Source organism: Anolis carolinensis, chromosome 1, assembly GCF_035594765.1.
Source record: "Anolis carolinensis isolate JA03-04 chromosome 1, rAnoCar3.1.pri, whole genome shotgun sequence".
NCBI classification, from domain to species: domain Eukaryota; kingdom Metazoa; phylum Chordata; class Lepidosauria; order Squamata; family Dactyloidae; genus Anolis; species Anolis carolinensis.
In genome coordinates, this window is record NC_085841.1 from 291,053,980 (window position 1) to 291,105,679 (window position 51,700).

A 51,700-nucleotide genomic window follows, 5' to 3' on the forward strand; every position below is an offset into this window, starting at 1 on the left:
AAGCAGAATGGAATTAATGCATTGCAAATGGCAGCACAACAGAAGTGGGTAAGGATGTAATTCATTCAGGTTTTGTGTTGGTGAAAAGAAACACTTACCAAACTATCTTCCACCAGGAGATCAACACAATAGGGGCAATATCATTCAGTAAAACTCAGCCAAAGAGGTGGTAATCCTGCTCCCATTAGTTTCCTGCCTCTTTTGATAATGTCCCAAGACACATACCAATGGATTCAAACTGCAAGTCAAGAGATCCTATATAAACATTAGAAAGAACTTCCTAATGGTAAGATCTGTTTGACAGTGAAATGAATTGCCTCAGAGAAGGGGATGGTTGAAAAATGATGATTTTGGACTGCTTCAAAAATATAATAGTATTTTAAAAAGTGACTATTTCTTTAGATGGGTCAATACTCTTTTGCTGGTTTTTTTGCTTCTCTATCCTTGTCAAGATACTAATTTTAACCAGCCATTTCTGTTGTAAATTGGTTGGGGGCAAGGAACACTGTACAGAATCTGTCAAATTTTGCACTGTACTTTATTACCAGTCAGGCACAGCCTTGTTATGAAACAGTGTGAAGCAACTGCTCCAGGCAGTAGGTTTGCAGTGGGAGGGTCAAATTCTCTGCCCATAATATTTATCTATGTGTGACATTAAAATAGAGTTCCAATGCAAAGAAGAAGGGCAAAATTGCGACTTCACTTCAGGCATGAAAACATCTAATGTGAACACAGCTATCGCTCTATCCGCAGTTGAGAACATTTTCCCAGTCACATAAATAATAGCAAATAGTATAAATAATTCAAAGTAAAAGTTTCTAGTGGATGTCGGCATACTGTGTAGCAAAGGAATGTTCAGCAGCATATTTGACCCCTTTATTTATTCCTCAGGGCACCCGGCATATGTCCCTTTAAAATTCACTTCTGAAAATGTACAGCCCAATGGAGTCATTGCTCCACATGTCAGTACTAAAATGAGTGAAAGTTGAATGGCAAAAAGTCATAGGATAATAATTTTTTTGTCACTTCAATCATTTGAAAATATTTTAAAATGCAAAGAATAGAAATGTGAAAAATAGATACTTTGCTCCTATGAATTAGTATTCAGAAGTAAATCTTGAATAGATACTGTTTTAAGTGTCCACATTTGCAGCATTGGTTTGTGCTAAAAAAAAATTGACAAATTGCTCCCCAGTTGTCTACAATAGGTTACACAGGATCTCTGGTCCAACATCCCTCACTTTGCAGTTGTAACCATGTAGTGACTTTGCAATATCACCACCAACAACAATATATTTACTGCTATCAACAGTAAATGAATTCTGCTATCAACAGAATTCTGATCAATTTGTCAGTAACCTGAAAATGAAACAAAGCTTGGGTCTTTAATGCATTTCCAATATTGATTGGTTTGTTGGTTGGTTTGTTTAATACCCTTATTTTATCTCAATAATGGCCCAAAACGTTTGCATGGGATACAAGATAGCCTTTTTGAAGACTCACAACCTGGAATATTTATCTAAATTTCAGAGCACATAGTTTGTTAGTGAGAAATTACATAGTCACTGAATACCTGGATTAAATGAGATGGAAGCTCTCTGTACTAAAAGGAATTCCTCACTATTATCTGAATGTGTAGGAAGTATTTTTGAGTTTCTTGTTAAAGTAAAAGTCCTTATTAAAACAACATGAACAACACATGTAAGCCACCACTATGCAGCAACTGGACTGACTATAGATTATACATCAGGGCTGCTCACCACAAAAACCACTTCTTCAAGCACACATTATATATGCCTTATTTATATATCTAAATATACATACCACAATTTTAAACAGCTTGTTTCTGAGCTTCTTTAGCACTGAACTAATGATGATAAAAAATAGCATTGTTCATTGATCTATTGCTTGTTAGTCTGCTTGTGTTTGGCTGCATTACTCAAACCCAGGACAATTTTGTTTCCTACATAATTTGTTTCAAGATGGCTTTTCGTTAAGAATTCATTTTACTTTACCCAATAAATTTTCGTAAACAAATTAAAACAGACACTTATGGTGGCTTATATCTATTTAATAGATCAACCAGTTGCTATGCAATTAATGAAAGTCAAATTAGCATTACATGGCTAATTGTGTGCTCCTTAAGAAACCCCCAATAATTATGATAAAATATTCAAAAAACATAACTTATTTAGCAACAATTTTTTCCCTTAACTAGGGCAGTACCAGAAAGGGCATTCAGTCTGAAGGTCTGTATACAGTTATCTAGAAGTAAATCTGTCAATAGTCACTGAGACATGTTTCTGAGTAGACATGTATTGATTTTCAATGTAAAAAAGCAGAACCTGTTAAGTAGATTAACAAGATACTTATGAAAATGTCCATTACAAAAGCCTTACTCAGAGGGCTTGGAGTGTGGGTATGTATTCCTGCTAAAAAGGTAGAGAAATTAAACAATTATGTCAAAGGGACCATAAGCCAGAAAATAGTAGACTTTTGCATATATAGCTTTGCCTCTGTATATTGTATTAGCTTTTATATAGACAATATAATGAGCCAAAATAACAAAGGACCTGTGCCCCTCCCTTTCTCTTTGAGTTGGTGCCTTTCTCCAGTAAGATCCATGGACAGAAGCTAGTTCAGAGTAAACAAGTGAGATCACAGGCACCACCTGTGCCAAAGAGGTGTGGAGGTGAAGAAGAGCCTCAATAATTGGTCAAGTTTAGATAAGCCAAGATATATATTCTTTGTTTACTGCGCCACACTTCGCAGCAGCCATTTGCAAGTACAAACCTTTTGGTATGTGTACAGCTGTTTTGCCTTTCTCATAGCTATGGTGAAAATAAACTTTGCTTTTGTACTCTCATGAGACTAGATTTTCTGTCTGGTTGCCTCCTGTGCCAGAACTCCTTTTTGAGATAAATTGCCTTACAATGTAACATGCTGACAACCAATGTGGCGTCAGTAGTAGAATATTGGACTGAATCTAGGGAGGGACCTGCCTAATCTGTTTAAATCTATGCTTCATTGGATGACACTAGAAAACTGCCCAGACCAAACCCCACCCTCCACCCTGAGCAATCATTGGGTCAAGACATGGGCAAGTGATTATTTGAGAAGTCTCACCATGGTTTTTTGTGACATTGAACAGTAGGAAAATTGGTCAAATGGAGTCAACGCATGCCTCAACTTGCTGAGGAGGTAACAGTAGAGGAATTTCCTGTTATCATGCCTACACAGTTTTCTACCTGTCCTGTTCTACGCAGGAAGCATGAGTTCACCCAGTGTCATGAGAGGGCCACCCCGGTGCATATTATATTTGTTTTATATTTGTATAATGCATGTATTTTTATTTATATTTCTAAATATAAGAGAGAGAAAGTGCACATACCATAATGATCAGGGGTCCCCAAACTAAGGCCCCTGGGCCAGATGCAGCCCTCCAAGGTCCTTTACCTGGCCCCTGTCCTAAACTTTAGACTTAGGGTTGACCTAAGCCTGAAACGACTTGAAAGCACACAACAACAATCCTAATTTTGGACTATTTAATCATAGTCTGACCCTCCAACAGTTTGAGGGACCATGAACCGGCCCTCTACTTAAAATGTTTGAGGACCCCTGATCATGATCATACCTTTGACTCTACCTACTTAGATCTGGCGTTACCAGATTTAATTTTGATACTGATCCCTATTTGTCACTTGGATACTGATCACTACTTGACACCACTTTAACTGCCATGGATCAATGCTATGAAAACTTGGGAGTTGTAATTTGGTAGGGCACCAACACTCTTTGCCAGAGAAGGCTAAAGACCTTGGAAGTTTTAAACTCCCCATGAGTCCATTGCATTGAACCATGATGTAGATGCACCCAAAGGGAGGGGGAAATCAGCTCCATGGTGATTGAATGGCCGACTGATTTGGGTTAAACTGGTTCTCCCTTTTGTTACAGATCATGAAGTATCATATCTTCACTCCAATAGATTCTTACATATACGTAGTTGCTGCTAATTCAAAGTTATCAATGTCACTGGAATGCAAAATGGTGGCATCCAGAATTGACATCTTCTCAATCCACATGACCTTTTATTATGTCTTCAGCAAAAGCAGTGAAGGCAACTATGCAATAAGAAATTATGCAGGAAAACACCATATGATATCTCTTAAAATAAATCTCAAAAATATTCAAAAACATTTGCGGTGGACAATGGAGGGACCAGATTCTTCATATTCATCTTTGCTAATCCACATTTGCTGGAAGGTTGATAGAGACGCCAGTATGGAGCCCCCAATCCAAACTGAATATTTACGTTCAGGTGGTGCAATAATCTACAAAAGAAAATAAAGAACAAAGAGGAGAATGTATAAAGCAGATAGCATGATTTCTCACTACAGTCAAATTAGAGACCTCTATAAAGAACTGGCAAAACCACGTCTGAATATTCCTTGCCTAAGAAAACCCTATGTAATTCATTGGGTCGTCATAAGGCAACAGGCAACTTGAAGGCACACACACACACACAAACCAGGTATTCTCACACAAAACCATAAAGATGTTGAAATAAGAAGCACAAAATTAGGCTCTAATCCTTTCTTGTATATATGGATCCTGCATCAATTAATTTCACTATCCATGGTTTGAAAATATTATCCTTCCCCAAAAAAAATTCAAAAAGGAAACCTTGATTCTGCCATTTTATATAAGGGATACCTTTTCATTCTGCCATTGTATAGGATGGGACATAATCATCCATAGATTTTGGGTTCCATATGAGGTCCTGGAACCACACCCCAGTGGATACAATTGGAGTACAGTACATCCCTTGACTTCAGTGGGAGCTCTTCTGAGCATGCACATATAGGATTGCACTGTAAGTATCCTGAGTAACAGACTGGTTGCAAGTTAACAAACTGAAATGCCATAAGATAAACCAGATCAGATGAAGGGAAGATCAGGGGATATGGATTCAATCTGCATTAAATGAAATATAAAGGCTCAGCACACAGGTCAGGTGCACTCTCAGGTTTAATCCTGAACCTAGATGCCCAGATTTTGGTGACAGTCACAAGTGTATTTGCAATGTTAACATTAGTAGCAGCTGCAACCTGTCAGACCTGGCCATGGTGACACATGCTTTAGGTAAATTCCATTTGAGTTATTGTAATATACTCCAAAAGAAGCTGTCTTGGAAAAATGTTCAGAACCTCCAGCAAATCTAGAATGTGGAAGACAAAAATTTCACCAGCATATTATTCACTTGTTACAATCACTTTGCTACTTTTTCTGGTAAAATTGACAATGCTAGTTGTGAAATATGTAAAATCTGGACCTGGCTATCTGAAAGATTATATTCTCCCAGTTCTTAAGATTTTTCGGGAAAAAACTTATTATTTGATCCCCTCCTCCTGGGTATTATCTAAGAACCTCATCACATGGAGGTTGAGAAGCTAGGGGACAGCAGGGGAAATTGTGGACAGCGTAATGCTTCATGGACCCCTTCCCACGATGTTTGCTGACTGTCACCGGTTTTCTCTTGCATCCTCCCCGGCTTCTTCTATGAGGAGTCAGGTGTACACCTGATTCCTCTGGGCTCCACTTCTCAGCATTGCCAGCATGCTGCCAGCACAGAGTTCAATGGCACCCTGATGGAAATAGTCCTGCAGCATTTGTTGAACTCCAGGGCCCTCTGTGTGGACAGTGCCAAGAAGCAGAGAAATTTATCCATCTGATGAGGTCATCAGTGGCTGCTTACAGATTCTGGGAATCTTTGTCCAGGAAAGGTAGGCAAATCTCCTCTATCTTGTCCTTTTGCTGGTGACCTTTTTATTCAAATTAAGTTTTAGAGATTCAAACGGGTGCTGCTGAAGGATTTTTAATTGGCTGGATGTTATTATTTCTTTTGGGTATTTGTTCCTTTAAATTGTGTTTCCATTTGCTTTTGTGTTTAAATTTGCTGTTAGTTTTATTTCTATTAGCACCTTAAATACTATTATTGTTGACATTTTTTTATATTTAGACCTAAATCAATCCAAAGTCTCTACTAGAGTAGATCCGCTGAATCATAAATGTTTATTTACCATTCAGTGTGATTGGTTCAGTGTGCTGCTACTAGGTGAGACTAGCAAATGGATTTAAACTTATTAAATAAATGTTAAGAATTAGTTACAGTATTTACCTTAATCTTCATAGTACTTGGAGCCAAAGCTGTAATCTCCTTCTGCATACGGTCAGCAATGCCAGGGTACATGGTTGTTCCTCCAGAGAGCACATTATTAGCATAGAGATCCTTGCGGATATCAATATCACATTTCATGATGCTGTTATACGTAGCTTCATGGACACCAGTAGACTCCATTCCTAAGAACAAAGGGGGCAACAGGAATTAAATATTGATGTTTAACAAGTCTCTTCCACCATGGTTTTGTGGGGATTTCTTAAAAAAAAATAGAGTCTGAAGGTGAATCTGCATCTACACTGTAGAATTAATGACAGAAAGTAGGGAAAATATTTTAAAAGCAGATTAAAAAGTGAGATGGCATAGGAGTGTTCAGAGCTGTCCCAAATTAAGATAATTGGGTGGTATGTTACTTCAACTCCTTAAAGATTTGAAGATTTGCTCACAAATAATTCATAATGCATTATCTCCTGGCCATTATGGAATTAGAAGAACAGGGTCCAAGTCTGCCATGTACACATAGTTAGGGAGACCCAAAGAAAACAGCATATTTTCCACACCTAACTTCCCCTGTTAGTGATTCAGACACCTAGATTTGGAAATAATTGAGATATTAGTTTCCATATTTTTCTTTGGCTATGTCTTGCATTCAAAATTAAATTGAATAGCAAGAAGAATTGTTCCTCCTGCTTAGGCATTTATTAGAAACCCACTGCATATTTCTCAAGTTACAAAGTTTTGAAACATACATTCTATACTTTATTTGATTTTTCCAAGTAGACAGTGTCTCTCCCCTCACCCTACAAAGCATGACTTCTTCCAGGTTCTGCAAGAAGCATAAAACTATCATAATTGAATTGGGGAGAAGGGAGGTCTTTCTGGAAGTACTCTTTCATAGACCACTGCTATTGTTATGAAAAGTCTCTAGTTGCCCCTGAAAAAGGAGTAGGCAACTTTAATAAGTAATGGTGACAATTTTAGCTCATATCTGGATTCTGCCATGGCTACAGACTCACATTAACTTTTAAGATTTAGTGGCATGGACTAATTTGACATGGACTCTTATTCACTAAATTTCATTGTTGTGCTTAATAAAGCAAACCCAGCAAGGATTCCAAGAGTCACAAAAATATATTGGGATCAGGATGGGGACACAGTCATGGACTCTACATTGTCCTTTGTTTTCTCTGTTTGTCTCTCTGTCTTATGTGTGCAAGTGTGTGTGCATGTGTTCCATATTCTGCAAAATTGACTCTTTTATACCATTTGTGTGTCCAGTCTACAAGAAAAAGGCATGCAGATCCAGTAGACTGTTCACTGGCCATAGACTAGCTTGGTATAACATGTCTACAAGATCCTTAGTAATTTAGAGAGATGATCCATGGCGACGTTTTCAACAAGACAGGATGATGTAGCATCACTGGATGATTTGATGCAATGAAGCATGACAGGTTGATGTGATGTGACAGGCAGATGTGACAAACAAAGGAACCTTCTCCATATTTCATAGTCTTTGGTAGAAGTTAGCGCTGCTATTCTCTTTCCACCTCATCATATTGGAGCAAATTGCCCCTTTGTAGCACTTTGGGGATGGAGCCTTCCGAGCGCCATCACATGACACTCGGCAGACCCCAGCCCACTGACCTTCCAAGTGCAGAGGAAGTGCCACAAGATGCTTCCTTGACAACTATGGAGAGGTGTTTTGCAGAGCTACCCATATCTGTGGGCCCTTTTCCCCATCTTTTATACCATTCGTGTGTCCAGTCTACAAGAAAAAGGCATGCAGATCCAGTAGACTGTTCACTGGCCATCGACTAGCTTGGTATAACATGTCTACAAGATCCTTAGTAATTTAGAGAGATGATCCATGGTGATGTTTCCAACAAGACAAGAAACACCAATACGCCTTGTCCTGTTCCCTCCTTGTGATGGGGGAAGGGGTGAAGGTGACGCCCCACACGCCTGCTGCGAAATGAAGCACTTGAGGGTAAATGTGAAGAAGTCTCTACTAATCTTCAAATCAGGAATAGGGTGTTTGTGCCAAAAAAAAAAAACCAACCTGTTGGACCGAGATGAGTTTGGAAGACATGGATTATAAGGGAATCATTTTTAAAACTTTTTATTATTATCAATGTTTTTTAGTTGTACTTTGTTTTGGGGCCCTATCTCATTACGTTATTATTCCACTCAAGAGCTCTGGAGTGAATAATTGTAAATGTCCATATCTCAACTGCAAATCCCAAGATTCCATGTGAAGTAGAATAATGGTGCTATGATAGTGAGAGGGCCCCATAATGAGAACTGCCTTGGGTCGCATACTGGGAGAAAGCTGAGATATAAATAAAAGAAAATTACCTTGAAGACAATGACTGCCTTCCTTAAAAGAGCATTGATTATTTTTTAACAAAAGGAGGGTGCCATGTAAATCTCTGTGTGTATCCCCTGTAAGCCATCAATTATCATTTATGCTTCACAGTTCATTGTCTACTCTACAGGTAAAGTCTGTGATACAACTTCACTTAGAGCATTCCCCAGGCAAAGATGGCTCTCTTGAGGAATGAGAAAATACATCTGTTCATGTATCTGCTATATTAACCTAATATGAAGTGTCTTTTCACTTAGAATCATAGAATCAGAGTTGGGGCCATTTTGTACAATCTCCTACCCTTCAATGTCCATTTTAAGAGAAATGTTAACCTGATCCTTTCTTGTTAAGTGTACATGTTTTACAAGAAAAAATAGTGAGAAAATGCCACATACACAATTCAAACCCAATGCAAAGTGCATTTATTTTGTATTCAGGTATTATACTAGAATCATAAAGTTGAAAGAGACCATAAGGGACATCCATTCCAGCCCCCTGTCATGCAGGAACACACAATAGCATACACAATACTAGATGTATTTTTCCATAAAGCAAAATCTTGTGACATTGCCCCATATTTCATAATACCTCTTTCCAAGTACAGAAATCCTAATTGTCTTTCCATCCAACTTCTTGATCTGATTAATCTACACTCTTGTGAAAACAAAATCAGATGTAACAAAACATTGGATCCTCTTTCTGAAACTGTTTTCACCCTTGACTACACCATCAAACTTTCAGATATAAGACCTGAGATATCAGTTGCTATCTCAAGAAGCTACTTGTGGATTATTTCAAAATTCTTAGCATGTTTAAAAATAATACATAACCATGTAGCAACTTATTTATCTCTCTTCAGTGTAACTGTGCCGTCGCGCCTGGGGCTGTACTCTTAGTGAAAGAGGCATGGACGTGACATCTTTCCCCAGGGGATTGCTTCTTGCCCTCCTTTAGGGAAACTGGAACTCCCAAGGACCAAAACACTGTAGTTAACTCAAAAACTGGATTTATTCTTCACAAAGGGGGTAAAAGAAAATATACATTACAGTCTTTGATTGTTTAAGTCCATGAAGCTTGTCCAGATCCCTCTTTCTCTGGCTGTGAATGCCGGAGCAAACTCAGCCTCAGTCCAATGACCTATATCTGAAGACAAGAGTCTTCCTCTGTTGCCAAAGGACTGATGTGAAGGCGCTTGAGACTCCTCAACGTTGTTCAGGTTGGCCCTGAACATGAAGTGTGAGTCCCAAGGGTAAGAACCTCAGAACTGGTGCTGAGAGGTAACTTTTGAAGGGCTTTTAGTGCCAAGTCTCTCTCTCACGTCCATCCGATATAGAACTTGCTGATGGAATGAAAAGGAGGAAACACAGTCCTACTCCAGGAAGAGGTGGAGCCAAACAGTTTTGCTGAGTGAGCAATATAACAGGTACACACAACATTGATTGACAGATATAAATAACCAATCCAACTACATTTACAGGGTAAGGGCAAAATCAGGCATGATACAACAATTCAAATCTTGCAACTTATAGTTCCAACACATAGATGGCGCCACTCGCGTCGTCACAGTAACCATACTCAAAAGGTACAGGAAAACACACCTAGACCCACCTATGAAAGAAGGCTGGAAGAGTGTTTCAGGGCATCGAAACCGTTCATTGCCGATAGTAATGACTTGACCATCAGGAAGTTCATAGCTCTTCTCCAAAGAAGAGGAGGAAGCAGCAGTAGCCATTTCATTCTCAAAGTCCAAGGCCACGTAACAGAGCTTTTCTTTTATGTCCCGCACAATCTCACGCTCAGCTACATACATCAAAAAGTAAGGGGGAAGAAGGCTGTGGGTGCTATTGATTGATTGATTTGTCTTGTGCATCCACCAGTTTTAGCCAGGCAACATGAGAATCACAACTTGCTCTAGGTCTGAACTGGATTTAAAAAGTCTCATTTTTTTTGCAAATTCCAACTATATTGGCAGCACAAAGAAATCCATAAGGCACACATAGCAAATGTAAGGCTGACGGGCTGAATCCAGTTCACCATGTCATTTTATGTGGCATGTGAGAATTATATTTCTACATCTTACAATTACAAACAGCTCTTTGAAAGCAACATATGTCTAATGTGGCCTTCAGTGAAAATAAGTTTTGACACCACCGTCCTAAGGCTTTCCATCCAAGTGAATGGCTCAAACAATTCTACATTTTCCTTTGCTCTCAAGGAAAATGTAGCTCTTCTCACATATAAGGTATGTGAATAATAATGTAATCTAAAAAGCTGTTATGATATTAAGATACCTAAAAGGGTATCTGTAACGGATTTGACTTACCTGAAAAAGAAAGTTAGTATGTAGCCTACCTTGAAGGGTTGGTTTGGGAACAGCCATTTTGTAGAGAAAGGGCACCAGGCAGACATTTTGTGTGGCTCCTTTCAAATAGAGCCAGGGGGAGGAGCTAGATAGGAATTATTTGCATGCAGTAGCCTGATTGGTTAGATGCAAATAAGCTTATGCTAAGGCCTAAGAGAGGGGCGTGGCTAAAACATCAGTTGGGGGCAGTTATACCTGAACATTCTAGTTCAGTTGGGAGTTAGGTCAGTTGAGAGTTGAGAGTCGAGAACAGCAAAGGAGTCAGTTGATTCCCTGGAGTTCAATTAGTGTGTGATAGCTGAGATAGCTATTGGTCATAACTGAACTAGATAGGAGCTCAGGAAAGACAGAGTATTCTAATTTAAGTTTTAAAAATCAGTTGTGGAAATAATTGTGCTTTTCCTTTTGGAAAGGAAAAGCCAAGGAATAACTTAAAGTTACACAGAAACGTTTTTAAAGGAATATCCTCTTTGGAAAGCATTCTAAAACCACCTGTAATTCACCAAGCCTTTTGTACTCTATTTATGTTCCTGGAAACTGCCAAGCATATGTGCCTCAAATGAGTTCAATAATCAAATAGTTCATGTTTTAACATATACAAGGTTTCACTCTCTTCACAAAGAGAATTAAACTCTCCCTTGCCTTAAAGGTTCTTCTACATTTTAATGGTGGTGGTAGAGGTAAACATTCCCCTGACTGGATCTGGGTGTCCCCTTTATCCAATCCGTTTCTCTTATATTTTTGTTCTACTGCTCTGTTTATCTTCAGTTTTTTCTCCAGAACATCCAGTTTCAACGTTATGATGTCTCTCCTGCAGAGATCCAGGAAGAATTGTGGAAGAAGCCAGTGGACAGATCAAATAAGGGTCAAGTCTGGGCTGAGCACCAGGGCCACAAGGCTCCTAGCTGACAATATCCAATATTGAAATTGATTTGTCCCCAATGCCCTCTGGGCACACTTTGCCACACTTTTATGTTTCTTTTTATAATGTGGCCTTCTTTTGCATTTATCTATGTCTGAAAAAATACATTTATGCTTTTTTGAAAAAAGGAAAGGAAAGGAAAGGAAGAAGATAAAGAAGAAAGGAAAGAAGGCATTGCAGATTCTTCAGTTTGTGGATACTGTTTGTAAAATTTGGATGCTATAGACTTTGCCTAACAATATTGTTTTGATACAGATCAAAAGGGAAGTTTCACATGATTTTCATTCATCTTGCAGCATGTGGAAGAGCAATTTGTCTTTTAAAAGAAAAACATACATAATATTTAAGAGATTTGCTGATTACCAGTGTAGCGGAACCTTTGTGCTACGGTCCTTGTTGAGCGCAGTGGATGGATTGGAGACGGACAACTGGAATAATTCCAAGAAAGCAGTTTTATTCCGCTAATGGCCACTAGGGTTCCCCCTTGCACAAAATAAGTGCTTTCTCCAGGGAGAACCTCCAGTGGTGGGCTGAGTAAATATTTATACACACTACAGGGTTCGGGTTATGCCCGCCCACAAGCAAATTCATTGGCTTAGAGTTGTGACGCTGCCTGACTTGGACCCAATCAGTGCTGACCAGCGGGCCGGCCGCACTCTTTCTGTGCCGTGCTCACAATCATTCAGAGCGCCTGCGTACGCATGCGCTGTTTGTTTATCTTTAGCTTTCATTTCTTCAGAAACACATGATTTCCCAGAAGTCACATGTTTCTGTGAGTTTATGCACCCGGGTTGCTAGCTGTCACCATCTCTGCCCATATATGGTATTTCCTGGGGTTCTTTAACCTCCCGCCTCACTCCCCCATTTTCTTTTTGCGAAGCGCATGTACAGAAGCTGAAGCAAAGCATTATGGTTCCATCCAATCCCGCTTGGCTTGGAGTATGGCTATCTTTTCTCCAGGTAAAGATTGTGTGACACACCTAGTACACATTTGCATCATTATTGGAGTGCAGCACATAACTATGAGAACAATGAACAATCCTAAAATCCCTACCAACAATATGTCCTTCAACCATTCTATTGAGGGTAACCAGCTAGTCACCCAGGAGAAGGGAGACCAACCTTCTACCTCCTGGACATTATTGTAAATTAACTTTTGTAATGACTCGATGTCATCTTCAATAGTACTATTCAAGTTATGAAATTTCACTACACAACGCCCTCTGACCATGGCGCATAAACCCCCCCTGGCCGCCAGTAGGTAGTCAAGGGCCAGCTTATGCTGTAGGGCCATCTGGCTGATTTCTTCTACTTCAGACTGGATTTCCCGGAAAATTTTACCAGTGGCATTTATGGACTTTTCAAGGCGGCAAGTCAGGCCTAGAACACTTCTACGATTTGCTTGAGCTACAATCCCTGGGTAAGCACCCAGGGTCAACAAGCCTGTGATCAGGCCTCCTCCTACACGGGAGGCTTCTGAACCTGACAGGGCCTTGTTAATAATGACCTCATCCGAGCATTCTGGTCCTAGAGGGCCTGTTTGCACAATGTCCCGTTTCAGGCGCTGATGCCTTTTGTGTAAGACCTGAACTGGGAATGTCAAATAACCCACACCGACACACTGGTAGTTGCCGGGGTGATAATTTGTGGCCCATTTATCAAAGAAAAACCATAGATTTGGATCCCTAATTTGCCATAACGGACAGAGGCTTTTACCTAGGCTCAGTTGGGTTAATTGTTGCAGTATGTTCATATAAGATTTTAGGCCCTCAATAGAATCATTCACACTAAATGTAGGATAATCTGGATACATGCTAGCCCACTCGGTTGCGGTTAGATTTAATCGTGAGACATAAGATGTATTAAATCGTCCATGTAGATAGAACCGGTCTCGACAATGGGAGTAATTGCCTAATCGGGAAAAGAACGCCTGCCTAGTTCCCCAGTGTCTCCACTCAGAATTCCATATTCCCGATCCTCCACAACAGAAGCACAAACCCCTGGTGGAGGTATGGTATCTAAACCGTCGAAACCGAGTTTTATTTATTTTTTGCGGTATGCTAGAAAACACGGTAGGTGGACCCTCCTGAGCCTTGGACAATCCCCCCAACACAATCTGTGGTTCATCAATTAAATCGGGAAGAAATGAAAAATCTCCTATGGTGAGGGGGTGTTCATATATTAATGCTACCTCTTTCCCGTGCTGCTCAAACATATAATTGGCATGTTCTTTTATCCAATTCCCATGTGCTCTTTTTCCAACAGAGAGAATAAAACTCAGCACAAATAATATACCAAACACAGTGCGCTTTCCTCCCCTCCTCATAACTTGTCTCCCACTTTTTCCTCTCAAAATGTCTAGCCACCATCTCCCGGAGAGCGCCTTTGTTGGGCCATGCTGCGACATACTTGACCACCGACGCTCCGTTGCACCCGAAGGGATCAGCTTCATGGCCTTGTTGACCCCTTAGGGAGTTGCCGGATGATCCTGAGTCTCAGGTCCTCACCAGGAATTCGCTCCGTCCGCCACTCCTCAGGTGCTAGTTTTACACGGGTGTAATGTATCCACGGCTTAATCTCCTTCACCTTCACTGCAGTGGGGGTAGACAGGAGCACAACATAGGGTCCTCGCCACTTGGGTCCCAATGGCTCAATCTTCCAATCCTTGACCAGAACCTCATCACCTGGTGAAAAACAATGTAGAGGTGTGGTAGGGAATGGTGGGTTCAATTCAGAAATGTATTTTTCTAACTGCTGCATTTGTCTGCCCAAAGCCTGAACCTGGGCCAATGTCTGTTTCTCTCCTATGAGGTGTTGCTCAGCTCCTGTCTCTAAGGCTCCCTTCAAGCTCAAAGGGGGTCGTCCATAGAGTCTTTCAAAAGGGGAGAGTCCTGTCCGTTTGTGTGGTGTACATCTGATTCCTAATAATGCCATGGGCAAAACCACCGTCCACGGCAATCCTGTCTCTTGGCAAAGTTTCCCAAGCTGAGCCTTTAATGTCCTATTCATTCTTTCCACTTTTCCAGAAGATTGGGGTCTATATGCACAATGTAACTTCCATTTTATGCCCAAAATTCTACATAATCCTTGCACGGCCTGTTGAATATATGCGGGGCCATTATCTGATCCAATTTCTAAGGGTATGCCAAATCTGGGAATAACATCTTTCATTAGAGCTCTTGACACCTCCACAGCCTTCTCAGTCCTTGTAGGGTAAGCCTCCACCCATCCTGTGTATGTGTCCACGAACACCAGTAAATATTTGTATCCTTTGTATGGGGGCATTTCTGTAAAGTCAGTGACTAAAGCTTCAAAGGGTACCCCACCCACATGTTGGACTCCTGGTGGCTTGAGGGGTCCTTCTCTGGGGTTATTTTTTATACATGTCCAGCATCTTCGGGCTGCTGCTGCCGTTAGGCTATGTAATCCATCGATATACAACTGTCGTCCTAGCAGATTTGCCAATGCCATTTTTCCTAAATGTGTATTTTGGTGCATGTGTTGGACTATGTGCCATGCCAAGTCCTTAGGGACGTAGACACGGGCGTCTGGCATCACTATGAGTTCTCCTGACCACTGACCCTTCTCCTTTAAGGCCCATTCTTCTTCCTCTGGTGTATATGTAATGTTATGTTCAGTTAATTCTATCTGTAGGGCCATTACCTGATGTTCAATATAGGGCAGCCTAGCTGCCTCTTTGGCTGCCAGATCAGCCTGCCTATTTCCTTGCACTACGGGATCGTCTCCACGTTGGTGCCCTTTACAATGCATCACAGCCACCTGCCTTGGCTTCCAAACCGCCTCCAGGAGATCCACAATCTCTCCAGCATGTTTCACGCACTTTCCTCCAGACGTGAGGAGCCCGCGCTCCTTGTACAGTGCTCCGTGTGCGTGGAGGGTAGTGAAGGCATATTTTGAGTCTGTGTAGACGTTAACCCGCTTTCCGCTTGACAATTCCAACGCTCGGGTCAGGGCAATCAATTCGGCCTTCTGGGCAGAAGTCCCCGGGGGCAGTGACCCTGCTTCCAGCGTCTCTCCCCCCCACCGGACAACCGCATAACCTGAGTGTCTTTGATTATTTTCCATAAAGGAGCTTCCATCTGTGAACAGAGTGTCGTCCACCTTAGTTAGTGGCACATCCTTCAAATCCGGTCGACTGGAGAATACCTCATCCATCACCTGGGCACACTGATGGATCTTGGTGTCTCCTGGAGTCGGGAGCAAGGTGGCCGGATTCAGAGTGGAGCAAGTCTCCAGGGTCACCAGTGGGTTGTCACACAACAATCCCTCATATTTCATTAACCTCTCACTTGTGAGCCAGCGCGGTCCCTTAGTGTCTAGCAGTGCCTTAACGCTATGGGGCACCTTAACTGTCAGTGGCTGTCCTAGGGTCAATTTATTCGCTTCTTTGATTAAATCTACTGATGCTGCCACAGCCCTCAGGCAAGGTGGCAATCCACGAGCCACTGTGTCCAATTGCTTTGACAAGTAGGCAATCGGCCTTTGCCATGAACCTAGTGGTTGGGTCAATACTCCAACCGCTGTCCCTTCCCGCTCTGCAGCGAACAGAGTGAATGGTTTTTCCAAATCGGGCAGTCCTAATGCTGGAGATGACATCAAAGCTTCTTTTAATGCCTTAAATGCCTGTTGACATTCTTCTGTCCACTCAAATGGATCTTCTCTTCCACCTCTCGTAGCCTGGTACAGTGGCTTAGCCAACACGGCGTAGTTGGGGATCCACTGTCTGCAATATCCTGCTGATCCCAAAAATTCCCGCACCTGTCGCCGGGTACTGGGAGTGGGGATGGCACAAACAACTTCCTTTCTTTCAGCTCCTAACATCTTCTTTCCTTCGGTCAGATGGAACCCCAAATATTTCACCGTGGGACAGCACAACTGGGCCTTTTTCCTTGATACTTTGTAACCCTTTATTTCTAATTCCTTGAGTAGCCTCAAAGTATGGTCTCTACTGCCCTCTAGTGTCCGGCAAGCGACAAGCAGATCATCTACATACTGAAGCCAAATTCCCTCTTCCTTAGGTATTACAAAATCCTGTAAGTCTTTGGCCAGGGCTTGACCAAAAATGGTCGGGCTGTCCCGGAACCCCTGAGGAAGGCGTGTCCAAACATACTGGGTCCTTTGCCCTGACTGCTGAGATTCCCACTGGAAAGCAAAGATCGGTTGGGATACAGGGGCTAATCGAATGCAAAAGAATGCATCCTTTAAATCCAATACAGTAAACCATTTGGAAAATGCTGGTACTAGACTCATCATGATGTATGGATTAGGCACTACTGGGGTTAGGGGAACGGTGACTTGATTTACAGCCCGCAAATCTTGAACTGGGCGATATTCTCCTTGTCCTCCAGGTTTCTTGACTGGGAGCAGGGGCGTGTTCCACGGGGAACTGCATGGTATCAATATCCCATGCTGCAGAAGTCGCTCTAGATGCTTTCTGATCCCCTGCACCGCCTCTCGACTGACGGGATACTGTGGCTTACATATGGGTCCCATTCCTCTTTTCACTTCCACCACCACCGGTGGAACATATTTAGCTAATCCTGGAGGATTATCTTCTGCCCACACTAAAGGAGTCTCATGCCATGGCCATTGTATTTCTTCAGTAAAAATCCTAACTTGAAACAGTCTCCATTCCTCTTCCATGGGAAATGATAGTTCCATTTGTCCATTCTTCATGAACTGGAGTTGTGCTTGTAATTTTGATAAAATGTCCCTTCCCAATAAAGGGACTGGGCAGTCTGGAAGATATAACATCTTATGCTTGACCTGATGTCCGGCCAGATTGCAGGTGCGTTCCTTGAGGAAGGGGCACTTCTGGGTCTTCCCAGACACCCCTATTACTTTCGTAGTTTCCCGAGTTGGTGGACTAATTTTTGTATTTACTACTGATTTTTCGGCACCTGTGTCCACTAAAAAGTCCAATTGTTGGTCCCCGATTTCAAGTGTGACCATCGGCTCCCCGGGGTCCAACAAAACAAGAGCCTGGCTTCCTCATTCCTCTCCTCCATCCATATCTTCCCATTCTTCTTCCATCACAGCTGCTGCAGCTATCACCTCTCTCGCAGGAAAAGGTACGTAGTTTCCACGTCCTCTTCCCCTTCCTGGGTTTCTTCCTCTCTCAGGCCTTCCTCTTTCTCTCAGTCCTTCCTGACTTCCTTCTCTTCCTTCTGGGCATTCACCTTTCCAGTGTCCAAACTTCTTACATTTAGCACATTGGTCTCGACCTAACCTCCGAGGGGGCCCTCTTCTTCCTCCTTGTCCCCCTCTGGCATATCCTCCTCTTCCTCTCTGTCCACTTGCACTTTGTTCCATCATGGTAACTAATGCTTGGTATTCCTGCTTCTTCTTCCTGTCCTTCTTCTCTTCTTCTACCTGGTCTCTTGCCATATAAACTTGATCTGCGAGTGCCAACAATTCATTCATAGTCTTTCCTAGAAATCCTGGTTGCTTTTGAATCTTTCTCCGGATGTCAGGAGCCGCTTGACTGATAAAAGACTGTTGAATCGCCCTCCTACCGTTTTCATCCTCCAAATTATACGGGCTATACTTTCTATATGCTGCCTCCAGCCTTTCCAAAAAGGCTGTTGGTGACTCAGATTTTTCCTGTACCACTCCCTGAATTTTTATAATGTTGACGGGTCGCGGCGGGCCCCTCTTTACCGCTTCTACCAATATACGCTGGAATCCTCTCAGTCTCTGCAAATGTCCTTCTTCTGCGGTGTCCCATTGGGGATCTATTTCCACAGGAAACCTCTGTGCTCCCCACTCGGCTGCATCACCATCTTGTGGGGCCCCAACCTGGGCTATGGCTACCCCATTATTCAACACTGCTCTTCTCTCTTCTGATGTGAACAACATATTCAACAATTGTCTGCAATCTTGCCAGGTGGGATTATGGGTTGCCATAATCCCTTCCAATAGCCTAGCCATAGCTTGGGGTTCTTCACTATAAGGTGGAGTATTATTTTTCCAGTTCAAAATGTCACTACTACTGAAAGGCACTACCTGGTATGCTTGAACTATCTCATTCCTGTTGTTTATCACAGGCACCGTTCTTAAGGGCATCTGGAGGGCCGGGCCAGTCGGTGAATCACCAGGCCACACCGGAGCTCCATGTCTCCGAGTTTGTGCCGGAGAAGCATCACTGGGCATCCGTTGTGACCCCTTCTTTTCCTTTGTTTCCTCCTGATATTTTTCTAGGCTAGGATAGTGTTTCTTGGCCGCTTCGGTTGACTCTGGAGAGTAGGGTGGGGGTCTCGTTTCTAGTGTAGGTGCACCGGGGGCTGTTCCCTGGGGTGGGGGGGGCGGTGGCAAGGGTGGCGGCAATAATTCCTGTTGTCTAGCCTGTACACTCAACTGTAAATCTGGGTAGTCCTCCTCATTGGATTGGAAAACTTCCTTCTTTTTCCCTTCCTTCTTCACCACCATACATTTGCCATTCCTGCACTGTCGAACCCAACCTGGATCTTCTCTAACTACCCGTTCCCAAGTAGCAATATAGACCCACTGGTTCGGATGATTCACAGCACAATATTCTTCCACTGTTCGGATCAGTTTCAGATCCCACGTTCCTTCTACTTGCCAACCTAACCCAAACTCTGGCCATTCTCCCTGACACAAATTCCTCAGTCTATAATCTCTCAGGTCCCTTGGGTTGCCTGCTACGGCTCTGATAGCAAAAGAGCCAAAATTATCTAAGATGCATTGTAAGGGAGTGGAGCTCTTTGAATTTTTCCCTCCCATCCTGCCTAATAGAGGGGACTGTCCTGGCCTGGGCACCCGGCCACTCAACGGCATGCGTCAGGAAACACAAGACAGAGCCCCTTTCTACCTCCCTGGGAACTTTTTTGTGTCCCTCCCGGCGCTGGTGTTCCCTTAATGTCTCATGCAACCACTATACTTGCCAGATTTCTGTAGACGTCGGACCAACCTTCACCCCTGGGCTTTTTCCCTGGATCCTTTTCCTCCTGGCTGGTTTCTATGGAACCTCGCTGGTGTTGCAGCTCCCACCGTCAGTCGGCGTTGGCATCAGAGGCAAGCACCGCAGCCGGTCTTGCAATATTCAGGGGCCCCTTCTCGTCTCACGGTAGTTGCCTCAGGCCCCCACCGCTGAGTTGGGGCCGTCCCGCCAACGGGATCCGTCTCCAACCTCCTGGCCCGTCTTATAGGAAATCACGTCGGGGTCACCAGAAAATGTAGCGGAACCTTTGTGCTACGGTCCTTGTTGAGCGCAGTGGATGGATTGGAGACGGACAACTGGAATAATTCCAAGAAAGCAGTTTTATTCCGCTAATGGCCACTAGGGTTCCCCCTCGCACAAAATAAGTGCTTTCTCCAGGGAGAACCCCCAGTGGCGGGCTGAGTAAATATTTATACACACTACAGGGTTCGGGTTATGCCCGCCCACAAGCAAATTCATTGGCTTAGAGTTGTGACGCTGCCTGACTTGGACCCAATCAATGCTGACCAGCGGGCCGGCCGCACTCTTTCTGTGCCGTGCTCACAATCATTCAGAGCGCCTGCGTACGCATGCGCTGTTTGTTTATCTTTAGCTTTCATTTCTTCAGAAACACATGATTTCCCAGAAGTCACATGTTTCTGTGAGTTTATGCACCCGGGTTGCTAGCTGTCGCCATCTCTGCCCATATATGGTATTTCCTGGGGTTCTTTAACCTCCCGCCTCACCAGTAGTTACAAAAGAATAGCCTCTTTCGGTAAGAATTTTCATGAGATAGTCAGTGAGATCTCTCCCAGCCAGATCCAGTCTCATGATAGCATGTGGCAAGGCATAACCTTCGTAGATTGGTACATTATGTGTGACGCCATCCCCAGAGTCTAGAACTATACCTAGGAGAAACAACAAAAATGAATGTGTCAGCATTCTTCTCCCCGTATAGACCTTACCCTGCCCCAGTCTTCTCATCTATCCATCTGCTAAATGAAACTCTTAGACAACAGCAGGACTTGAAAGGAGAGACTGAAAATGACAATGCCTATTGTCTCCCATCTAAGTGGAGTGCTTCTTCCACAAGAGGGAAATTGCTGTCCTATACAAAGAAGCAGTTGCCTTCCGAGGAAGCATGAAAGAATCAGAAATTGTATGGCATTGTTCTCTGTGAACAGATGCTAATGATAATTATCTTACATTTCTATAGCCTTTCATACAAAGAGGAATCTCAAATGCTGAAGTACAAACATAGAGATCTGCTACCAAAATGCAGAATTTTAAAAATAGAACAAAACACAGCAGCTATATATGTTTATGATTGTAAAACAACATGCTTCCGTTCCTTCAAGAAGACCAAACATCATATGGCTCTTTCGGGCTGTGCCGTTTTGCTGGCAGTTGCTGGTGTAAGTGCACAGAATGGTTTGTAGCTCCTCATGCACCGTCCCTCCTTCACCCATCATACAATGGGGACGGGACAGGGTGTGTTATCCTGCCACCCTTTCCCCCACCATACGAGGAAAGGGGGGGAAAGTGCAGATAACTCCGTTGGAGCCGGCCAAACACATTTTCCTTGCCATGATGGTGGAGGAACTGCCTTTTGCCACTTCCCCTCCACTTTGGGAGGAATGTGAACAGGGCCTGCCGTGCGTTGTCTGATGGCGCTAGGCAGGCCCTGTCCAAGCCACAAATAAAAGCAGCAAAACGGGGCTATTTTGTCCCATGTAAAGAAATCTCAAGATGGGGGCAGGGGGCAAGAACTTGGAAAAGTTCATTTTTGGAATTGCAAAAGCTAGAGTTCCCTGTCAATAGGAAAATTGAATGCAGGTTTCTGGTAGTCGTTATCACACCCTTTGATGTATGCTGTGGAACAAATATGTGCAACCAAGGCCACTAACAAAATAATTTTTGTTTTTGTTTTTTTGTCCTGGCTAGTTGGCAGCCAGGGCCGGCCCCACTCATGCGGCAGCTGACGCCGCCGCCTCGGGCGCAGGCCCGGGGGGGCGCCGTCAGGCTGGGCGGGAGGCGGGGCACCGCCCTGACGGTGCCCCGCCTCCCGCCCAGTGCGCCCTGGCCCGTCTGGCCTGCTTGAAAAGGCCAGACGGGCGAGCGGGAGTAGCGTGGGAGGCGGGGCCAGCTCTGACGCCGCTCCCCCCCCCCGCCCAGCGTGCCTTGGCCCCGCCTCCCACGCTGCGTGGGAGGCAGGGCCAAGGCACGCTGGGCGGGGGGGGAGCGGCGTCAGAGCTGGCTCCGCCTCCCACGCTACTCCCGCTCGCCCGTCTGGCCTTCCTAGAAGGCCAGAAAGCAGCGGAGGTCCCTCCAGGCCGCGATTGCGGCCTGGAGGGACCTCCGCTGCTTTCTGGCCTGGTAGGAAAGGCCAGACGGGCGAGCGGGAGTAGCGGAGGCGGAGCCAGCTCTGACGCCGCTCCCCCCCCGCCCAGCGTGCCTTGGCCCCGCCTCCCACGCTGCGTGGGAGGCAGGGCCAAGGCACGCTGGGCGGGGGGGGAGCGGCGTCAGAGCTGGCTCCGCCTCCCACGCTACTCCCGCTCGCCCGTCTGGCCTTCCTAGAAGGCCAGAAAGCAGCGGAGGTCCCTCCAGGCCGCGATTGCGGCCTGGAGGGACCTCCGCTGCTTTCTGGCCTGGTAGGAAAGGCCAGACGGGCGAGCGGGAGTAGCGGAGGCGGAGCCAGCTCTGACGCCGCTCCCCCCCGCCCAGCGTGCCTTGGCCCTGCCTCGGGAGGCGGGGCCAAGGCACGCTGGGCGGGGGGGGAGCGGCGTCAGAGCTGGCTCCGCCTCCGCTACTCCCGCTCGCCCGTCTGGCCTTTCCTACCAGGCCAGAAAGCAGCGGAGGTCCCTCCAGGCCGCAATCGCGGCCTGGAGGGACCTCCGCTGCTTTCTGGCCTGCTAGGAAGGCCAGACGGGCGAGTGGGAGTAGCGTGGGAGGCGGGGCCAACTCTGGCCCCGCCCCCCCGCCCAGCGTGCCCTGGCCCCGCCTCCCACGCAGCGTGGGAGGCGGGGCCAGGGCACGCTGGGCGGGGGCGGGGCCAACTGTGGCCCCGCCCCCTCACTAATCGCCATGGCCCCGCCTCCCACGCAGCGTGGGAGGCGGGGCCAGGGCGCGGGAGGCGGGGCCGGTGGCGGGGGCGCTTTTCAGCACCCCCGCTTCCCATTAAAAATTATCTCCGGCCGGCCCTGTTGGCAGCTCTGCTTAACTGGGCCTGTTGTTCCTGTTCCTAGCAAATCTCGGCACTCCAGGGGCTTGAAATTTGAAAGGCAACTCCAGAAGCTATGAGGTTGGCCATGGCAGTCATAAATCCAGCTAATATGGACCTCATCATACAGATGAGTGTCCCCCCCCCCATTTTGTTGCGTTTTGCCAGCAATCGCCTCGCAGCAACCTACACACTCTCCTTCCTTCCTTTATCACATGGGGCCATTGGCGCCTATCCCTGCCAACATCAGACAGGGGAAAGGGCAGCAATACACCTTGCCACATTGCCCTTTCTCCCATTAGACAGTGGAAAAGGGCAAAGACCGCGGGAAGCTCTGTTGGAGCTACGCGGAAGATACCTTACCAGTGTTGTTGGTTTCTTTGCTTTCTGATGGTTCAGTGTACACAAGCATTGTTTCATGCATAAATGTATTACAAATATTGTGTATAAGGTATATAAGAAATATAAATTAATTGTGTGGGTTCCAACTCCAAGATATAACATTATATATAGATAAATACAAGCATTCCAAAATCCAAAAAGAATCCATAATATTTGAATTTAATTTCAGAGAAGGGATCCCCAACCTGTATATTACTCATCCTGTGTGTTACAGAAAGAGAGAGCAACTAATAGGTAGAGAGCAATTTGCTTGTTACTTCTGAATTCTAAAAACATTAAAAATAATTGTTTAAAGTGATGGACGTATTCCAGTTTGTTGTGTTCAGTCATTACAAAAACAGATTGTGAACAAGATGATATGAACACCAGTCTAAACTTACCAGTTGTTCGGCCTGATGCGTACAGAGAGAGAACTGCCTGTATGGCCACATACATTGCTGGTACATTGAATGTTTCAAACATGATCTGTAGTAAGGAAAGTAAGAGTTTTAGGATATTTGGGTATCAGAATACCACAATGATGTTAGTTTGTGATTTTATGAAATGTATATTCACTGGAAACATCTATTTGCCAATGAATTGATAAGAAATTATCTATCATTTCCAGAATTCATAGCTTGTTCTTCAATCTGCATTTTTATTCTATGAATTTGTCAACAATTTCATTATAAGTTTAAATTTTTAGATCCTGGACCAAAGGATCACATACCAAATACTGTGAAAACTAAGAGAGTAGAAAATGGCTTATTTTATATGAAATACTAGCTGTGCCTGGCCACGGGTTGCTGTGGCTTATGGGAATCATTTGTGGCCAGGTGGAATAGCAGTGAGTAGCCTTGCAGCCTCAAAGCCTGGCCGTTTTCTTCTTATGCGAATCCTTGTTTGGTGAGCTGGAATACAATGGTTTCTAGTCTAGGGGAAATCTTGGTTGGCCAGGTTGAACAGCACTGAATAGCCTTGCTGCTTGCAAGCCTGGCCGCTTCCTACCTTGTGGAATTCTTGGTTGGCCAGGTTGAATAGCAATGAATAGTCTCAGTGCAGCAAGTATGAATGCTGCAATTAGTCACCTTGATTAGCATTTAATGGCCTTGCAGCTTCAAAGTCTGACTGCTTCCTGCCTGGAAGAATCCTTTGTTGGGAGGTGTTAGCTGGCCCTGGTTGTTTGCTTTCTGGAATTCCCGTTTTCAGAGTGTTGCTATTTATTTACTGTCCTGATTTTAGAGATTATATTGCTCTGTATTATTATACCACAGTAATTTTAGATATTATATTTATAATCTCATATTATCTGCTTAGAACTGGATTATATAAGGCCCCTTCTACACAACTGTATAAAATCCACACTGAATTGGATTATATGGCAGTGCGGACTCAAGATAATCCAGTTCAAAGCTGATACTGTGGATTATCCTGCTTTGGCATTCTAGGTTATATAGGTGTGTGGTAGGGCCTTGAGTCTACACTGCCATATAATCCAGTTCAAATCAGATAATCTGTATTTTATAGGTAGTGTGGAAGAGGCCTGAGTGAAGAGGCCCTGAGCTCCATTGTGGCTGAGTGGTTTGCTAGGAGATGAAGTGGGCGGGGCCTACCTTTCTAACTGGCAGCTAGGGAAAAAACAGCTTTTCCTGGTCCTCTAATTTGGTTTTTTTGTTTGAAAGACATACCTTGGATGACTATGTCTTTTGTGGCCAAATTTGGTGTGATTGGGTTCAGTAGTTTTGATGTTTACTCCATAATAAAGTGCCACATTACATTTATATATAGATAGATTTATAGGTTTTGGAGCTCATTCCAGAAATATTAAAGTTAGCAATCTTTGCATGCCCGTATATATGGGTTTTGACACAGCATGCTTGATTGATGGTAAATCCTGTCTGTTTGATTTCCCACCCCAATCTCTTCTTGCATCACTCCAAATGGCATCCATTTCTCATTTTTCTTCTCTCTCTTCTCCATATGACCTTGTATTTGATTATGCAAAAGTAATCTATGAGTAAGGCTACCTATATATGTTGTACACCAAAAAACCCACCTGTTACTTGTTTTTCCCCCTGCAGACTTTGGCCCCTTCCAAACTGCCCCTATATCCCAGGTTCTGATCTCAGATTATCTGCTTATCCCAGGTTATTTGGTAGTGGAGACTCATATAATCCGGTTTAAAGCTGATAAACTGAGATCAGATCCTGGGATATAGGGCAGTGTTGAAGGGGCCTCTGTGTATAGTGGGATTGATGGTTATCTTCTACTTTGCCAATTGACATCAGTGATACACATCCATTCTATAGGAAAATAGCTGGACAATTCTTCACTGCTGCCCCTCTCTGCTCTCCACTGGTCAATAAATGGCTATACGTAAATCAGTCAAGGATTTTTAAAAATTGTGTCAGAAGCAAACATACTGCAAGTCGTTTCTGGTGTGAGAGAATCGGCCGCCTACAGAGACGTTGCTCAGGGGATGCCTGGATGTGTTATCATCCTTCTGGGAGGCTTCTCTCATGTCCCCACATGGGAAGCTAGAGCTGACAGATAGGAGCTCACTCCATCTCACGGATTCAAACAGCCAACCTTTAGGTCAGCAGTTTAAGTCAGCAGTTTAGCCGGCACAAGGGTTTAACCCATTGCACCACTGCGGCTCCTGCCAGTCAAGGATAAGCTATGCTGTGTCACAGTATTAGTGAGTGAAAACACTAATTATTTGCAATGATGAAGTACTTTGAGAAAAGAAGAATAAACAAATGACCTGTTTTGAGGAGGAAATTGAAACTTAGATTATATGACAGTGTAGATAGGGCCAGAATCAATCACTCTAAGTGAATATTCAGATGGGCTTTGGTTTAAACAGTTGATTTTAAAGTAGATATAACTGATTTTAATGTTTAATGTTTTTAATGTTTTGATGTTTGTCTATTTATAATTATTTTATATCCCAGTATGGAGTGCTTGCCATATATATGTTGTGCTCCGCCCTGGGTCCCCTTTGGGGTGAGAAGGTCAGAATATAAAGGTTTAAATTAAATAAAGTAAATAAATAAATAAAGTAGAATATTAAAATGATCAAGTTTCTTCGATTTTTACAAATAAAAATATTTCGTTATTGTTGAATAAAGTGACTTCTAATAGATTTCACAGCAAATTTCATAACAATATACTTGAAACTGACGATACGGATGATAATTTGTCCCATTCAAAGCAAAATGAAGCTTCTTCCTGTCATCTAACAAAGTACTGCCATTATAGCAAAGAATGTCTGTCGACTGGCTTCACATGTACAGAACCAGAAGAGAAGCACAGCGTGTGTTAAAAGGCAGTGTCTAACAAGGTTGTGAAACCATCAAAATTCTGAAGATATCTTGATAGTATTTATTTATTTATTTACAGTATTTATATTCCGCCCTTCTCACCCCGAAGGGGACTCAGGGCGGATCACATTATAACACACATAGGGAAAACATTCAATGCCCATAAACACATCAAACAGAGACTGAGAGACACACGCAGAGGCAAGTTAACCTTCTTCTGAGGGGATGTTCGATTCTGGCCACAGGGGGGAGCAGCTGCTTCATCATCCACACTGACGGCACTTCCTCATTCCAGGTCGTAAATTAGTTAATCTTGCCTCCCCACTTTTTTATAAGTGGTACCTTATCTCCTACTTGATAGATGCAACTATCTTTCGGGTTGCTAGGTCAGCAACGAGCAGGGGCTATTTTTTATTTTTAATTGACGGGTGCTCACCCCGCCACGGGCTGGCCTCAAACTCATGACCTCATGGTCAGAGTGATTTAAGGCAGCTGCTCAACAGCTGCGCCACAGCCCGGCCCCGGTAAATATAACATGTCACAAAGAACATTTTTTTCAAAAGAAAGGAGCAGAAGCCTCAGGAATGTAAGAACATGATTTAAAATAATAATAAAAAGACTGCAACTGGTTGCATCTGTGAAAATGCAGTGAGGTCCCCATTTGAAGTTTCTCAACTAATAAGAAAATCTGGGAAACCACACACAATAACTGAAGGACTTATATTACCTGCTGTAAAAATCATAGTTTCTCCATTGTTTAATGAGAAAGCTGCCAAGAGCCTTTCCTTAACTGACACAGTTAAGAAGCAAATCAATGGTATGTCAGCCAATATCAAGGAACTGTTAATAGGAAGAATTCTTATGTTTCTCTATTTTTTTTGGCAATTAGATAAAATCAAAGTGACCGTATTGTGTTAAATTAGATATGAATATGAGACACATTTTCCAAATATTTCCTATTCATCTCCTCACTGGTACACACAGTACAGCTGAAGAAGTATTTAGCAGTAGAAGAAGTATTTTACAACATGTCATGACATGGATTGGTTGAAATGCATTGAAATTAGCACAGGAAGGGCACAGGTAATGTCTGAAAAGTTTACTAGAGTTGTAACAGAGTTTAAGGAAATTGTACCGTCAATGACTTGGTACCATTGCTACGCACACAGGGAAGCATTAGTTGCTGAGAAAAACTAAAACAGACCTTAAATGAATCAGACAAAATTGTCAGTTTCATCAAAAAGCAAATAATTGAATTCAAGGCTTTCTGTGCAGCTTTGCAAAGACATAGGCAATGACCACCATCAACTTTTGCGATCATGAAGTAAACTTTCGTCTTGTTTTGGGGGAATTGAGAGGTGAGATAAGATTATTCCTCATCAAGCAGCAATTTCACCTTGACGACATCGTTTGACAGATTTTTCATGGTTAGTAAAATTAGCATATCTGTCAGATATTTTCACACATCTAAATATGCTTAACTTAAATCTTTAAGAAGAAAAAGTTACAGTTTTTCATGTTGGAGACAAGATGGAAGCAATGATGAAAAAGTTGGCATCGTTTCCTGTTGAGCATAAATGATGAGGTATTTCTAAACCTCACAAATGTTATTGCTTCCACCAGTGAAGAATTGTTCGAGGACAGCACATCACTTATCACACGTTTGAAAAAATTGCAGCTTAGTTTTGATGAATATTTTCCTGTTCCCGATGCAAACAAAAACTGAGTTAGAGATCCATTTCCAGTTGATGTGTATGAACTAGAGAGGCTCACAGCAGCAAAGAGAGACAAATACAAATAAATATCTAAAACTGCAGTTTAAGGAACAGTTTCTTCCAGTTTCTGGGTTCATTTACAAGCAGATATTCTGGAACTATCCATTATTGAAGTATTGATGCCTTTCATAATGACACAATTGAGTCAAAATCATTCTTTCTTCAAATATAGAGGTTTTAGGACCTTAAATTTTGGGAAACAAATAAAGCCTTTAACAGCTGTTTGACTTCCTCATCTTCCATGTAATATTGTCCCCAAGGGGATGACTACTGGCTAGAAATGGAAACTTTGGACTGAGTGCAAGAGATGAGATAATAGGTCCCTGAGCCCTCTTTTTAAAAAGGGTGGGGCGTGTAAATCATGTATCTGTCAACAGCAGGAACCTTGCAAAGAAATCAAAAGCATAATCCAATAGCGTTATTAACTGGAAGAGCAGCATAGAAACTTAAAGTGAACTTTCCCCCTGGAACCCCCTTCAAAACCATTACTGAAGGGCTAAAAAAAAATCACCCAAACCTAGATTTAATGTCTTACAGAAAACTGCGAAGTGTAGATAAAAACAATTAGAAAATTTCTGCAAGTGGGCAAGGTCTAGCTGACTAAAAATAGGAAGTTGCTATAGAGCCACTAGGATCAATGGATTTCTACAGTTTAGCAGTTTAGCTTCACTTTACAACCCAATATTATCTATTGATATATGGTCATATTACATTTCTCTCAGAGCTGAAATTGTTGTGTGTGTTTTTCTCCTCAGTGGGAATGAAACATATTAGATGGCCAACATTAAAATCGTTACCTGAGTCATTTTTTCTCGGTTAGCCTTGGGGTTTAAGGGAGCTTCTGTCAACAGCACAGGATGCTCTTCTGGGGCAATGCGCAATTCATTGTAGAAGGAATGATGCCATATCTAAAAAGCAGAGATATTGTGAGGTTGGAACTTTTTGTTTCAAAGAAATAATTGCCTTGTCAATGTATTTTTTAAAATTCCACCAAAATAATATCTACAATAAATGCACATTTGTTTGTTTGTTTATGTAAACACACACATGGCTGCTCAAGATATTTTCCAGAGTTGAAGAACGAAGTGATGTCTCTTTTATTCTAGGCACAAAAGCCAATTGAAATGACAGTTCAACATTGGTGATGGGAGAGCATCTTCTATGACACCTAAAGGCAAAAGATGAACTTAGCGGGTGGACTAGAGGCCACTTAAGAAAGCTTTATTTGCTGGTGCCTTCCAGGATCTGTTGCCAGAAGTGGTTGCTTTAAACCAGTGGTTCTTAACCTATGGGTCCCCAGATGGTTTAGCCTACAATTCCCAGAAATCCCAGCCAGTTTACCATCTGTTATGATTACAGGGAGTTGAAGGCCAAATTATCTAGGGACCCACAGGTTGAGAACCACTGCCTTAAACCATGGCCAAGTGTGGTATGATCATTATTTTATTCATTTATATCCCACCTTTTCCCCGGTGATGGGACTCTAAATGCCTTTATGGTTGTGTGCCTTCAAGTCATTTCTGACTTATAGCGATTCTATCACAGGGATTTTTTCAAAATGAGACAGTCACCTCAGGAAAGTCATGACATGGCAGCAATTTTCTCCTCATTTTTAAGGTAAAGGTTTCCCCTGACGTTAAGTCCAGTCATGTCTGACTCTGGGGGTTGGTGCTCATCTCCATTTCTAAGCTGAAGAGCCAGCATTGTCCGTAGACACCTCCAAGGTCATGTGGCCGGCATGACTGCATAGAGCACTGTTACCTTCCCGCCCAGAGCTGGCCCTAGGTATTTTTCAAGTGTAGGCGAACAGAATTTTGGCGCCCCCCCCCAAAAAAAAACCAATGACTGAAAAATAAAAGCATTGGATAAGCGAAAATGTTGGATAATAAAGAGGGATTAAGGAAAAGCCTATTAGACATCAAATTACATGGAGATTTTACAAATTAACATCATGTTTTACAACAAGTCAACAGAAAAAGCAGTTCAATACATGGTAATGTTATGTAGGAATTACTATATTTGTGAATTTAGCACCAAACATTGAACAGGGATATAGGGCAGTGTGGACTTAGATAACCCAGATAGCCCCCGGTATTTAAAAAACTCTAAAATCAGGACAATAAATAAAGAACAACACTCTGAAAACAGGAGAAATCCAGACATTCGTTCTCGCTAGGAATGCGTTTGGGGCTTTGGGGAGCAGAGAAGCACCAAACCGCCGAACGCCTTCCTGGCGAGGCCTTCCTGGCAAGGCCTCGCCAGGAAAGCCTCGCCAGGAAGGCGTTCGGCAGCTTCTCTACTCTGCAAAGCCCCGAACACCTTCCTGGCGAGAAGGAAGGCGTTTGGGGCTTTGAGGAGCAGAGAAGCGCTCCCCAAAGTGGCGACCTCAGCTCCTTCCTTGCAGAGGGAGGCACGGCAGCGGAGGCAGGCCGCGGGAGACAGAAGTTGCCTCGATGGCGCCCCCAACAAGATGGCACCACAGGCAACTGCCTAGTTGGCCTGGTGGTTGAACTGCCTCTGTTCCCGCCAGAGCGGTACCTATTGATCTACTCACACTGGCATGTTTTTGAACTGCTAGGTTGGCAGAAGCTGGAGCTAACAGTGGGCACTCACTCTGCTCCCGGGATTTGAACCTGGGACCTTTCGGTCTGCAAGTTCAGCAGCTCAGTGCTTTAACACACTTCGCCACCGGGGCTCATTTTTTATCTAGCACAAATGCCCAGCTAATGTGATTGGCTCTGGGCACAAATAAAGACCCCTTGACTTAGTATGGAGGCCACATTCTGCTCTACCTCTGTATAATATTTTGGCTTGACCCTGCATGAAAGGACCACAGTATATGTTTGAATCAGCTGCTTACTTCTTGACTGGTGCAAGTTGTGTATCTTTATACAATAATGTTCATTTCAAAACTTTTGATATTTTACGCAAGTGAGAAATTGTCCTGAGTCAAGTGTGATGCATTATGCACTGAACTGAGAGGCTGGCATTCCCATCATATGAAACTTTTAATAAGCGACCTGTTCCATTTCAAGGTTAATTTGTTTGCTCTCATTCACACCAAAGAGAGACCATTTATTTTATGTGCAGGCCATGGCATTTCCAAATGCTTAAAAACTGAAACACAATCACCTTTCTATTTCAATACAGCAGGCAATAAGAAAGCTCAATGGTTATTTTAAATGTTATTTGTAATATACAGTATTTTGAAAAATTCCTTTTATTAATGTTCATGGACCTAATAGTAATCCACAAAAACTGTAAAATAATTGTTTTAGTAACCTTGTTGATGTAGAATACAATTATTTGATTATTGGTGATTTAAACTTATTGAGATTTTGGATATTTTGCTGGACAGATACAATCCGTAGTGACAGCCACTTGCAGGCATAAATGAAAGAATATTGTTTAATTGATATATGGAGAACAGTACACCCAGAAGACAGTGAACATGCTTCTATCCACCATATTTGTTTCACAAAAAGAAAGCCATCCTCAACCTTAGCAACATGGCGTGGACAAAGGATTAGGGGAAATCCAACCCCAAATAGGGAAACAAGTCATCCAGGAATACCTGGCTACTCCAAATGAATTCAAGTTCCCAGGGCTAGATCCAAGAGTATTGAAGGAACTAGCGGAAGTTATTTCGAAACCACTGGCAATCATCTTTGAGAGTTCTTGGAGAACGGGAATATTCCCAGCAGATTGGAGGAGGGGAAATGTGGTCCCTATCTTCAAGAAGGGAAAAGGACGACCCAAACAATTACCATCCGATCAGCCTCACTTCGATACCAGGCAAGATTCTGGAAAGGATTGTTAAGGAAGTGGTCTGCAAACAGCTAGAAAGGAATGCGGTCATTGCTAAAAAATCAACAGAGATTTATCAAAAACAAGTCATGCCAGACTAATGTGATCTCTTTTTTAGAAGAGTTACAAGCTGGGTAGATGCAGGGAACTCCATGGATGTAGCGTCTCTGGATTTCAGTAAGGCCTTTGACAAGGTCCCCATGACCTTCTGGCAAACAAACTAGTCAAAGGTGGACAATTTTAAGAAATTCCTATCAAAGATGGAAGCAATAATTTATATACATTCCCCACAGGTGCAATCTATAAGTTTTATGTAGATCGTTATAGCTTTGATAATAAAATTCATTAATAGAATATGGATACTTTCTTTCCTCATATTGACCTTCCCCTTCTCTAAGATCACAGCAACAATCGCTTTCAGAACCTTTACACCTAAAGGAAATTATTGATGTTATAGCAAGCTTTTTGTGTGTGTGTCAGGAGCAACTTCAGAAACTGCAAGTGTGAGAGAATTGGTCATATGCAAGGACGTTGCCCAGGGGATGCCCGGATGTTTTGAGGTTTTTACCATCCTTGTGGGATGCTTCAAGACATTAGTCCTGCCAACACAAGGTTTTAACCCACTGTGCCACCGAGCAAGCATGAGAAAAGAGAAGTCTTCTGGCCCTGATGGGTTTCCATCTAAATGGTAAATTCCACCCCCCTACACACAAGACTGCACCAGTTTTACAAACATATCTTAGAATCTGGCTACCTCTCTTCATCATTTTAATGCTTAAATTAATGCGATAACTAAACCTATTTGTGCCCTGTACTGTCCTATATCCTTAATGGTGATCAAAATATTGTGAGTCATTTTGGCTAACAGACTACAACAGTTGTTTTCATTTTTGGTAAATCCTGATCAGTGGGATTTATCTGAGAGGAATAAACAGAGAGCTATTAAATATTTGATTTATTGTCAAAGGCTTTAATGGCTGGAAACACTAGAGTGTTGTGTGATTTCCAGGCTGTATAGCTGTGTTTTAGAAGCATTTTGTCCTGATGTTTTACCTGCATCTACGGCTGGCATCTTCAGACACTCCAAATATTTGATTGGTTATGAACCTGACTGCTATAAATTCCAACAGAATGGATCTGCCAACCATTATTTATTTTGGTGTGAAAAAATTTACTGACTATTTATTTTCACAGTATTAGCTAATTTTGTGTTTCCTAATGTATTTTAAAATGGATAAAAATGTTATATTCAGTACCAAGAGTAACCATTTTTTCTTTCTCATCCTTATTTACAAGGAAGAATGTCAATTGTCTCTTTTGATGTTTAACTTACACTTAGCATGTTTAACAAAAATCCAGGATCAATGGATTTGAACATGTCAGTGTAGAATTTAGAAACATTCTTTTCACGGATGGTCTTTTGATGCTCATTTCAAAGCCCCAGCAGTCAATCCCTGTTTCAATACAGATAATTAATAATTTTTGATAAAATATCTAGTCTAATACCACTAGTGGGAGACATGACAGACTCTAGCATATTTAAAACATGGCATTTTCAATATTACTCATATTCTATTATTTATTTTGGTGTAACTATCCAAGGGGTGCAGAACATGCTAGTTGGAAGGTCAGCGGTTCAAATTCACGGAAAGGGTGAGCTCCTGTTGTTAGCCCCAGCTTCTGCCAACCTAGCAGTTAGAAAACATGCAAATGTGAGATTAACAGGTAGCACTGCAGCAGGAAAGTAACGGTGCTCCATACAGTCATGTCAGCCACAAGACCTTGGAGGCATCTATGGACAATGCCGGCTCTTCAGCTTAAAAATGGCGATGACCACCACCCCTCAGGGTCAGACACAACTAGACTTAATGTCAAGGGGAAACCTTTACTTTTAGTTATACCTAGGGACTTGTTTCAGATGATCAATCTTAATATAAGTAAACTGATAAAATATATTACACAAGATATAGAGATATGGGTGGGGTTAAAGATAGTCTGTGGAATAAGGTAACCACAATTAAAACAATTTTTATACTTATCTGGGTTTATGTTATTCATGGGATATTCATAGCTGAGGGCGAAAAGGAAGGGGCCTGAAGCTGTTAGGAGTTGTGGGAGTTGAAGTCCAAAACACCTGGAGGGCCCAAGTTTTCCCATACCTGGTGTAGATTCATATAATGCAATTTAACTGCACTGAACTGCATTATATGAGTCCACAATGATCATATAATGCAGTTTCAAAATACATTATATGGCAATATAGATGGGACCTAAATCGGTTTCAATGTCAATTTAAAACAACATTAAACAGTCAATGTAGATGGAGCCTTGGAAATCAACATACAGGCAGTCCCCAAATTACAAACAAGATAGGTTCTGTAGGTATGTTCTTAAGTTGAAGTTGGAACGAGTAAGTGTAACTCCAGCCAGAAATGTATATGTTTTTAGCTTTGGATATATAGAAAAGGATTGACACCCATGTGGTGTTTCTTTTGCTGTCTGTGCCCCTGTTCAGAAGATTTCTCCTCACTTTCTGTCCTGGTGATAATGGAATTTTGGAAATTTTGGCTTGTTGTAGAAACAAGGATTGGTGAGAAAGTTTCAGTGGAGACACCTTTCCCCCATGATCACTCTTTCATGAGTGAATTTCCCTTTCTAGGGGTAGATTTCTCTCACTTCCTGTTATCTCACCCCTGTCCTTAACTGAGTCATTTGTAAGTTCAATATTTGTAACTTGGAGACTGCCTGTAGTCAAAAGGAGTGGATGATTTCTCCATTTGTGACACATAGAAGATTTACCAATGCTTACAACATTTGCAAAAATGATGTATTGATAAAATTTCCAAGTGGAGCTACATTTGAACATAGGTTCCTATTTTATAGAAATGAATAGCTAGCATGTTTATTTTTCCTTCTTTTGTGTTTTTATTTACCTGCTTTTGTTATATTAGAATTGTATTGTATGTAATTGAAATCCCTTTTAATGGAAATAATATGAGTAAATTTAGAATTGAAACACAAGAAGGTGTTGTGAGTGATTTCCCTTCCATATGCCACCAAAGAGCAACAAACAACCACTTAAGACATTTATTAAATCATTAGAAGATAATGCCTTATTCTTGTGCTTTCTCCCTCCTTACATTGTATGCGCAGTAGCTGTGAATGCATTAACACTTACATGCTGCCCTAAATGAATGTTCGCTGGAAAATGGAGCAGCCCAAATTTGAATATTGTGAACTGAAGCATATGAGCTGGAAGAAGCTTCATTTCGTTGTCCATGAATTCCACTTCTCACAGCTCAATGCAAATGGCTGTACACCATATGGCAGCAAAGAAATAAGCATACATACGGAAGCAGAAGCATTGTCCTGGCAACATATCTCCCTGTATATCTGTGTCTATGTGAAGTCTATGTGACTTTCTAGTGAATCTATACAATTACTACCTCCAGTGTATCATAATCTTCTAAAAGTGGTTGCACCCCAACTGCTCCTTTCTGTTCTTTTAGTCATACCTGTTTGCTTCCACCTTGAGTCTATGAATCTGGTGTCTACAATATGTAATTCATAAATGGACCACACATTATATTAACACGTGCAAGCAAAAAAAGAAAAAAGAAAGAGGACAAAGATTTGTATAAAATGTTCATGTAAACTCATTGTTAAACTGTCAAATTCACTGCCGCATGATCAAATTCTGCAACTGTGGCAGAAGCCAATTTATATGCCTGTGACACGTACTACACGTACCAGTGTGGTGTAGTTGTTTGAGGATTGGACTATGATTCTGGAGAACAGGGTTCAAATCCCCATTCAGTCGTGTAAACTCATTGGCTGGCCTTGGACCACCTTCTCTCAGCCTCAGAGTAAGGCAAAGGTAAACTTCTTTTGAAACAATCTTATCAAGGAAGCCCCATGATGGAGTTGCTTTAGTTTAGGATCACAATAGGTCAGAGAATACTTGAAAGCACACAGTAATACTGTCACGTGAAATAACGATCACTGCCAATTTGGATAGATTTTAAATATTACTGCCAATATTACCTGCCCCTGCTGGCCCTGCCCTCTCCCAGGCCCTCCCAGACCCATCTCGCCCAGCTTGTGCCCAACCACTCTCCCGAATGGCCCGGTCCTCCCAGCCTGGCCCATAATGTGGCCCCAAGGGAAAAAAGTTTGCTCATGGCTGTTTTAGCTGGAGATCCTGCATTGAACAGGGGCTTTGACCCAATGTCCCATAATGTCCTTTCCCATTATATGATTCTGATTCTATTTTTCCCCATTGATTTGAAAATCTTGTTTGGGATCCCACACCCTTTAACATTTCATAAGTAAAACCGAGGATATGTGTGAGCAAGCAAAGCAGAGTATAGTAAAGATGTTGTTAAATTATTGATTAGGAAAACCACACAATTTAGGAGAAGCTGCTGCAGTTTACTGTTGCCTGCACCTATTGAAAAAAATAGAACACTAGAATCAGAATCATACTGTGGGAAGGGGACCTACTTTGATTTTCCTCAAGATCAGATTTTCTCCACTGTTTCACACATTTTATTATTCTCAGATAGTCTTATTGTCTTACTGTGGTATTGCAAACAACCACCCAAGCTAAAGAATGCCCTCTCTGCTGGATGAATGTGTATGGAACTCATGGGCATTAAAATAAAATAGCAATGCTTGGAAAGCCTTGACATGATGGGAGAACATATTTTGAGAAGGAATTTTGAAACCCATCAGTGAAGGAATGGAATAGCAGGAAATGTGTGGAGTGATGCAACTCCAGCCTGTTCTGTGCTGCTTATGCTGCTGCTGCTTCTTAATATTACTATTTTGTGTATCTATGTAGAAAACTTGCTGGATTGTTGAAGGGCTAATGTCACTCATTAGTTATCTATGTCTATCATTATTGTGAAGTTAAGGGTTTAAGGTGTGCTAGCACAATTGGATAGCTGCAGTTTCTGTTTTTCTTAAAAGCACATACACAGCACCCATGTCAGATGTCAATCACAAGGGGACTGTTCGAAAATCTATGTGGGAAGGCAAATGAAACAGACACCGACATCATTAAGTCCATATTGTACTGCAAGTGCAAAAGGTGCTGTTGTCTTCCCACTCTTTCCAAGTAGGAAAAAAATCTCTCTTCCCAAGTGAGAAACAGGGTTGGTGTGATAAGCACCAGAGTCACACCGAGACAGATGGAAGAAAGGTCAGAGCTGGAGCTTTGCAATATCAATGGCTCCCTGAGCCTCTGTTGTATCTCAAAATTGCATATGTGGGTAAATTAAATGAAATGCCATCATGCTATACATCTCCAATCCAGAAGCTTGGAGTAAAATTTAGAGATTCCTTCCAACCAGTACTATTAACTTGGGGGGGAGGGGATTATGGAAATTGAAGTCCAGGAAAGTAATTGATCCAAGCCTTGCCTAATGAAATTGCTTCGTGAGCGGGGGTGGAAAGGGTGTAAAAAGAACCACTTGGTTCCTGCAAAAAGGGTGGAAGGGACAATGGAAGAACAACCGGGGAGGATGTGCAGCTTTGAAAGAGCCTGGCATGAAGTTTGGATGGACACAGCTGGCGACCTGAGGGACATGGCATCAAGAGAGCTCAGTGAAGAATCTATAACAGATGCTGCCTTCCAGCAGTATGCCTATGTTACAGCAGGGAAAGTAGAGATTTCGGGAATAATGAGGTGAATGATTGAGATTCAGTGGGGGAAATGAGGCCTGTATTCCATAAGGGAGTCAAATGAAGCACATCGAGTCAGATGTAGAAAAAGCTATGCTTCCATCTACAGGAGAAAGTGTGTAGTCCTTTCTCTACAGACACTGTGAGGAAATGAAATCTCAGAATCTCCCAGGCACTGATGAAAGAAAAACCACCCTGAACACACTTGATTTTATCTGATTTTGGAAAAAAAGCAGATTCAGATCAGGGAATATTAATGATCTCTAGATAGGGAAAGGAAATAATGCCGCTTGAAACCAAAGAGTGTCACTAGCTAAGAGCTCACCAGACTAAGCTACATGAAGCAGTCACCTTGCATACATTGTTGTTGTATGCCTTCAAGTTGTTGTCGAAGGCTTTCATGGCCGGGATCACAGGGTTGTTGTATTTTTCCAGGCTGTATGGCCATGTTCTAGAAGTATTCTTTCCTGACGTTTCGCCCACATCTATGGCAGGCATCCTCAGAGGTTGTGAGGTATGGAGAAACTAAGCAAGGAAGGTTTATATAAATCTGTGGAAAGTCCAGGGTGAGAGAAGAACTCTTGTCAGTTGGAGGCCAGTATGAATGTTGTAGTTAATCACCTTAATTTACTGTTCTGATTTTTGAGTTTTTTTTAATACTGGTAGCCAGATTTTGTTCATTTTCATGGTTTCCTCCTTTCTGTAAATAAATAAATAAGAAGCAACTCTCTGAAAACAGAGGAGCTCCAGACATGAATCAACCAGGGGCAGCTAACGACTCTGAACAAAGGATGCCCCCAGGCAGGAAGAAGCCAGTGGATGAAGCTATTCAATCCTAATTAAGGTGATTAACTACAACATTCACACTGGCCTCCAACTGACAAGAATTCTTCTCTCACCCTGGACTTTCCACAGATATATATAAACCTTCCTTGCTTAGTTTCTCCATACTGTACCTCACAACCTCTGAGGATGCTTGCTATAGATGTGGGCGAAACGTCAGTAGAGAATACTTCTTGAACATGGCCATACAGCCCAGAAAACATACAACAACCCTGCCTTCAAGTTGTTTCCAACAGGAGGCAGGGGGGTATTTGAAGGGAAAAATTGTTCCCTTCCCTGTAGATTCAGACAACAACTGCAGCAGTCTCTCCTAGCCTGTGTTGTTTCCACATTAATAATGCTATCTTGAGCACACTCTGAGGTTGCTTGGCCATACATATCTCAAATTTAATTGATGAAATGTTGGAGTATATGCCATAAATGAGCCTTTTGAGAATTTTTTGGGCAAGCTGTTTGGGTCCCCTTCCAGGACAAAGGTGGGATGTAAGTTAAATACAGCTCTGCGAAATAGTTTTAGAGGATAATTTAATCAATTATGCCTTTAGCCTATGCTGCACGCTATGTCTGAATGCACTATCCACAAATTGAAAATATGTTTTAAATTCTAAAAGCAAACTTTGATTTTGCCATTTTATATAAGGGACATCATTTAATTATGCCATTATGGTACGTAATGAGATTTGATTATCCATTGATTTTGGTATCCATGGAGGATCCTGAAACCAAACCACAATGGATACACTTAACCACTGTAAGTGTGGTTGTTTGTCACCCAAATAGAGAGGAGAGCTGCTATTTGAGTAGGAATGGCCATGCAACCAGGCCCATTCCTGTGCTCCAATTGTTCACAAATCAATGAGGGTGGTATTGCATTGCAGGGAAATGAATCCTGTGCAGTCAGTTGGGTGAGATCTGCCCTGTTGTTGGGAAATTAGAACCTTATTGGCATAAATGTTACTATCAGCCATTCTCAAAAGCAACACTATCAACAACAACAACAACAACAACAACAACAACAACAACAGCAACAACATAAGGCACTCACTTTTTCCATGTCATCCCAGTTAGTGATGATCCCATGCTCAATGGGATATTTCAGAGTCAGAATTCCTCTTTTACTCTGTGCTTCATCCCCAACGTAGCTGTCTTTTTGACCCATGCCTACCATGACCCCCTGGAAAATTAAGAGATGAAATAAAAGGAAAAAATGAATATCATTTTGCAAATGTTTACCAAGTATAATTACTTCTGTAATTCTCCTTTTTCTTGGACAACCACTTTCATAAAAAGTGTGGTGGGGAGCTAATGTGACAGTACAGTAGAGTCTCACTTATCCAACATAAACGGGCCGGCAGAACGTTGGATAAGCGAATATGTTGGATAATAAGGAGAGATTAAGGAGAAGGCTATTAAACAACAAATTAGGTTATGATTTTACAAATTAAGCACCAAAACATCATATTATACAACAAATTTGACAGAAAAAGCAGTTCAATATGAAGTAATGCTACGTAGTAATTACTGTATTTACGAATTTAGCACCAAAATATCATGATATATTGAAAACACTGATTACAAAAATGCGTTGGATAATCCAGAACGTTGGATAAGCGAATGTTGGATAAGTGAGACTCTACTGTACCTTTAAGTACTGCTTAACTGGGTTTTTTAAATTTCACATTAGCTTCTGTTGATATAAACCCTTTCTTAAAAGGCAGTACAGCCTTGAGTTAAAAAGCATACTTATACAGATGTGAGAGTGGAATATAATGCAGTAAGAATTATGCAGATTTCCCTCTCCCTCCTTTCCTCTTCCTTCTTTTTATGACAGAAGAGATTAACATGGCTACTTCTTCAAAAGCCACTTTCATACTTTTACTTTACATTAGCAGTCAGTTCTTAGCTTCTTAAAATAGCAAAAAAGAAATTATCCAATATTTATCCCTTAATATTTACTCAACAACAGGGAATCTACAGGCTATACTTGGGGATAGGAGCCCCTGATAGCATAGCTGATTAAACCGCTGAGCTGCTGAACTTGCTGACCAAAAGATTGGCAGTTCAAATGCAATTAGTGGAGTGAGCTCTCGCTATTAGTCCCAGCTTCTGCCAACCTGACAGTTCGAAAACATGCAAAAGTGAGTAGATCAATAGGTACCGTTTCTGCGGGAAGGTAAAGGCGCTCCATGCAGTCATGCCGGCCACCCTAGGAGGTGTCTATGGACAACGCCCGCTCTTCAGTTTAGAAATTGAGATGAGCACCAACCCCCAGAGTCAGACCATGTATGGAAACACTCCAGTTCTCACCAAAAGTCAATATCTATTGTAATTATTTGCCCTTGCTTTTTAAATGCACTATTGTTTGTCAAATGTTGAGAGTTTCTATATGTGTGATGCCTTCACTTAGCTTTATCCCTCCTCTGTTTCATTTCCTGGTTTAAGTTCTGCCTTTGGGGTGGACTTTTCCATTTTGTACTTAGTTTTAGGGGTGGAGCTTAAAATCCCCCTGGAGGCCTGGCTCAGTTTAGCCCATTTGCCTCAGAGCCTGTTAGAGAGGGTTTTTCCCCTCCCTTTTTATTCTATGTCATAGTCTCAAAGAAGAAGGTCAGACAATTGTCTGAGTTCTTTTGGCCTGGCAATCCAAAACAGGCAATCTATAGCACATACTTACCATAGCATAGCAAAGTCCTGTGCTTACTATTATAGGCTAAAGTATATATCATATAGCTTGTATATACCTAAAGCCTAAAGAGTACTTACCATATAGCTAACAAAGCCTAGAGTACAAACCTTATAGCGCAGAATATATACCTCATAGCCAAGAGTATTTTACTTTATAGCCTTATAGGTATAGTACATACCTCGAAGTCCTTATAGCCTTGAGTATATACCATTTTAGTTCTGTTTATACCTTGTAGTTTCCAGATAGCCTGCACAATAACACATAACTAGTACATACCAAGAGCAAAGCCTTGTACTTCTCACTACAGCCTTCATTTACAATCAAAATAGTTCTATTTCATTATAATTTGGAGTGTTTTGCCTCACAACATTAAAGCATAGTGTACTTCATTATAGTTTTGTACTTTGCCATCTTTATTCTGTATTGTACTAATAACCAAGTGACTTACCACAGTTATAGTCAAATATTTTACCTCATATTATTCTAATACAGTAAAGAGCTTATTTCCAGTGTGACTAAGCTCAATCAACAAACTTCATTTCTGTTATATGTTATTTTGTTTTGTTATTCAAGAATCCTGACTGAAGTTAACATTGCCTTTGTTCAGTAAACATATTTTGGTTAACTTTATTCAGTCTCAAGAGTTTTTATTTTAAAGGTTTTGAAGTACATCAGAGGGTATACCAATAGCCGCTGGATAGCCAGACATATAGTTTCTCCCCCACCCCAGTGTGCCGTCACAATACGCATTAGCTTCTGTTTTAAAAACACCGATTCAAATTATTTAATCTTGTTAACATACACTTTGGATGGATCTCTATAAAGTAAGATGCTTCGCATGCGAAATTTTCTAAGTTCAAACTGAAATGCAAATCAGTGACCAAATGGAACCTATAGAGATATTTGTGTTATGTATAGTTTTACATAATTATCAATCTTTCTCTTTTAAAGTTGAAGTTCTAAGGCGGCAGCATGGAAATAGCAAACACTGTGTTCAGTATGTGGAGTGAATTTGACCAATTTGAAGTTTTAATGGCACTGTTTATTTTATTTCCTTAGGGCTGCACAAATAAGCCTATTATAAATGACTCTCACTGTATATATATTTTAGCAGACACTTATTAATTTCTTGATTTTTGATAGACTACGTCCTTACTGTCATCCTAATTCTGGTCACTAACAAGCATTATTCCCAATATCTGAGAAGGCATGAGCAATTGCAGCAGAAGCCCATTGATATCTCCATGCCATTTAGTGAGAGCCAGCATGGTGTAGGAATTTAAGCATTGTAGGGTTTAACAGGTTTTCCATCCCTGCTCAGCTATTGAGTGACCTTGGGTAAGTCACCTTCCCACACCTCAAAGGCAAAGGCAAACTCTCTGAATAAATCTTGTAACTGTAACCCCATGATAAGGTTGCCTTGGAATCACCACAGGTCAGAAATGACTTGAAGGCATACAACAGCAGCAGAAGCGATAATAATTCCCCATATCACCCTTCATAAGAACTATAGCATACATTGGTGGTGTGCATTTATGTCCACTGACTTTGAGACAGCTTCAAATTACATTATAAGTTCAGTGTAGAAGCACCCAAAATTTTATGCCTGAGGATCCTTTTCACAAAGTCTTTTAACTGCTCTGGCTTTCACACCAGAGGTTTACCTGGAGGTTTGTTTAGTAGTATCGGCATTGAGAGGTGTGCAGGAGGGCTGAAGAACTTTTTGGTGTCAGGTTGCAGCAATGTACCTGCAGTTAACAACACCATAAAGCATGGGATTCTATACTAGCCAACCCTACTGGAGCTGTGTGTGCCTGTCCCCAACAGGCAAGGTAAACAGTAGCTGTTAAAAAAGAGTGCCCTGGAAGACATCTACTTAATTAACTGACATATTCATGTATATAGTATGGATATATGTTACTTGACTTGATGTCTAAAATATTTTATGCATTACGAAAAATGCTTTACACATTTTGCACTATAATTATAGAATTAAAAGTTAAAAAAACCTTTAAGAGAATCTTCCAAATGCAGCTCATCTTCGTCATTCAGGCCAGATCTGTTTTAAACATGGGGGTTTTGTTTTTGTTTTGTTTTGTCTCTGAAAGAGTGGCCAAGCAGATATTTCTGGAATAGTTGACAGTCAGCCTGAGGTTATGATATTTTATTCATGGTTCAATCATCCTTTTTTAAGATTAAATAAATTGAGAACTAGGTGGTTTAAAGTAGTGAGTGGAATGCCCGTTTCTGTGAACAAAATGTGTATCATAACATAATTACCTCAATATAGAATATTTCATGTTACAGAAAACTTTACAAGCCTTTTCCATACAAGGGAGATTAGTCATTCTTTAAATCCCAACAGACCCATTAAACAAATGAGTACAATTGTTGGAAGGGCCTTGGAGCAGATTTTGGGAGGATGTGGAGGGTTGCATTGGGGATGCAAAAAGAAAATATTATCATTTGAGCGGAAATCTGTTCATGTGAAATTTCAAACTCAAGTTGGCATTACAAGTGGCATCCAGACAATTGTTCTTGCTAGAAATAATGACACTCAGAATTGGTGCATTTGTTTGTTTTGATACATTCTTGAATAAATACTATGGGTGGGAAATCATCGAACACTTTCTGATAAGATATGAACTTAATTCAGTGCTTACGTTTGGATGCAACAGTATTGTACTTATACATGTCTGCAAAGCATGGCTTTGGAGACATCAGAAATTCCTGAATTTGTTTTAGATTAACTTCAGCTTTATTGTGCTGTAAACTGGCATCAGTTATTAATTCTAGCTATTGCTACATGAAACATGTCTGTTTGGTATGAAGTTGATTTGTTTTGACAAACCATATGAACGACCAAAACCACAAATGGTCCCGATCTGGATGGCACACCAAGCTGCATTGAAGCTAAAATGGAAGTAAATGCTTTCAAATGCTGGGACTAGAAGAGGACAGGGGTCAAGCATGTGAAGCCGAAGCTTTTATTCTGTTTGAATAATAGCATCATATCACAAACAGCATGCTGGTTTTCAAAATCCATTTTAATGGCTTGCAGAAAGTGCTTTTGCTGCATATTAAACTGAATGCAGTTTTCTGGTTGGTGGGCATTGACTATTTGTTAACAACTGACCTGATGTCGAGGTCGTCCAACGATGGATGGGAAAACAGCTCGGGGAGCATCATCGCCAGCAAATCCAGCTTTGCAAAGCCCAGAGCCATTATCACAGACCAGAGCTGTGGTTTCATCATCATCACACATGATCTTTTTTCAGTTGTAGCCCAAAGAAGCAATTGTTTATGGAAAGGTAGACCTGGAATCTCTGACAATTTTAATTACAGAACACACACACATAAAACAGTGGTGCATGCACAGTAAGATATCTCTTTGCAAGAGTCAGCAAAATATATGAATACATACCCTCCAACATTTTATAGACACAAACTGGAGCCAAACAACAGAGTGTGGTCAAGATATTAAAACATTGTCATAATTATGAGCCCCCGATGGCCTAGTGGATTAAAGCCTTGTGACCTGAAGGTTGGGTTGCTGACCTGAAGGCTGCCAGGTTCGAATCCAACCTAGGGAGAGCGTGGATGAGCTCCCTCTATCAGCTCCAGCTTCATGTGGGGACATGAGAGAAGCCTCCCACAAGGATGGTAAAAACATCAAAAACATCCGGGCGTCCCCTGGGTAACGTCCTTGCAGACGGCCAATTCTCTCACACCAGAAGTGACTTGCAGTTTTTCAAGTCGCTCCTGACATAAAAAAATTGTTATAATTCAAGATTAGAACTATTTGTAAATAGAGAACAGACAAGCCAGTGTGCTTTAGTGGTTTGGGTATTGGGTGGTGACTCAAGTTTGAATTCCCACTCTGCCATGGAAACCCACAAGTCATACTCTCTCAACCTCAGATCAAGGCAATAGCAAACCTCTTCTGAACAAATCTTGCCAAGGGTCAGGAATGACTTGGAGTCATACAACCACAATAATGGCTGTTAAAATAGAACCACAGTGCTATAATTGTACATCGTGAAATGTGTGTGTACATTTTACATGTGTACATATATGTGTGCAGTTTTGCTCCCAGGAGAAGCATGTCATCATTTCCTTATCTAATGAAATGTACACATTTTTATACATTCAACACATGAAACTAGCCCAGACACTAAAAGTAATGCCAGAGTCACATCTTTGTCTGCTAATGTCCATAGGCTTAACATAAATGAACAAAAAGAGGAAGTCTATATGCATATATACCACTACACAAGTAGGCCACCTGCTCCAGATCTTCCAGTTCATTGTGTGGACATCAAGGGGTTGGGGATGGGAAGAAATGCCACCGGTATCCCTTTCCCTTTAATCTTTTGTATTATACAGTTAATACACTAGTAATTGGTGTATCCATAATTTGTGCTGTCCAAGTAAGGCAAATTATTAACCATATCATGTCAACAGAGATGTCTATTGAATGGTATGTATGCTTGCATGTTCTGAAAAAGACTTTTCCTCTTAAAGGCTGGGCTTTTTAAAGGAATAAACAGTTGGCCATCAGTTAGCATGTGGGGCTCAGTGGCTTTTTTTTGTTTCCTGATTACATACGTGCTTTTCAGGTTAAAAGGAAAGTCAGGAGTATCAAAGGGGAGGTAAAAGAAAACACCCAAATGAATAAGGAGGAGAGCGAAATAAGAGAGACAGAGGGAGGGAGGGATTGGATCCTCGAGAGCCTCAGGGAGAGTATAGGAACCAGTTATTAATTATTTTGAATTCTTAGTACTCTAAAAGAGGGATGTGTATGCATAAGTACGTGTATATCACTATGAAGTTTTGCTGATCACTTAGTGAAATGATACATATGACCAGTGTACTGAGGGGTCTGTTATGTGTAGATCATAATGGAATTTTATTATTGAAATTATGCTAGGAATTATATGTCACACACATACCTCCTATATTTCAAGCAAGTGCTTTATGTTACCAAAAATGCTGCCCAGAAGTAGCACTCTGAAATGTTTTAAAACAGCGTTTCTCAACAGGGGGGTCGGGACCCCTAGGGGGGTTGCAAGGGGGTGTCAGAAGGGTCGGCAAAGACCATCAGAGAACACTTATTTCTGATGATCTTAGGAACCCCTTTGGCAGAGAAGACTGAATATCACTTCGGCTGTCCTTCTCTTCCTTTTTGGAAACAGACAGCGAATCCTCCCACCAAAAGCCCAATTTGCCCAATTCTATCGTTGGTGGGGTTCAAGGGGCTCTTTGATTGTAGATGAAGTATAACTACCAGCAACGTCAACTCCCAAATGTCAAGGTCTATTTTCCTCAAACTCCACCAGTGCTCACATTTGGGCATATTGAGTATTTGTGCCAAGTTTGGTCCAGATCCATCTTTTGAGTCCACAGTGCTCTCTGGATGTAGGTGAACTACAACTCCAAAACTCAAGGGCAATGCCCACCAAACCCTTCCAGTATTTTCTGTTCGTCATGGAGTTCTGTGTGCCAAGTTTGGTTCAATTCCATCATTGGTGGAGTTCCAAATGCCCTTTGATTGTAGGTGAACTATAAATCCCAGCAACTACAACTCCCAAATGACAAAATCAATCCTCCACAACCCCACCAGTATTCAAATTTGGGTGTATCGGGTATTTGTGCCAAATTTGGTCTAGTGAATGAAAATGCATCCTGCATATCGGATATTTACAATTCATAACAGTAGCAAAATTATAGTTATGAAGTAGCAACAAAAATAATTTTATGGTTGGGGGTCACCACAACTGTTGTGATTCAGTCTGATGATGAAGGGGGATTTGAAAGGGGATTTGGGTTTCAGTAGTCTGTTCCAGGAAATGTGGAACACCAGTTTGAACAGCAGTTTGTCCCTGGGGATGTTGACATTTCTGAAATGCAGGTGGATTCGGAAAGTGTTGATAGCTTAGCAAAACAGACTAAACGGGAATGTGGATAGCTCTGAGTTTAGCAGAGATGCTGCTGAAGTTTGTGATAAGGATGACCTTTCATGGGAGTCTGAGAATTGTCAATATCAACAAAGCCCAGATGGGAATGAGGAGGATGAATTTGTGTTAGACAGGGATTCCAGGTTGAAATTGAGATCAGGCTCCAGACGCTCTGTGAGAATTGGAGGCAAGCGTGGGGGGGAGGGGTAGAACTCAGAGGAGGTTTTAAAGGAGATGTAATTGGGAAAGATTTAAGTCAGAACAACATCGCTGTTGGAGATTCAACTCTTGCTTAGTATCGGTTCATGCCCCTTCTCATGTTTGGAATCTGTGTTTGGCTTATACTTTTGAAGCTCATGTTTTTCTGGTTTCTTTGGAACTGCCTTGCTATTCTTGGGACTCTGTACTTTTATCTATGAACACTCTGAACTGTGTTTTATGGATTGCACTCTCATTTGGATTATTGCTTTCTTTACTGCCTTTTATTAAGTTTTGCTATTCTTTATCAATAAACTGAAAAACTCAAGCCTGCTGTGGTGGAGTGTGTGTGTCGTAGCAAGGTGAACCAGCGCTGAGGTGCGACAACATGAGGAACTGTATTAAGGAGTCACACCATTAGGGAGGTTGAGAACCACTGTTTTAAAAGACTGAGTTGTATCTATGAAATACATGCTCATTATTCTAAACTGGCATTTTCAGAAACACCTTTTCCACCCAGAAATATCCCCATTAGTGCTTCAATAATGTTACAGTCTTATTATTATTATTATTATTATTATTATTATTATTATTATTATTATTATTATTATTTTATTTATAGCCTGCTTTTTCTGTCCACACAGAGACTCAAAGCGGCTCACAAATAAAGGCATTTCAGTACAACTTCAAATATACAAATATTCAAACAGTATCAAACAACATTAATATTAAAACAATCCAGGTTAAAGCCATAAAAGCATAGAAGGCCTTTTCTTTACAGGAAAATTAAAAATAGACCTTCTCTGGAAAGCTTTAGAAAGTGTTGGTTAATGTTTTGAAATGGCAGCTGCTCCCGATAAATGTTCACTTCAAAGAACTATGCTTTATTTGCAAACTGTGAATTACTTATCTGAAAGACTGTTCTAGGAAGTGCAGCCAGATATGGCTGGCTCCATGGGCTTGTCCACGTGACTTGTGTTTCGGATTCTTTAGTTTCCGTGTCTAAGGGTTCCGGGTCTCCCTCCACTAATCCAGTTAAAAGTCCCCACAATGTGGGTAGGAAAGGTTAAAATGATTTTGTGATCAACTGTGCTCCCTCAGGACATTATACCAGGAGCTTTTAATTTCCATAGAAATCGAACCCTTGAAAGCATTCATCATGGTTCCTGCATAGAACTGGGTTGAAAAGGAATATTCATGTGCATTAAAAGAACTAATGCTTCACCTCAAAACAACCAGCGTGTGTTGAACAAAAGACATGGTGACCTGAAGTTGATTGGTAATCCCAACTAGGGACCATTTAATCAATAGCTTTTACTCATCATTCAACAACTGATACAGTTGTTCTACTCTAGCTGTTACTTCCTGTTGGCTGTTTCCGCCCCATTAGGAAGTGTGGATTCTATCTTCCACAACACAATGAGCACATTTCATCCTTGATGTCACATTATTTAGTGGGAAGTGGCAGTACAAACACACCTATGCCAAGGATCGTTGCTGGAATATATTTAATATGAAAATTCACTCTCAGCTTAACTTTGCACTTTCAGTTACCATGCTAAAGGATAACAAAATATGCATATGCATAGTGCTTCTAACAAAACACAGTTGTAGTGTGTTTATGTAACAGCAATGGAAGAATAACATATCAAATTGTCCTTAATCTTACTTGTGAAGAAACCACAACTATTCAAACTACACAAGCAATCAGTTCAGTGTTTTGAACTGTAAATCTGGCTCTGTTGTGTATGCTAAGTAGTTCTGAAAGTCACCAAATGGTAGAAAAGTCATCCAGAATCATCATAATTGAATGCATTATTCCATCAAAATGAAATAAAAAGAAATTATATGTGGAATCAAAAAGGCCACTGTGAAAAGAACCTATTACTTACCAGATACTTCAAGAGATTCTTGTAGCTCCCTTGAACAAATGGAATGACCTCACATTTTATTATATTTATATCAGCTTGTGGAATGGGGTTCACAGAATATCTAGATCTGTCATGCCATTTTTGGAAACGTATTTTTTCAGCTTGTGCTTTTCAAGCCTTATCAAAGCAACCGCTTGAAGAGCTGGATAAATTAGGGCAGAACGTCTGACCTCCTTGGATGCTGGCCTGCTCTGAATTGTAGACAGCTTCCTCTCTGCCTTCTCAGTCCCAACAATCTCACTTTTCTTTCTTTCCCTCCCCACTTTTCAGATAAACTGAAAAGGTTTGCAGGTATAGATGTAGAACCAGAACAAGTATGTTATGAATAGCTTTAATAAAAAGGAATTATAACACATGTAGTACAGTACTGATGGATGAACTGTACAGTTATCAGGTTGCTGTAGTAGACAGAAAATAGACATTGTATCTCAAGATGAGGTGACTGTGCCTGAAAATAGCAACTGACTCAGCAACTAGAATGGTTGCTGGAAGTCCCTACTTGTTAATGCTCTTTTTCAATGTCCCATATAATTACTCAACATAGAAAGATGGCAATGACATACCCACTGCAAACGTTTTACAAGTGACTTTTACTTGCTCCAGCAAAAAAGTATTCAGAGTAAATCATTTCTTCATTGCTTCTTAGAAACAATTTGCTTCTAACTTCAGCCGCCCTGAGTCCCCTCGGGTGAGAAGGGCGGGGTATAAATAATTGAAATAAATCCCAATGAATCCCTCTCTTCCTTCTTGCACTCAGTTCTCACTCTCCTTTCCCTCCACTTCTACCCCACTCTTCATGATGCCTGCCTCCCTTGCTTCTTACATGGCACAGGTTAGACTGCTTGCAACTCACTCCCTTTTGCCCTTTTGCCTTCCTTTGCCTCGCTTGGAGGAGAAATGGCAAAATTTGTGGTATGGTAACCTTAAACAATTTTAGAGCCAGGATCAGATGCCTATAGGATGAAGTTTAATTCCTTGGAAGCAAAGCTTTAGAAGGAGAGAAGGGCAAGAGAAGTGACAGTGAAGATACAGGTTATTGCAGCTCAGCTAAGCACAATTGTTGCAAGGTAGAACTGCTTCAAGAAGAATAACATTGATTGCTAACTGTTGATCATGACACTGAATAAATGTGTCTCCTTAAAAAAATCGTAATGGGCAAAACAGCATGCATTAACTATGTCACTGCATTTCTGTGATGGTGAGATTAGCACGGCACCTTCCCTGCTAGAGATATGCAATGGTTGCACTTTTGCTGTCTTGGGAAATCCTGGGCTGCAGGCCTGTTTGCTAGGAAGGTGTGCCCTGCCTCTTACATTGAACAGGAAGTTCAACTACCAAGAAAGGTGTTCCTCTAATTCTGATTCTAAAGCAGATAAAACTTAGCAAGAGCACTCCTTGAAAGAAAGCTCCGTTCACACATACACAGTCATCTCCTGTCTAAGGAGAGGGCGGTTTATAAATAATAATAATTATTATTGAAGTTATTTTATTCTGTTCATAAACAAAAGTTGAAGACTTCAAAATAAGCTTTGAACATCTCCATTTTCCTTTTCTACATGTTCATATCCAACAACTTCATGGTACACTACCTCAATTAGTAGCAGCTTCTTCAACCCACAGTAGACAATTCATTTCATTTGATGTGACATATATTCTAACAATTAGTTCTCTAGCTGTCACATCCCTTTAGACATTAGACACTTCCTATTTAATAATCACTGTGTGTTCCCTTGCCTTCCCCTCAGGTTTGCTTTTTAGGTGTTAGTTTTCCATGTGTGGGCTCAATACACAGAGAAGAAAAGCTGGTATGCATGCATGTCTCTTTCTCAGTGCCAGCTTCGGATATTGCAACAAGCCATTTTTGATTTTTGAAAATCTGCCAGTGCTTCAGTAATGACTACCTTAACAAAGAGCCTGTCCTTTCATCAAAATAACGTGTTACTGTAATATCAGAGATGCTGCTAGAAATGTTCCTATCACAATGTCACTAGGATCAATAATTTCTATATGGGATGGAGTTCTAGATTATTTGTGTGATAAGGTTTTTACACATTTTTTCTGAGTGTAACGACAAAATGTTTCCCTGCTACATTCTACATTCTACATTCCC

The 51,700-nt window shown here is 41.6% G+C and overlaps 1 protein-coding gene across 8 annotated transcripts; it reads right to left on the reverse strand.

Annotated features, from left to right (window-relative positions):
- Nucleotides 1-2,050: 2,050 nt before the first annotated feature.
- On the reverse strand, nt 2,051-49,610 carry LOC100564866 (actin, alpha skeletal muscle B). Of its 8 annotated transcripts, none has more exons than XM_062967851.1 (10): nt 49,552-49,570; nt 45,063-45,266; nt 44,641-44,830; nt 39,867-39,995; nt 29,284-29,394; nt 23,790-23,874; nt 20,534-20,695; nt 10,152-10,343; nt 6,179-6,360; nt 2,051-4,331 (listed from the first exon to the last, which is right to left on the reverse strand). In XM_062967851.1, exons 3-10 carry the CDS (start codon nt 44,767-44,769, stop codon nt 4,188-4,190), a joined length of 1,134 nt encoding a protein of 377 aa, XP_062823921.1. In that variant the 5' UTR covers nt 44,770-44,830; nt 45,063-45,266; nt 49,552-49,570; the 3' UTR covers nt 2,051-4,187. The 8 variants fall into 8 exon arrangements, 7 of the variants coding, with proteins under 7 accessions (XP_062823921.1, XP_008115592.1, XP_003225206.1 ...); XR_010001986.1 differs by adding an exon at nt 5,118-5,218 and having other exon boundaries at nt 4,205-4,331; nt 44,641-45,266; nt 49,552-49,572; XM_008117385.2 differs by lacking the exon at nt 45,063-45,266 and having other exon boundaries at nt 49,552-49,610.
- Nucleotides 49,611-51,700: the final 2,090 nt, after the last annotated feature.

What these genes read in the sequence shown, in the direction of transcription:
- LOC100564866 (XM_008117385.2), bottom strand. Translation starts at nt 44,769, where the DNA reads ATGTGTGATGATGATGAAACCACAGCTCTGGTCTGTGATAATGGCTCT. An exon ending in ACCGAGAAAAAATGACTCAG is followed by an intron (nt 23,875 to 29,283) that starts GTAACGATTTTA and finishes TCCTTACTACAG; the next exon opens with ATCATGTTTGAAACATTCAA. An exon ending in CTTCCAGCCTTCTTTCATAG is followed by an intron (nt 6,361 to 10,151) that starts GTGGGTCTAGGT and finishes CTTTGTTCTTAG; the next exon opens with GAATGGAGTCTACTGGTGTC.